The sequence below is a fragment of the Triticum urartu genome, chromosome 7A (genome assembly GCF_056163025.1).
Source record: "Triticum urartu cultivar PI428250 chromosome 7A, HENAU_Tu73, whole genome shotgun sequence".
NCBI lineage: Eukaryota > Viridiplantae > Streptophyta > Magnoliopsida > Poales > Poaceae > Triticum > Triticum urartu.
The window spans coordinates 586,011,679-586,079,668 of NC_141879.1; the positions used below are offsets into that span (position 1 = coordinate 586,011,679).

Here is a 67,990-nt window from a genome sequence, read left to right on the forward strand (position 1 = left end):
GTATTTTTATATTGCACGGATAATCAGATAACAGACAGAAAAATATTTATTTTTATTTTATTTAATATAAATAACAGAAAGTAAAAGTGGGGTACAGAAGGTTGGGCCTTCTAGTTTCATCCATCTCATGATCATCAAAAGGAATCCACTAACAAGGTTGATCAAGTCTTGTTAACGAACTCATTCCGAATAACATGGAACCGGAGAAATTTCGAATAACACTATGTTACCTCAACGGGGAAATGCACATCCCCAATAATAAGAATATCATATTTCTTCTTGACAGTAGGAAGATGAAATTCAAAACCTCCAAATATAATCGATGGAATTTTTCCAATAGAGTTGATACTATGAACTTGAGGTTGTTTCCTCGGAAAGTGTACCGTATGCTCATTACCATTTACATGAAAAGTGACATTGCCTTTAGTGCAATCAATAACAGCCCCTGCAGTATTCAAAAAGGGTCTTCCAAGAATAATAGACATACTATCGTCCTTGGGAATATCAAGAATAACAAAGTCCGTTAAAATAGTAACGTTTGCAACTACAACAGGCACATCCTCACAAATACCGACAGGTATAGCAGTTGATTTATCAGAAATTTTCAAAGATATTTCAGTAGGTGTCAACTTATTCAAATCAAGTCTACAATATAAAGAGAGAGGCATAACACTAACACCGGCTCCAAGATCACATAAAGCAGTTTTAACATAGTTTATTTTAATGGAGCATGGTATAGTGGGTACTCCTGGATCTCCAAGTTTCTTTGGTATTCCACCCTTAAAAGTATAATTAGCAAGCATGGTGGAAATTTCAGCTTCCGGTATCTTTCTTTTATTTGTAATAATATCTTTGATATACTTAGCATAAGGATTGGTTTTGAGCATATCAGTTAATCGCATACGCAAAAAGATAGGTCTAATCATTTCAGCAAAGCGCTCAAAATCCTCAGCATCCTTTTTCTTGGATGGTTTGGGAGGAAAAGGCATGGGTTTCTGAACCCAAGGCTCTCTTTCTTTACCATGTTTCCTAGCAACAAAGTCTTTTTTATCATAACGTTGATTCTTTGATTGTGGGTTATCAAGATCAACAGCAGGTTCAGTTTCTATATCATTATCATTACTAGGTTGAGCATCATTGTGAACATTATCATTAACATTACCACTAGTTTCAGGTTCATTACCAGATTGAGTTTCAGCATCAGAAATAGAAATACCATTTGGATTCTCAGGTGTTTCAGCAATAGGATCACTAGAAGCATGCAAAGTCCTATCATTTTTCTTTTTCTTCTTTTTAGAAGAACTAGGTACTTCTATATTATTTCTCTGAGAATCTTGCTCAATTCTCTTAGGGTGGCCTTCAGGATATAAAGGTTCCTGAGTCATTTTACCAGTTCTAGTAGCCACTCTAACGGCATAATCATTATCTTTACTATTCAATTCATTGAGCAAATCATTTTGAGCTTTAAGTACTTGTTCTACTTGAGTGGTAACCATAGAAGCATGTTTACTATAAGTTTAAGTTCACCTTTAACATCATATAATCACCCAAGTGTCCAAGCATATTTGACTTGTATTTCAATTGTCTACCAAAATAAGCATTAAAATCTTCTTGCTTAGCCATAAATTTATCAAACTCATCTAAGCATGGGCTAGCAATCTTAGTAAACGGGATTACAACTTTATCATATCTATAGAGAGAATTTACCTTTACTACATGTGTCGGGTTATCAAGACCATGAGTTTCTTCAATAGGTAAAGGATTTGGATTATATGTTTCTACAACAGGCGGTAAATTAAGACCATATATTTCTTCAATAGGAGGTAAATTCTTAACATCTTCAGCTTTAATACCCTTTTCTTTCATAGATTTCTTTGCCTCTTGCATATCTTCGGGACTGAGAAATAGAATACCCCTCTTCTTCGGAGTTGGTTTAGGAATAGGCTCAGGAATTGGCTCCGGAGGTGTCCAATTATTTTCATTTGTCAACATATTATTCAGTAGAATTTCAGCTTCATCCGGTGTTCTTTCCCTGAAAACAGAACCAACACAACTATCCAGGTAATCTCTGGAGGCATCGGTTAGTCCACTATAAAAGATATCAAGTATTTCATTTTTCTTAAGAGGATGATTAGGCAAAGCATTAAGTAATTGGAGAAGCCTCCCCCAACCTTGTGGGAGACTCTCTTCTTCAATTTGCACAAAATTATATATATATCCCTTAAAGCAGCTTGTTTCTTATGAGCAGGGAAATATTTAGCAGAGAAGTAATAAATCATATCCTGGGGACTACGCACACAACCAGGATCAAGAGAATTAAACCATATCTTAGCATCACCCTTTAATGAGAACGGAAATATTTTAAGGATATAAAAGTAGCGAGTTCTCTCATCTTTAGTGAACAGGGTAGCTATATCATTCAATTTAGTAAGATGTGCCACAACAGTTTCAGATTCATAACCATGAAAAAGATCAGATTCAACCAAAGTAATTATATCAGGATCAACAGAGAATTCATAATCCTTATCAGTAACAAAGATAGGTGAAGTAGCAAAAGCAGGGTCAGGTTTCATTCTATCATTTAGAGATTGCTTACTCCATTTAGCTAATAATTTTTTAAGTTCAGTTCTATTTCTGCAAGCTAAAATGGCTAAAGAAGCATCTTGATCAAATACATAACCCTTAGGAATAGCAAGTGGTTCTTCATCATCACTTTCATCAGTATCATCAGATTCAATATTTTCAATTTCTCTAGCCCTAGCAAGTTGTTCATCAAGAAAATCACTAAGTAGCATAGTAGTATCAGGCATAGAGGTAGTTTCATCATAAGTATCCATAGCAGAAGTGGCATCATCAATAACATGCGACATATCAGAACGAATAGCAGAAGCAGGTGTAGGTGTCGCAAACTTACTCATAACAGAAGGTGAATCAAGTGCAGAGCTAGATGGCAGTTCCTTACCTCCCCTCGTATTTGAGGGATAAATCTTGGTTTTTGGATCTCTCAGGTTCTTCATGTTAAGTAGATATATATCCCAGGTGACTCAAAGAATAGAGCTATGCTCCCCGGCAACGGCGCCAGAAAATGGTCTTGATAACCCACAAGTATAGGGGATCGCAACAGTTTTCGAGGGTAGAGTATTCAACCCAAATTTATTGATTCAACACAAGGGGAGCCAAAGAATATTCTCAAGTATTAGCAGCTGAGTTGTCAATTCAACCACACCTGGAAACTTAATATCTGCAACAAAGTGTTTAGTAGCAAAGTAATATGATAGTGGTGATAACAGTAGCAAAAGGTAACAGTAGTAAAAGCAATGTTTTTGGTATTTTGTACTGATGATAGCAATATCAACGGAAAAGTAAATAAGCGAAGAACAATATATGGAAAGCTCGTAGGCAATGGATCAGTGATGGAGAATTATGCCGGATGTGGTTCATCATGTAACAGTCATAACCTAGGGTGACACAGAACTAGCTCCAGTTCATTGATATAATGTAGGCATGTATTCCGAATATATTCATACGTGCTTATGGAAAAGAACTTGCATGACATCTTTTGTCCTACCCTCCCGTGGCAGCGGGGTCCTTACGGAAACTAAGGGGTATTAAGGCCTCCTTTTAATAGAGAACCGGAACAAAGCATTAACACATACTGAATACATGAACTCCTCAAACTACGGTCATCACCGATAAGTATCCTGATTATTGTCACTTCAGGGTTAACGGATCATAACACATAATAGGTGACTATAGACTTGCAAGATAGGATCAAGAACACTCATATATTGATGAAAGCATAATAGGTTCAGATCTGAAATCATGGCACTCAGGCCCTAGTGACAAGCATTAAGCATAGCAAAGTCGTAGCAACATCAATCAAAACATAGTGGACACTAGGGATCAAACCCTAATAAAACTAACTCGATTACATGATAGATCCCATCCAACCCATCACCGTCCAGCAAGCCTATGATGGAATTACTCATGCACGGCGGTGAGCATCAGGAAATTGGTGATGGAGGATGGTTGATGATGACGATGGCGACGGATTCCCCTCTCCGGAGCCCCGAACGGACTCCAGATCAGCCCTCCCGAGAGGTTTTAGGGCTTGGCGGCGGCTCCATATCGTAAAACGCGATGATTTCTTCTCTCTGATTTTTTTTCTCCCCGAAACTCAATATATGGAGGTGGAGTTGGAGTCAGAGAGGCAACAGGGGGCCCACGAGGTAGGGGGCGCGCCCCCCACCCTCGTGGCAAGACGGTGGGCCCCCTGGCCTTCATCTTTGGCAGGTATTTTTCTTATTTTCTGAAAAGTGTCTCCGTGAAGTTTCAGGTCATTCCGAGAACGTTTGCTCCTGCACATAAATAACACCATGGTAGTTCTGCTGAAAACAGCGTCAGTCCGGGTTAGTTTCATTCAAATCATGCAAGTTAGAGTCCAAAACAAGGGAAAAAGTGTTTGGAAAAGTAGATACGTTGGAGACGTATCAATCCTCATTATCATTATTAACCTCATCCTCTGGTTGATCATTCATAGCAACATCTGCAAGAACATCCAGGCCAAGTTGCAGATTCAGGTGGTTACCTGGGGGCTGTAAATTCCCATGAACATCATCATTTTCATGCTGCTGGAGAGGGCCAAGGAAATGGTTATGTTGGTTTGGGTGAAAATTAGCCAAAGGAGGGGCTGGGTGTGGATTTCCATTAGGATCAATGGGGTCTTCATCTGGTGCCTCCACACCCAGAATCTGCTGTTGTAAAATAACCACTAGTACTGGTAAGGAATCTATCTGAAAATCATAGCCCTCACCAAAGACAATGCTAGATGGGATATCTCTCAGATCTTCCACACGCACTTTGACCATGAGGTTAGCCCTAGTACTCCTCACTCTGTCCCAGCTTAAGAATTTGCCAAACTTACTTGCAGCATTGTTAACCTCCTGAATATTCCTCCTACCAAAAGGATAGCCACACAACAAGATCCAGACATCTCTGTTCATCACCAACTTTCTCCAGTTCAAACCCTTATTGTGCGGTTGGAAGATAACATGAACATCAGTAAATTGGTGCGACCCATTAGAAACCAGAGCATCTCGATCAAATACACTATTGAGTTTGATATAAGCTTGGCCAAAAGGACAGGGCTCAATCTCTGTGAAACCAATATGCCTATCAGTGAGAAAATCAGAAAGTACCTCTCTGACGGTGTCAAAAGCAACAGGGAGATTGGCATCGGAACGATAGAAGCAATCGCCCATTCTTCATGTGTGGCTGGCGCCGCACCATTGATGATCTTGATCCTTGCAGGTCTGCCCTCGACTTCAATACTGTGGTGATTGGGGGGGAGGAACGGCGTAGGATCGAAGGGAAAGGTGGCCATTGCTGCAGCACTATGATTCTGAGTCGATGGAGGAGTGGATGAGGTGGGCAGGCATGAGGAGAGGCAGGCGGATGCCGCTTGGAGACGATGAGAGACTAGGGAAGAAATGAGATGAATGCTACCAACCCGGAGTGAAAGCAGAGGTGAAATAACTTGATTGGACTGATTGGTCGGTGGAGGGACGGCGTGATTAGTCTCAATCGCGGGAACAGTGGCGGGTTGCCTCGGAATTGCGATCGCCAGGCGATTTGGTGGATTGGGCTCCTTGACTGGGCTTTGACTCGCCGGTGCAAAGCAATCCTTCTCAATGTGACCCCACTTTTTGCACCGTCGACATTTGATGCGGTTTGTGCAAGCAGGCCTGTTGTGGCCCGTTAAGAGGCAGCGAACACAGAAGGCAGATGGACCTGTTTGAATTTGCAGGGAACCCACCCTGCGATCAAAAACTACTGCATTGATTGGGTTAGAATTCGGGTGATAATGAGGCACTATTGCTGGATCCCTAGGATCACGCTCCTGACGAACCGGCGAAGATCTGAGATTAGAATTGTGCGGATCATACAAAGTAGAAGGAGAGCTAAGAGCTTGGAGGTAATATTTTCTAGGATGTCTACGAAAAATATGGGTCCATTCATCCTCCTTTTCTTGTAGATATTGATCCAGCTCCCAACATGAGTTTGGTCCACCACTACCCCGTAGCAGAAAGTTAACATTGAGTAGGGGAATAGAGATGTTTCCACCTTTGATGATGGAGAAACCCACCTCTTTAGAGGAACCCGAAAACTTAAAAGACCAATTTTGAAGACATTAACACGGAAGAGAGATCCATGACCCCAAAAGCAAGACAGGAGAATAGTGCTTACAGATTCCTTAGTGAGCCGGATCTTTGATCGTGTGAATTCAACAACTAGGAGGAATTCCTCCATCTCCTTACCATCTTCATGGTTAATGGGGACACCCCATTTTCTCCAAACCTCGGCGGCAAAGTCTTGGCCAATGTCGAAATTCAGATTAGCAAGCGCCATGGTGGAGTTTGTGCCTGGGATGTCGATGTGGGGGTGGACGCCGGGGCCCGAGTGGCCACCAGTGGCGTGGAGGTCCTAGGAGCGCCTAGGGAGGGTGGGAGGGTGGGAGAGGGAGTACGCCGTTATGTCTCGCTTATGTGATCCTTTCCTGTTCCTACATTTTCTCTTTTTCCTATGTTTTGGTATCCTACGAACTGAACAGGGCCTTAGTTCATTTTCAAAGGTAAAGAAACACGAGGTTGGATTTCATGGGAACATTCCTCTGTTTTGCTTACCCGACGTAAAATTTCAATGGATAATGCATCCTATTCCTGTGCGTTTCCTATTCCTACACTTCGATGCTATGCAAGAGGGAACCAGAAATGGCGGCCCACCCAATTTTCAAATGTCGATTCACTATAAGGGTTTGAAACTCCATCTACAACTGGTTGCGTTGGCAATCAGCGACACCTTCTTGGAACGACATCCACACGGTGAAACAATGGTGGAATGCGGGTGAGGGACAACCGGGCTACTCAAGAAAGGTTGCCATCTCGCTGCAAATGCTCGTGTGCTGAGAGATCTGGAACGGAAGAAATGCTCGTGTTTTCCATAACAAGGCATCTTTATTCACTCGTGTAGTGGGGAAGACTAGGGAAGAAGTAAAAACTAGTGTAGTGGCGGGTGATGAAGCTATGAACCTAGGGTAGGGTCATGGACCTGCCCTAACTGCCCTACCCAAGGACATCTCTAGAAGAAATCACCTTTCAATCGACTTGAAGGTGTCCCACTCGACAGACTCGAAGACACTCGACCAAGAAGCAATCACTCGACCAAGACCCAACCACTCGACGGCCAGGAGGCCTAAGGCGCCCCGCACGCTAACAGTCGGTCATTAAGTAGCTTTTATGGTCATCATAGCACTTTATTACTAGCATTACCAGAAACGCCCTGCCTTAATGTACATTGAACCCTTCGTAACGTGGGCTGGCCGGGGTCCTGGCGCACTCTATATAAGCCACCCCCTCCTCCGAGACAAGGGTTCGCACCTCTGTAACTCATACACACATAATCCAGTCGACCTGTAGGATCGAAAGTATGTCTAGAAGGGGGGTGATTAGACTACTTGACCAAATAAAAACTTAACCTTTTCCCAATTTTAGTTCTTGGCAGATTTTAGCTATTGTAGGACAAGTCAAGCAATCATCTCACACTTCAAGCAAGCATGCAAAGAGTATATTGGCAGCGGAAAGTAAAGCATGCAACTTGCAAGAATGTAAAGGGAAGGGTTTGGAGAATTCAAACGCAATTGGAGACACGGATGTTTTTCCCATGGTTCGGATAGGTGGTGCTATCCTACATCCACGTTGATGGAGACTTCAACCCACGAAGGGTAATGGTCGCGCGAGTCCATGGAGGGCTCCACCCACGAAGGGTCCACGAAGTAGCAACCTTGTCTATCCCACCATGGCCATCGCCCACGAAGGACTTGCCTCACTAGCGGTAGATCTTCATGAAGTAGGCGGTCTCCTTGCCCTTACAAACTCCTTGGTTCAACTCCACAATCTTGTCGGAGGCTCCCAAGTGACACCTAGCCAATCTAGGAGACACCACTCTCCAAGAAGTAACAAATGGTGTGTTGATGATGAACTCCTTGCTCTTGTGCTTCAAATGATAGTCTCCCCAACACTCAACTCTCTCTCATGGGATTTGGATTTTGTGGAAAGAAGATTTGAGTGGAAAGCAACTTGGGGAAGGCTAGAGATCAAGATTCATATGGTAGGAATGGAATATCTTGGTCTCAACACATGAGTAGGTGGTTCTCTCTCAGAACATATGAGTTGGAATTGTGTATGTGTTCTGATGGCTCTCTTTTCAAATGAAGAGGAGGTGGAGGGGTATATATAGCCTCCACACAAAATCCAACCGTTACACACAGTTTTCCAATCTCGATGGGACCGAATCAACAAACTCGGTCGGACCGAAAAGGTAAACCTAGTGACCGTTAGAGATTTTCGGTGGGACTGACATGCAACTCGGTAGGACCGATATGGTTAGGGTTTGGGCATAACGTAATCTCGGTGAGACCGATTACACAAACTCGGCGAGACCGAGTTTGGTAATAAGCTAACCAGAGAGTTGGTCAGGCAAACTCGGTGGGACCGATTTGCTCTTTCAGTGAGACCGAAAAGTTACAAAAGGGAAACAGAGAGTTTACATTGCAATATCGGTGGGACCGATTTGCTCTTTCGGTGAGACCGAAAAGTTATGAAAGGGAAACAAAGAGTTTGCAATCCCATCTCGGTGAGACCGAGATCCCTATCGGTAGAACCGAATTGTTAGGGTTTGGCAGTGGCTTATGACAAGTGAAACTCGGTGGCGCCGGATAGAAAGAATCGGTAGGACCGAGTTTGGCTTAGGGTTTAGGTCATATGTGGATATGGAAAAGTAGTTGAGGGTTTTGGAGCATATCACTAAGCACATGAAGCAAGAGGCTCATTAAGCAACACCTCATCCCTCCTTGATAGTATTGGCTTTTCCTAAAGACTCAATGTGATCTTGGATCACTAAAATATAAAATGAAGAGTCTTGAGCTTTTGAGCTTGAGCCAATCCTTTGTCCTTAGCATTTTGAGGGTTCCACTTTCACATCCATGCCATGCCAATCATTGAGCTTTCTTGAAATAGTCATCTTGAAATAGCATTAGCTCAATGAGCTAAATGTTGTTATGAATTACCAAAACCACCTAGGGATAGTTGCACTTTCAATCTCCCCCTTTTTGGTAATTGATGACAACATATAGATCAAAGCTTCGACAAATGATAATAAGCATGAAATATATCGTCGCTTTGAGAAGTATGTGACAAGTAAGAGCTCCCCCTAAATTTGTGCATATTTAAAATTTGCTTTGGACTACAAATGCACAAAGAGTTAGAGTCATGGGTTACTCTTCCATGTCACATACATCTTGGTGGAGCGCTTAAAATGATAAGAATGAAATACATGCACTCATCACCAAGAATAGTGAATGATCACATGAGATAGATAAGATGATAATATTAAGCAAACATTAAGCGTAGCTTATGATCAAACACATGATCATCAATGTCTCACGAGCAATGACATAGTATCTCACACAAAAGCAAACAAAGTTCGAAAAACCACCAAATAAAACAAGAGAGAATAAAAGCAACACTCTCTCTCGAAGCCTATGATCTATACATTTTCTCCCCCTTTGGCAACAAGTTACCAAAAAGTTCCTAGAAAATGCATAGTGCTAAGTCGACACTCAGGCTTGATCTTCAGGTGGTGGTGGAGTCCAGAGCACTCCAAGGATGAAGCCTTTTGTAGACATGGTCGGAGTCGAGGCTGAAGTGGACGCTGGAGCTGGTGGAACTGAGGCTATAGCTGGTGCAGACGTGGTGGCTCTGGGGTCAGCAACTGGCACTGCAGATGACCTCGGACCTCGTGGCACTCCGGCAAAGGCATCAGTTGTAGTCTTGCCTCTCCTCTCCTGCATGTCATCCTGGAGCTGCTCCACTGCAGTCTGAATCTCTGTCACTTTGACATCCAAGTCATAGAACTTTTGTTCCATGATCCTTTCTAAGCTTGCCTGGTTCTGAGTTAGGGTGGCTAGTCCTTGCTCAATCCGCAGGGTGGATGCAATCAAGTAACCAAGCTGCTCTTGTTTGGTTTTCAGGAAATATTCAGATGCCTCCTCTTGAGTAGGCATCTTGGCAGCTTTCTCCTTCCTCGCCTTCTCCTTCTTGGCTTGTGCTTGGGCAGATGATGGCTCATTCTCAGTCATGACCACTTGATTATCTTCAAAGTCTAGATGGATGGGCAGGTGTTCCTTGTCCAATAAGTATATGCTCGTGCCCATCTTAGAGTTGATGAGCTCCTGAATCTGTGGGGCATATCCACAGCTCCTCTTCTGGTCTGCTGCTGTCCTCTTGATTGTTTCAATCATAAGGCTCATGACTTTGAATTTCTGTGGCACGTCAAAGATATGAAGCAAGTTGATCGCGTGGCCCCTGATCATCTTGTGATCTCCAGACTTGGGCAATAGGGTGTGCCTAAGAATCCAGTTGATGGTTGGCAGCCCTGACAGAAGATAGTGTACTGAGCCAAACTTGAACGTATCAAGTGCTTCATTTGGAATCTCCTTGTACATGTTTGACATTGAGTTGTGGTCCATCTTCTTCTTGGCATAAATGTCCAAGTCATCATCAAGCTCTTCTGGGGCATTAATCAGCTTTGGTACCTCGTACCCTCTGACATCCATACAATCCTGCCATCTAGATAGAAATGGGTTGTGGACTAGAACTGCATGATGAGTTCCTCGTTCCACTTTGTGAGCTTCTGCCCAACAAAGTCCTCTACTCCACATGCCTTGAAGCTGTCCTGCACTCCAGGGTAGTACTCTTCGTTGTCCTTGATGTATTGCCAATCAACCCATCTCATATCACAGACAATTGGCTTCTTGTCTAGCAGCACTGTCTCATAAAAGTCTTGCTGCTCCTTGGTGTGAAACCTGTAGTCAACTGCAGTCCTTCTCCTTGAAGCATACGGGTCTGCTTCTCTCCACTTCCGGAGCCCTGAATCTCTCCTGAGTTTCATATCCTCAGCCACAGGATGAGCATCGTTATGGTCTGGGATCTTGGGCTTGAGCTTTCTAAGAACATTCTCTTCTTCTTATGCAGCTTCAGGCACTGGGGCCTTGTTCTTCTCAGTAGCTGGGATGCTTCTTGTGTTCCTCTTTGGCTTTGGCTTTGGCTTTGGAGCTGGCTTGGCCTTGGAAGCAGCTGCCCCTGTTCTTATGGCATCACCCATCAGCTTGGGTGCCTTAGGTGATGGTGCAGCTACCTCTTCTTCTTCCTCCTCATCTTCCATGATGGAAGCCTTGCCAAGCACTCTGGCTACAGTTTTCTTCACCCTTTCTTTCCTCTTCTTGCCTTCAGCAGCAACTGGCTCAATGGGAGTGGGCTTCTCAGTTGAAGCTCTGGCCTTTGACATAGGCTGCCTGCCTGCTGGCCTTTTGATCTTCATCCCTGGTTTTATGCCCTGTGCTGGCTCAACTCTCTTGGAAGTTGCTTCCTCTTCTGCCACATAATCCTCATCTTCTGAGTCTGAGGTTCTCTTCTTTCTCTGTCTTGTGGCAGCTTTAGGCAAATTGCTAGGGGTGCTCCTGCTACCATCATCTAAGGAACTTGAGGGACTAGTGCCCTCACTCATCTGCACTTGCTGCTCTGACAAGTTCTGGCTATCACTTTGGTCTGACATGATGCAAACTCTGACTGCTGACCCTGTGAATAGGTTATAGATGAGATAGAGTGGATAAGCATCACAAAATGCAGAGATTTTTGCAAAAGAATAATTCAAAAACTTAGTTTTAGTTTCCCACTGAAAGCATCTCGGATCTACCGATTTCTAAACTCGGTGATACCGAAGCAGTTTTGGCACCTAAACTAGTGAACTCGGTCAGACCGAGTCACAGTTTGGTGGCACAGAGACTACTAGGGTTTCACGGAGTTCCAAAATCGGTCACACCGATAAGTAATTCTCGGTCAGACCGAGTCTCACTTGTGCAATGGCATAAGCCAAATCGGTGGGACCGAGTTTTTCAACTCGGTGGGTCCGAGATGGTTTCGGCGGAAACCTAACCCTAAAATTTTCGAATTAAACCTAATCTACGAGTTCATTGACTGGATAGAAGTTTAACAAACGTGGCAAGAATCATGATGATCACAATGTGCTAAGAATCAGATTCGGGAATAGCACAAAGATCGAGTCCATACCCTAGTTCGGCGGAGACTCGCTACGGCGGCAACGGCGGGGTTGAATTTCCGTTGACGGCGACGGAGACCAGCGACTGGAGGCGGCTGGCGGCGAGGAGACGATCCGGAGACCAAGTTGGCAGAGCAGGCTATCACGCGGGCGAAGGGGTTCGGAGAAATTTCCAAATTTTTTCCCGTGACTATATATAGCCCGACCCTGTCGGTGTGACCGAGTGGAACAACTCGGTGGCACCGAGATGCAAAACTGTATATAGTTGTTGCAACTCGGTGTGACCGAATGGTTCAAATCAGTTGCACCGAGATCGAAAACCTAGATCAACTTAATGATCTCGGTAGGACCGAAAGTAGGGTATCGGTCAGACCGAGAATCATAAAGAGGTTTTAGAAGTTTAAGTCTATGACGAATCGGGGACTCCGAGCGCTCCTCACACAGAGTGGTTCGAATCTGACTTGATCAAATTTTGTGATGTAGCATGAATAGAGTTTGAGACGAGAAAAGCATAGATAGCTAGAGGCGGTTCTTAGGCATTCTTGTCCATCCACTTGGCAAAAGGAAATAAAACCAAACAATCAAAACAACAAGTGGATGTCCTCGAATGAGTAAAATATGCAACCAGCATGCTCACACAATAAGATGGCAAATGAAATATGTGACAAGGCATGCACAACCAATTCTAGCATCTATCAAGCAATTTGCGATGACAAGGTCATCTATCTATGAGTATATTGACTTAGGAGTCAAGTGAGAACACTTGATCATAGGTCATACTCATCGTTTGAGCTCAAGTGGGGTTACCACTTTTACATAAAGCATTGTTGTGTTCACATCTTTAGAGTTGCTTTAGCTCAAGTCTTAGAGTAAAGCTCCCCCTAGATGTGATATCCCTCCTTAGAGGGATGAACTAACCTCGGGTTTTGTCGATGATGACTTCATGTAGATGTTGAAGATGTGGATGCTCAATGTTGATGTAGATCACTTGGAACTATCCATTTGAGTGAATTGCACTTTCAATACCTACATGGGTTAGTCCCACAAGGAACAAACAAGGATATCCATAGACATAGAGTGATGCACACACAAGATGATGTCCATGAAAACTTTTAGGTTACCTTGTCCCTTGTCTTACCAACAAGAGGGTTTGTGACTCCTTGAACTAGTGCAAGATGTGGAAGTTGATTGCACTTGTTCTTGCCAAAATGATAAGAGTGAAGTATGTTGGCGGAGTCACCCTCAAGAACTCTCTAGTTCTTCTTCTTTTGGATCCACACCATCTTAATGGGAATCCTTGGAGTTGTAGTCGTACTTGATGAAGTGGAACTTGAAGTAGTCTTGGGAATCCACTTGACTAAGGTCTTAGGAGCTTCTTCAAATGCATCAATTTCCTCTTAAAGCTTGTCCTTGCCTTTTTGCTTGTAGTCTTGTGATGGAAGATCATCTTGAGCTTGTGTCCCCTTGAAAGAAGTATCATACTTCTCTTGTTGAGGAACAAACTTTGTCTTGGGGTATTGATCTTCTTCCCACTCAACTCCATTGGCATTGAATTTTCGTTCAAAACCAACACCTTGATTCTTTCGGTGCATTCCTTGCTTGCGCACAATTTCCTCGAATTGCTTACTCCCGGCAAGGCTTTTGTACACTCCTTTCTCTATAATTCCCTTCAATAAGGTATTTTCTTGCTCAAGTGTAACTTGGCTAAGAGAATCATTAGTGGAATCAAGATAACTACTAGAAGCAACAATATTGGATTTAGCATGATCATTGTTACTGCTAGAGGAAGAATCTTTCTTGTTCTTGTTACTAGACTTGACTTGAGGCATGTAAGTGGATAAGAGTAAACGCTTGGCAATGTAAGAAGAACTTTTCTTGCGGAGATCATCATTGATTGCTTTTAAGAACTCATGCTCTTGCTCAAGATTGAGCTTTTCAAAGCGTAATTTCTCATGAGCTCTTAAAAGTTCTTGATGATCTTCGAAGATAGTTTCATGAGCTAACTTAAGAGTGTTTAGTTCTTTAGTTAGAGCCTCAATCTTCTCCTTATCATTGCCATTTGTTTTATCTTGATTAGCATGATTAATTGACGTTTCATCATAGTATTCATCACTAGAGTTGTCAACAAGCAAATCATCACCTAACAAGTCATCTTCATCACTATTGAAATCAACATACTCGGGGTGTGTTACCTTAGGACCTTTGGCCATGAAGCATCTTCCAATTCCTTCATTTGGTGAGTCAAATATGTCGTAGGAGTTGGTTGACACAAGTGCTAGACCGGCAACACCTTCATCTTGAGTATCTTTGGAGTCGGAGTGATAACTCCTCTCGGAGTGGCTGTCGGAGTCAGAGCCGGATACCCATTCACCAACATGAGCTTGATGTCTTCGTTTTGTGTAGCTCCTTGATGATTTTTCCTTCCTTTCCGAATCCTTGCTTCTCCGTGAGTATCTTCGTTCATAACGATCATCTCTACTCCTTCTCTCTCTTGGTGGTGATTCTTTGCTTCTTCTTTTTGGAGAATCTTCTCTTCTCTTGTAGGGAGCCGTACACTCATTGGAATAGTGTTCGGGTCTTCCACAACTGTAGCAGTTTTGCTCTCGACTAGAAGATCTTTTGTCATTGTAGGACCTTGACTTGAAGCTTCTATCTTTGCTTCTACTCTTGTAGAACTTGTTGAAATTCTTCACCATTAAGCTCAATTCTTCATTGAAGTTTTGTTTCTCACTTGATGATGTAGGGGCTTCACATGAGGCTTTGTAGGCACCACTTGATTTGTTGTGAAGTTCCTCTTTATCCTTAAGTGACATCTCATGAGCAACAATTCTTCCAATCACCTCCGTTGGCTTCAGATCTTTGTAATTGGGCATCATTTGGATCAATGTGCACACAGTATCATATTTTCCATCCAAGTCTCTTAGAATCTTCTTGATGATGAATCTATCGGTCATCTCTTCACTTCCTAAGCCGGCAATATCATTTGTGATGAGAGCAAGCCTAGAGTACATTTCAGCGACACCTTCACCATCCTTCATTTTGAACTTGTCAAGTTGACTTTGAAGCACATCCAACTTGGATTCCTTGACGGAGTCGGTACCTTCGTGCATATCAATCAAAGTGTCCCAAATTTCCTTTGCATTCTCAAGACGGCTGATTTTGTTGAACTCTTCGGGGCACAATCCGTTGAAGAGAATATCACAAGCTTGAGCATTGTATTGCAACATCTTCAACTCATCCGCGGTAGCTTCACGATTTGGTTCTTTCCCATCAAAGAAGTCACCTTGCAAACCAACACACACAACAGCCCAAACGGCGGGGTTATGTCCAAGAATATGCATTTTCATTTTATGCTTCCAACTAGCAAAATTAGTACCATCAAAGTAAGGACCTCTACGGTGATAATTTCCCTTGCTAGACGCCATACTCTCCTAGGTTGTGAAACCCAGGCTATGACCACCAAAAGCTATGGAGATCAAAGCAAATGGAGACCAAAGCTCTGATACCACTTGTAGGATCGAAAGTATGTCTAGAAGGGGGGTGATTAGACTACTTGACCAAATAAAAACTTAACCTTTTCCCAATTTTAGTTCTTGGTAGATTTTAGCTATTGTAGGACAAGTCAAGCAATCATCACACAATTCAAGCAAGCATGCAAAGAGTATATTGGCAGCGGAAAGTAAAGCATGCAACTTGCAAGAATGTAAAGGGAAGGGTTTGGAGAATTCAAACGCAATTGGAGACACGGATGTTTTTCCCGTGGTTCGGATAGTTGGTGCTATCCTACATCCACGTTGATGGAGACTTCAACCCACGAAGGGTAACGGTCACGCGAGTCCACGGAGGGCTCCACCCATGAAGGGTCCACGAAGTAGCAACCTTGTCTATCCCACCATGGCCATCGCCCACGAAGGACTTGCCTCACTAGCGGTAGATCTTCACGAAGTAGGAGGTCTCCTTGCCCTTACAAACTCCTTGGTTCAACTCCACAATCTTGTCGGAGGCTCCCAAGTGACACCTAGCCAATCTAGGAGACACCACTCTCCAAGAAGTAACAAATGGTGTGTTGATGATGAACTCCTTGCTCTTGTGCTTCAAATGATAGTCTCCCCAACACTCAACTCTCTCTCATAGGATTTGGATTTTGTGGAAAGAAGATTTGAGTGGAAAGCAACTTGGGTAAGGCTAGAGATCAAGATTCATATGGTAGGAATGGAATATCTTGGTCTCAACACATGAGTAGGTGGTTCTCTCTCAGAACATATGATTTGGAATTGTGTATGTGTTCTGATGGCTCTCTTTTCAAATGAAGAGGAGGTGGAGGGGTATATATAGCCTCCACACAAAATCCAACCGTTACACATAGTTTTCCAATCTCGGTGGGACCGAATCAACAAACTCGGTCGGACCGAAAAGGTAAACCTAGTGACCGTTAGAGATTTTCGGTGGGACTGACATGCAACTCGGTAGGACCGATATGGTTAGGGTTTGGGCATAACGTAATCTCGGTGAGACCGATTACACAAACTCAGCGAGACCGAGTTTGGTAATAAGCTAACCAGAGAGTTGGTCAGGCAAACTCGGTGGGACCGATTTGCTCTTTCGGTGAGACCGAAAAGTTACAAAAGGGAAACAGAGAGTTTGCATTGCAATCTCGGTGGGACCGATTCGCTCTTTCGGTGAGACCGAAAAGTTATGAAAGGGAAACAGAGAGTTTGCAATCCCATCTCGGTGAGACCGAGATCCCTATCGGTAGAACCGAATTGCTAGGGTTTGGCAGTGGCTTATGACAAGTGAAACTCGGTGGCACCGGATAGAAAGAATCGGTAGGACCGAGTTTGGCTTAGGGTTTAGGTCATATGTGGATATGGAAAAGTAGTTGAGGGTTTTGGAGCATATCACTAAGCACATGAAGCAAGAGGCTCATTAAGCAACACCTCATCCCTCCTTGATAGTATTGGCTTTTCCTAAAGACTCAATGTGATCTTGGATCACTAAAATATAAAATGAAGAGTCTTGAGCTTTTGAGCTTGAGCCAATCCTTTGTCCTTAGCATTTTGAGGGTTCCACTTTCACATCCATGCCATGCCAATCATTGAGCTTTCCTGAAATAGTCATCTTGAAATAGCATTAGCTCAATGAGCTATATGTTGTTATGAATTACCAAAACCACCTAGGGATAGTTGCACTTTCACAACCGCCTCCGGGCTCCGAGACGTAGGGCTTTTACTTCCTCCGAGAAGGGCTTGAACTCGTAAACCTTGCGTCCTTACAACCTCTCCATAGCTAAGACCTCGCCTCTCCATACTTACCCCCTACATTACTGCCAGACTTAGAACCACGACAGTTGGCGCCCACCGTGGGGCTTGTGTTTTAGCATTTTGTTGGAGGAGTTGCGATCTTTTCCGACCCGAATCATCATGGTTTTCGATGGAGTTTTGGTGGAGGGCCGCGAGATCCGTCTCGGTGTGCTCACGTTCATCGCCGACGACTCCGCTTGGCTTCAGGAGGCTCCGCTCGACGTGGACGCACTCCCTGTCCGCGGGGCAACGCACTTTAGCGCGTGCGTCTGCGGCGTTCTCCTGCGGTAGTCGTCGACCCCCTACCGGTCGGCTCCCGTGTTGTCCTCCCTCCCCGTTTCCCGCCGGCGCAAGCGCTCCGGTCGGTCAAGACTTCAGCGGTGGGTGAGACACGCGGTGGCCCGTCAGTCGGCCACCCCTCAAGTCGCGGCGATCGAGCTCGACGAATCCCTCTACGGCCTGTTCGACCTGTCGACTAGCTCCGAAGAGACTGCATCCGAGTGCGACAGTAGCGATCCGGCGGCGGAGGTTCTGATGGTCGACAGACCGCCCAGTCCCCCCGGTTTTACCCGCACCGACGGAGGCGCAGGAGGAGGCGACCCGTCGCGTCCCCATGAGGAGTATCTTCCCGAGCCTCTCACGTCGCTGCAGAGAGAAGAACTTCGCCGCCGGAACATGGATGCGCTGCAACCTCCTATCGTTGGAGAAACCCCCGAGGCTCGCGCCTTGGAGGACGTGCGCCTGGGAAACTTGGCTGAGCGCACTCGACTAGAGAACCTCCAGCGAGCACTCGACGAGCGTGCGTGACAACGGGTTCCCGAATCCAGTCGACGTCAGCTCTTCCCGCCCCTGCAGGTATATCGGACTCTGATTCAGAATTTAGCAGCTGCGACCCGTATAGCAGAGTCGATTCAGCCTTCCCAGTCGGAGGCTGGCAGAGGCTTGCTGCAGATCAGAGCGTTACTCCGGGCAGTAGGAGATCAGAATTCCATTGTTTCCCAGTCGCGGAACAGAAACCACAGCAGATCCGTTGCCGCGGACACAGTCCAGTCGACTCACAGCCCGAGATCGCCCCCGAGGCGTGAGGGATGCGGAGACCGGCGCGACCAGTATGGAAACCATGAGCAGCATGATCACCGAGTCGATCGTGACGGTCGACGTCGAGTGCCCACGCCTCCCCCGAGGAGCGGGTCGTATGTGCCTCGCCAGCAGGATGACAGGCGCCCCCATAGTGGTGGGCGAAGGATTCCAGTCGACCCCAGAGGGCCAGGCTTTGATGCGAGATCCATCCTCGTCCAGGGTTTGGTCGACAGGAACAGAGCTCATCGAGAAGGCCATGACAGAGATGCGCCTGCCAGCAGCAGAGTACATGTTTTGGGACCAGAGTGCTTTAGTAGAGCCATCAGGGCTGCTGTGATCCCTCCCAATTTCAGGTTGGCGACTGGAGTCAGTAAGTTCATTGGCGAGTCCAAGCCTGATACTTGGCTTGAGGACTACCGAGTGGCCGTCCAGATTGGCGGCGGCAATGATGAAGTGGCCATGAAGCACCTGCCTCTCATGTTGGAGGGCTCGGCGAGAGCGTGGCTAAACCAATTAGCGCCTAGCAGCATTTACACTTGGGAAGATCTCTCCTGAGTGTTCATCACCACATTTGAGGGCACATGCAAGCGACCAGCAGGACTGATGGAACTGCGGTCTTGTGTGCAGAAGCCGAATGAAACTTTGAGGGATTACATCCAGAGATGGATCACGTTACATCACTCGGTGGAAAATGTGCCTGACCACCAAGCAGTTTGTGCCTTCAAGGAAGGCGTCAAGTACAGAGAGCTAAATTTGAAATTCGGTCGAACCGGAGACATGTCCCTGAATTAGATGATGGAGATTGCCACCAAGTACGCTAATGGTGAAGACGAGGATCGACTCAGAAGTGGCAAGCTCAAGTCAGTCGCCCAAGATACCGGAGGCAATTCCAATCGGAAGCAGAAGCGGAAGGCCGAGCCAGCGGCTCCCGGGGAAGCTTTAGCTTTGGCCCAAGGAATGTCTAAAGGGAAACCTAAAGGGCCTTGGAACCCCAAAAAGGTTAAAGACCAGGAGGGAAATGATGTGTTGGACTTACCGTGTCTCGTCCACACGAAGAAAGATGAAGAGGGTAATTTTATTTACCCGAAACATACCACTCGGCAATGTCAACTTTTGATCCAGTAGTTCCAGGGCAAGCAGCCCAAGGGTAAGGAAAAGGAGTCAGACAAGGTCGAGGACAAAGAAGACAGTGATGACGGATACCCTCAAGTCAATTCCACCCTGATGACTTTTGCTGATGTTGAGAGCAAAAGTCGACAGAAAGTTATTAACCGAGAGGTGAATATGGTCGCTCCGGCGACACCTAGTTACCTGAAATGGTCTCAGACTGCCATAACATTCGACCAGTCCGACCACCCAACGCACATCGCCACCCCTGGGAGGCAAGCTTTGGTGGTCGATCCAGTTGTTGAAGGCACTCGACTGACCAAAGTCCTGATGGATGGTGGCAGTGGTTTGAACATATTATACGCTGAGACGTTGAAGGGGATGGGCATTCCGATGTCCAGACTCAGTGCCAGCAACATGAGTTTCCATGGAGTCATTCCTGGGAAGAAGGCTGAATCACTCGGCCAGATTGCTCTTGATGTGGTTTTCGGTGATTCCAAAAATTACCGTAAAGAAAAGTTGACATTTGAAGTTGTAGACTTCCAGAGTGCCTATCATGCTATTTTGGGCAGGCCGGCTTATGCACGCTTCATGGCCCGACCATGTTACGTGTATCTCAAATTGAAGATGCCTGGCCCCAAAGGTGTGATCACCATTACGGGCAATCGGAAGAAAGCAGAAGAATGTTTCCAGAAGGGTTCGAAGATTGCCGACGCATAGATGGCAATGGTGGAGTTGCAGGAATACCAGAAGACTGCAGACCCGAGTGATCTGTTGCGAGCCAAGAAGCCCGCTACAGAGTCAGCTTTCCAGTCCACTGGCGACACGAAGACAGCTCACATCCACCCGACCGACCCCGGCGCCGCCCCGACTCATATCTCGACAACACTCGACTCCAAATAGGAAGAAGCGCTCGTCCAGTTCCTCCGTGAGAACTGGGACATCTTCGCATGGAAGCCTTCTGACATGCCTGGTGTTCCTAGGGAGTTGGCTGAGCATCGCCTGAGAGTCGACTCAAAAGTAAAACCTGTCAAGGAACATCTTCGACGGTCCGCCGTCCAAAAGAGAAAAGCTATTGGCGAAGAGGTGGCTCGGCTCTTAGCAGCGGAGTTCATCCGAGAGATCTACCACTCTGAGTGGCTCGCCAACGTTGTCATGGTCCCCAAGAAGGACAAGTCACTTCGCATGTGCATTGACTTTAAACATATCAATCGGGCCTGCCCGAAAGATCATTTTCCTCTCCCCTGCATCGACCAGATAGTCGACTCGACTGCGGGATGTGAGCGACTGTCTTTCTTAGACGCCTATTCCGGGTACCATCAGATCCGTCTGTATGGACCTGATGAGATCAAGACAGCTTTCATCACTCCATTTGGGTGCTTCTGTTATGTTACCATGCCGTTCAGCCTCAAGAATTCCGGAGCCACATTCATGAGGATGATTCAGAAGTGTTTACTCACTCAAATCAGTCAGAACATGGAAGCATACATGGACGATATTGTGGTCAAGTCACAGAAGGGTTCCGACCTGCTGACTGACCTTGCTGAAACCTTTGCCAACCTCAGGAGGTATGATATCAAGCTTAATCCATCAAAGTGTACATTCGGAGTCCCTGGTGGAAAGTTACTCGGTTTTCTTGTTTCCGAACGGGGAATCGACGCCAATCCAGAAAAAGTTGGCACTATACTCCAAATGAAAAGCCATGCGCGAGTGCATGACGTCCAGAAGCTTACTGGTTGTTTGGCCGCCCTAAGTCGATTCATATCTCGTCCCGGTGAAAAGGCATTACCTCTTTACCGATTGATGAAGAAGTCCGACAAGTTCGAGTGGACTCCTGAAGCTGATGCAGCGTTTGCAGAGCTCAAAGCTCTGCTCTCCACCCAGCCGGTGCTTGTTGCCCCAATCAGCAAAGAGCCTTTGTTGCTTTACATTGCAGCCACAGGACAAGTCGTCAGTACGGTACTTATAGTCGAGCGGGAAGAAGAAGGGAAAACCTTCAAAGTTCAGCACCCAGTATATTATATTTCGAAAGTCTTGACCCCATCGAAGCAAAGATATCCTCACTATCAGAAGCTTGTATATGGGATCTATATGACCACCAAGAAAGTTGCTCACTACTTCTTTGATCATTCCATTATAGTCGTCAGCGACGCTCCATTATCAGAGATCCTGCATAACAGGGATGCAACTGGTCGAGTGGCAAAATGAGCGATTGAACTCCTTCCCCTTGATATCAAGTTTGAGGCAAAGACAGCTATCAAGTCCCAAGCAATCGCAGATTTCGTCGCCGAGTGGATTGAACAGCAGCTGCCGACTCAGATTCACTCGGAGCATTGGACTATGTTTTTCGATGGCTCCAAGATGCTGAGTGGTTCCGGTGCCGGAGTGGTGTTGGTCTCCCCCAGAGGAGATAAACTCAGATATGTTCTTCAAATCCATTTTGATTCCTCCAATAATGAGGCAGAATATGAAGCACTGTTATATGGGTTGTGCATGGCCATCTCACTCGGCGTCCGTCGCCTCATGGTCTATGGCGACTCAGATTTGGTGGTTAATCAGGTGATGAAGGAGTGGGATGTCAGAAGTCCAGCCATGACTGGTTATTGCAATGCAGTGAGAAAGCTGGAGAAGAAATTCGAGGGGTTAGAGCTTCATCACATACCCTGACTGAAAAATCAAGCAGCTGATGATTTGGCAAAAATAGGTTCCAAAAGAGAAGCCATTCCCAGCAATGTGTTTTTGGAACACATCCACACACCATCAGTCCAGGAGGATCCCTTCACGGAAGAGGCCCCGCAGCCAAAAAGCGCCATGGATCCGACTGAAGTTGAAGTTCCAGCTATGGTCGATCCGATAATGGAAGTGCTGGTTATCACTCCCGTCTGGACAGAACCGTACATCACGTACATCCTAAGGAAAGAACTTCCAGAAGACGAGGAAGAGGCTCGACAGATCGTCCGTAGATCCAAGGCCTTTACAGTCATAAAGGGACAGTTATATAGGGAAAGCGCGACTGGGGTCGGCCAGAAGTGTATCACACCAGAAGAAGGACAGGTGATCCTTAACGATATCCACTCGGGGACCTGTGGTCATCATGCGTCCTCTTGGACCATTGTGGCTAAAGCATACCGAGCGGGGTTCTACTGGCCAAGGGCCAATGAGATGGCTAAAGAGATAGTCAACAAATGTGAAGGGTGTCAGTATTACTCCAATATGCCGCACAAGCCCGCGTCAGCCTTGAAAACCATTCCACTCGTTTGGCCCTTTGCTGTTTGGGGGCTGGACATGGTTGGGCCACTGAGAACGGGCAGGAGCGGCTTTACTCATGTGCTGGTAGCAGTCGACAAGTTCACCAAATGGATTGAAGCCAAGCCTATCAAGAATCTCGATGCTTGCACCACTATCAGTTTCATCAGAGAGTTGATATTCGGATATGGAGTTCCGCACAGTATCATAACGGACAATGGGTCAAACTTAGATTCCGACGAGTTCAGGGCCTTTTGCGCCTCTCAGGGCACTCGGGTCGACTATGCTTCGGTTGCTCACCCCCAGTCGAATGGACAAGCAGAAAGGGCAAATGGCCTAATTCTCAAAGGACTGAAACCCCGATTGATGCGCGACCTCAAGCACGCAGCAGGTGCGTGGGTCGACGAGCTCCCATCGGTCCTTTGGGGATTGAGGACAACCCCGAATAGATCGACCAGAAGAACCCCATTCTTTCTGGTCTACGAAGCCGAGGCAGTTTTACCGAGTGACCTGCTTCACAACGCTCCCAGAGTCGATCTCTACTCAGAAGATGAAGCAGAACAAGCCCGGCAGGACGCAGTCGACCTCCTAGAAGAAGAAAGAGAAATGGCCCTGATCCGATCGACCATCTATCAGCAAGACTTGCGTTGATTCCATGCCAGAAACGTGAAGAGCCGAGCCTTCCAAGAAGGAGACTTAGTCCTTCGAGTGGATCAGCAGAAACCACACAAGCTTGCTCCTACTTGGGAAGGCCCCTTCATAGTCACCAGAGTCCTCCACAATGGGGAATACCACCTCTACAATGTCGATCGCCAGATTGATGAGCCACGAGCCTGGAATGGGGAGCTACTCCGCCCCTTTTATACTTGAATTCTCACTCGGATGAGATGTAATAAGAAAAACTCCTGTAGTTTATTTATCAAAGATAAGAGTGTTATAATTTTCCCAGTGATTATCATTGTTTTTGTTTGCGTAAGAAATCCCCCAGTGGGTGGCTTAGCTGCGAATCCGCTTCGCCTAAGTTTGCAAAAATAGTTTCCTACCGAGTGGCGAGCCAGCCTCCCACTCGGGGGCTTAGCTGCGAATCCGTTTCGCCTAAGTTTGAAAAAATCCTACCGAGTGGAGAGCAATCCTCCCACTCGGGGGCTTAGCTGCAGTCCAGTACTCGCCTAAGTTCTCTCACTAGAAGACTTAGCTGCAGTCAGGCACTCGCCTAAGTTTGAAAAAATCCTACCGAGTGGAGAGCAATCCTCCCACTCGGGGGCTTAGCTGCAGTCCAGTACTCGCCTAAGATTCCCCCACTCAGAGACTTAGCTGCAGTCAGGCACTCGCCTAAGTTTGAAAAATCCTACCGAGTGGAGAGCAACCCTCCCACTCGGGGGCTTAGCTGCAGTCCAGTACTCGCCTAAGTTCTCTCACTAGAAGACTTAGCTGCAGTCAGGCACTCGCCTAAGTTTGAAAAAATCCTACCGAGTGGAGAGCAATCCTCCCACTCGGGGGGCTTAGCTGCAGTCCAGTACTCGCCTAAGTTCTCTCACTAGAAGACTTAGCTGCAGTCAGGCACTCGCCTAAGTTTGAAAAAATCCTACCGAGTGGAGAGCAATCCTCCCACTCAGGGGCTGAGCTGCAGTCCAATACTCGCCTAAGTTCTCCCACTCAGAGACTTAGCTGCAGTTAGGCACTCGCCTAAGTTTGAAAAATCCTACCGAGTGGAGAGCAACCCTCCCGCTCGGGGGCTTAGCTGCAGTCCAGTACTCGCGTAAGTTCTCCCACTCAAAGACTTAGCTGCAGTCAGGCACTCGCCTAAGTTTGAAAAATCCTACCGAGTGGAGAGCAACCCTCCCGCTCGGGGGCTTAGCTGCAGTCCAGTACTCGCCTAAGTTCTCCCGCTCAGAGACTTAGCTGCAGTCAGGCACTCGCCTAAGTTTGAAAAATCCTACCGAGTGGAGAGCAACCCTCCCACTCGGGGGCTTAGCTGCAGTCCAGTGCTCGCCTAAGTTCTCCCACCTAGAGACTTAGCTGCGGTCAGGCACTCGCCTAAGTTTGAAAAATCCTACCGAGTGGAGAGCAACCCTCCCACTCGGGGGCTTAGCTGCAGTCCAGTGCTCGCCTAAGTTCTCCCACCTAGAGACTTAGCTGCAGTCAGGCACTCGCCTAAGTTTGAAAAAACCCTACCGAGTGGAGAGCAATCCTCCCACTCGGGGGCTTAACTGCAGTCCAGTACTCACCTAAGTTCTCCCACCTAGAGACTTAGCTGCAGTCAGGCACTCGCCTAAGTTTGAAAAAACCCTACCGAGTGGAGAGCAATCCTCCCACTCGGGGGCTTAGCTGCAGTCCAGTACTCGCCTAAGTTCTCCCAAACACATCTCAATCCTCAAGGACGACGAGGGGCAGGTCGACTGCCACCTTCTCCTGGAGAGCTTCGCCACAAATACAATGCGCGATTCATCCCGATCTACAGTAACGAAGTACAGGTCGACTGCCCCCCCCCTCTCCTGAGGAGCTTCGCCACAAATACAAGGCATGGGTCGACTACTTCCCCCTCCTTCGGAGCTGTGCTGCGAATACAGAAAGTTGTCTCGAATAAAGATTGGGCTCACTCAGCAGGAGATTCATAAAGATATTCAATGGTAAACCAAGTTCAAATAAAATCCTAAAGGTTCTGGATCACGGATCGAGGTACTCGGGCATGCAGCCCGAAAAAGTTTAACGGTTACAAAAACCACTCGGCATTCCGAGGCAAATTTAAGGTGGGACGTAAGAGTTTGTTCACTCCGCGGGAGGAGGGCTGGCAGGCTCGATGAACTCATCCAGGTCGACGCCGTCGGCTATCCGAGTGGCTGCAGCGATGAAAGTCTCCATAAAGGTTCGAAAGTCATGCTTCTGGGTGTTGGCGACCTTGATTGCTGCCAGCTTGTCTTGTCGCACCTCCTTACAGTGGACATGAACCAAGGACAGAGCCACATCAGCGCCACACCGAGCGGAAGACTTCTTCCACTCCTGCACTCGGTCAGGGATTCCGTTAAGTCGAGTCATCAGGGACTCGAGATCGTTTTGGAGTGTAGCCTCTGGCCAAAGTGCCGGGTCGATCCGTGACATGGCGACCTTCAGTCGAGCCAAGTAGTCCACGGCACCGTCAATGTGAGATTCCAGTCGGAGCAAATTCATGGCAGCTTCATCTTTCACAGGAGAGTTGATTGGATCCAAACCTGGTTCGATCCGCCCAGTCTCCTCTTCAAAGTTCTGGCAAAACTCTGCATTCACGATCCAAGGATAAGTCAATTTTCATACACAGATTCGACACAAAAAAATCAGTCGGAACTAAATGTGCACCTTCAAGCTTGATATACAACTTCTTGGCAAGGCTCCTCAGGTAGCTCTCCAGATCGTCTCTCCTACGAGCGACGCCTTCCATCTTTTCGGTCAGGTTGAGGTTCTCCTTCTTCCAACGTGTGCACTCCCTGTTGGCTTCATTCAGAGTAGTCTTCAGTCTGGTATTCTCTTCTTCCAACTGGCCGAGTGAAGCCAACTTCTGTTCGGCTAGAGCGGTCCTATCGTCAGCCTCCTTATGGGCAGCAGACAAATCATGATCCTTTTTTGCCAAAGCCTCTCTTAGTTTTTCTGCAAAGAAATGATGATTGATTCAGAAATAGCAGAAGGGTGCTCGGGCCTAAAATCGACCAGTCGACAGACTTGTCTTACCGGCGGCGCCGTCTCTGACCGTCTGCAGTTCTGTCCTGGCCAGCTCCAAGTCAAGTGTCAGTTGAATCTGCTGACTTTCCAAATCAGCGAAGCGAGCTCCAAGATCACAAGATTTCTGAAATCAAAGGGGAGAAATTATTCCACAGCAAAAAACGACAAAATACTAAGACTATAGTCGACTGCCCGCAGTCCACCATAGTCTCGGGGACTACACCTAGTGGGTGCACTTTGCGTGCCCCCACCGGTTCTGACTCCACTCGACCGGCCCGTCGGAGTCGAGTTCAAAAAAAAGAGAGACAAAGTAGAACTCAGACCACAGTCGACTACCAGCAGTCGACCGCGGTCTCGGGGACTACACCCAGTGGGTGCACTTTGTGTGCCCCCACCGGTTCTGATTCCACTCGACCGGATCGAGCGTAAGAAACAAACTACCAGTTCGGTTTTACTCGACAAAATACAAAGGCTACGGTCGACTGCCAGCAGTCCGTCCACAAAATTCAATTGACACACCCAGTGGGTGTACAGATGAAAAGATTTCTGGAAAGAATCTTCAGATAGCATATCCTAACAGAACAAGCGGCGACCAACTAACCTGAACATTGCTCTGGAGAGCCGAGCTGGCATCATAGGCGGCTTGGCTAGCGTCCCGCACCGTCTTCATCTTCTCCATCATAATGCCCGCCTGGCGTATGGCTTCCCTAGCAGCATTCACCTCGTCCTCCGGGACATGGTGAGTTGCAAAAAGTGAAGGCGGGTCGACAGGGGCCTGAGCAGTCGAAGAAGAAGGCAAGGCACTCGACAGGGGCTCCGCGAAGGTAACAGAACCCCGATTGACGTCACCAGTGTCCTGAACGACTGGTTCCTCCCTCGGCGTCGACTGCAGCACCTCACTTACAGGAGCTCGCCTACTCTTCCTCGTCAAAGACCTCTCAGGCTCTTCATCATCATCAGGGAGGTCAATAATGTTGGGAGCTGTACCAAGTTCAAATTGCCAAAATCACGTCACCCAAGGATGCACGATGCAGTTGAATCGACCAAAGAAAGATAGTATGGCAGAAATCATACCTAGATTAGAAGTGACCGCATCCTCCATCACCTCATCATCATCCCTGTAAGCTGAGGTCCCGGAAGTGGCAGCGCTAACAATTCCAAAGCTCGTTCAGTTAAAACAAGAAAAATAAACAGCACGGAGCATCGAGTGAATACAAGGAGAAACACTCACGCGGAGGCGACAGGGATATCGATCTTGATCTTCGGCAGCGCCTTCCGAGTCTTCGGTTCTGCAACTTTGGGGTGCTTTGGCGCCTTCTCGGTCATGGTTGGTGAAGAGATCCGAGGACGCTTCGAAGACTGACCAGCCTGAGCAGTCGCCTTGTCGCGGGCGCTCGGCCGATCCTGGTCAAGCTTGGATCGCCTCTCTATGCGAGGAGGCGGCTCGACTTCTTCCTCATCACTCGAGTCGTCGCTTCCTCCATCCCCTTCACCATCAGAAGTCCACTCGCCACTTTCGCCACCACTCGCCTCGCCTTCCAGAGCTTGCTCTTGCTCCCCGTTGGGCATCGAATACATTTCAATAATGGCCTGAAAGAAAGCACGGAGAACAAAGTCAGTCGACGCAATACAGACAGCTGCGCGAGTGAATTCAGATTACAAGCAAAAACTCAGAATCAAACCTGCTCTGGTACACGCGACTGGTCGAATGGGGGAACTCTCCTGGCTCCTCTGGGGTTGTCCTTGTTCCCGGTAATGCTCGACAGACACTTCTCCAGCGTGTCGTCATCGACCTCCTCCGGGTGGATCCGAGTGGAGTCTTCTAGACCTGAATACATCCACATCGGGTGGTCTCGGGCTTGGAGAGGCTGGATGCGCCGCTGAAGGAAGACCTCCAAGAGATCCATACTAGTGACCCCGTCACGAATGAGCTGGACCACTCGGTTGACCAACACCTTCACGTGTGCCTTCTCCTCCGGGAGCACCTTCAAAGGGGAGGGTTTTTCCACTCGGTCCATGGTAAAGGGAGGGAGGCCAGTCGATTGCCTTGGCGTTGACTGGTCTTTGCAGTAGAACCAGGTCGACTGCCATCCGCGAACTGAATCGGGAAGAATCATGGCCGGAAAGGAGCTTTTTCCCCTCGTCTGGATGCCAAGACCCCCACACATCTGGATCACTTGGGTCCTCTCGTCACTCGGATTAGCCTTTTTCACTGCCTGGGAGCGGCAAGTGAAAATATGCTTGAAAAGACCACAGTGAGGTCGACAACCCAAGAAGTTCTCACACAAGGAAATGAACGCGGCAAGATAAACGATTGAGTTGGGGGTAAAATGGTGGAGTTGAGCCCCAAAGAAGTTCAGAAACCCTCGGAAGAAAGGATGAGGAGGCAAGGAAAACCCACGGTCGACGTGGGTGGCAAGGAGAACGCGCTCACCCTCCCGGGGTTACGGCTCGGATTCCTCCCCCGGAAGCCGCGCCGAGTCGTAGGGGATCAGCCCTCCCTCGGCCAGGTCGTCGAGGTCTTCTTGGGAGATCTTCGAGCAGATCCAGTCGCCCTAGATCCAACCCTTCGGCAAGCCAGTCCGCAAGGAAGATCCGCCCCGGCTCGTCGCGCCCCGGCTCGTCGCCTTCCCCTTCGACTTCACCTTCGTCTTCTTTGCCCGCTCCAGTGCCGCTGTCTTCTCCTTCGCCATTGTCGCCGACAAGGCGCGGGCGGCGCGGTGGCGCTGGGGCGAGAGCGAGCGCAGCAGAGAGGCGTGAGGAGGAGAAGAGGTAATGGGGCGCACTGTTCGGGGGACTCCGGTCCAACGCCTTATATGAGGCCGCTTCCGAGTGGCTGACTGGTAGGCCCGGACGGCTCCGTCAAATCCCGTAATGACCGCGCGAGCTATACGTGGCGAAAAAGGTGGCATGGGGATCGAGGCAATTCCGCTCTATCCCATCCGATTACTGCGGCCTCCCCCGTCCCGCGCGCTTCCCAAAATTCAGATCCCACTAAATCCGCGGGCAGCAAACAAACTTGTCAGACTAAAAGATCTCCTCCGCACCATCACTCGGAGCCTTACAGGTAAAGAAACTCACTCGACGAAGAACTAAGAATGGATCAAGGCGACTGAAAAGGAAGTTGCTGTCATCACTGGGGTCCGTTGATCCGAAGCAAGATATGCTCACGACATGAAAAACGAGTCGGAGAGGTCCTCAACTCCTTTCCCACTCAAACCTCGATCCATTCGGGGGCTAATGATGAAGCTATGAACCTAGGGTAGGGTCATGGACCTGCCCTAACTGCCCTACCCAAGGACATCTCTAGAAGAAATCACCTTTCAATCGACTTGAAGGTGTCCCACTCGACAGACTCGAAGACACTCGACCAAGAAGCAATCACTCGACCAAGACCCAACCACTCGACGCCCAGGAGGCCTAAGGCGCCCCGCACGCTAATGGTCGGTCATTAAGTAGCTTTTATGGTCATCATAGCACTTTATTACTAGCGTTACCAGAAACGCCCTGCCTTAATGTACATTGAACCCTTCATAACGTGGGCTGGCCGGGGTCCTGGCGCACTCTATATAAGCCACCCCCCTCCTCCGAGACAAGGGTTCGCACCTCTGTAACTCATACACACATAATCCAGTCGACCGCCTCCGGGCTCCGAGACGTAGGGCTTTTACTTCCTCCGAGAAGGGCCTGAACTCATAAACCTTGCGTCCTTACAACCTCTCCATAGCTAAGACCTCGCCTCTCCATACTTACCCCCTACATTACTGCCAGACTTAGAACCACGACAGCGGGGGCTAAGTTCCTGAGTAACATTTTACCGGGAGAGTGATCCCCGATTCGGATCTGTGTGGTCTTGTAACCATTCAAGAAACTTTGTTTTCCTCCTTCTTAGAAACTTAGTTAATGAGATGAGGCAAAGCTTTTGCCCCTATTTCAAAAAAAAATCCTACACTTCCCCAACCCTTTGAATCAAAGAAACCCTTATTTAAATGTTAGTCATTGACAATCATTGAGATCTCGTGTAAACAACTGTATACAACACATATACCTGTGGCCCTAGTATTAAGCCTTTGGGTTTGTTTGTTGTAAAAAATGCCTTTTGGTTTGTTCATTTAAGTGTTGGTCATCGTTGCTACTTCGTATAAGTCGTTAGCCATCCAGAACCTTGCCAGCTACAACAACTTTCACTGATATGGTATCGTGAAGCTCTTGCATGGCGTATGCAGCGTCGTCATTTTTTCTTTGAAGAAGAGGCATAAGTTTTGCCCTATCGATTAATTAAGAAACAAATAAAGTTTGTGTTACAAGCGATATCTTTACATAAAAAAGATTACTCTCCTGGTATTATCGTCCCTAACTTTCTGACACCTGTGGTGACCTAAAGTTGGCCTCGTTTTCGATTACGCTAAGCAAAATAGGTGGAGGGGCGCTCTTATGACAGAAGACACATGTGTTTCTTTCATTCCAAATTATCCCTCACACAAGCATTGTGAGAGACGCCATAGCCTTCCAATTTGGATGTTCATGTTAGAGAGGTTGATCCACCACTCCACGGAGTGATCTAAGTGCCACAAGGAGGTATCGATAGTCCCAAGGAGAAGCCACTCCTTGACTAAGTTCCTGATATGTCTCTGACGTATCTATAATTTTTGATTGTTCCATGCTATTATATTATCTATCTTGAATGTTTTATATGCTATTTTATATTATTTTTTGGGACTAACCTATTAACCTAGTGCCCAGTGTCAGTTGCTATTTTTTTCTTGTTTTTGACTTCTACAGAAAATCAATACCAAACGGAGTCCAAACGGAACAAAACTTTACCATGAATTTTCTTGGACAACAAGACACCTAGGAAGCTTCGGGAGGAGGCCAGAAGACCCACGAGGAGGCCACAAGCCCTAGGGGCGCTCCCCGGGGACGCCCTAGGCTTGTGGGCTCCTCGTTGCTCTCCTAACCCGAACTCCAGCACTATAAATTCCCAAATATCCTCCCTACATCAGAGAGCACATCAAAAATACTTTTCCGCCGACGGAAGCTTCTGTTCTCATGAGATCCCATCTTGGGCCTTTTCCGGCACTCCGTCGGAGGGGGATTCAATTACGGAGGGCCTCTACACCAACCTTGTTGCCCTTCCGATGATACGTGAGTAGTTTACCACAGACCTACGGGTCCATAACTAGTAGCTGGATGGCTTCTTCTCTCTCTTTGATCTTCTTGATGTTCTTGGAGATCTATTCGATGTAATCTTTTTTTGCGACCCGTTTGTTGAGATCCGATGAATTGTGGATTTATGATCAGATTATCTATGAATATTATTTGAGTCTTCTCTGAACTCTTTTATGCATGATTAAGATAGTTTTGTATTTCTCTCCGATCTATCAATTTGGTTTGGCCTACTAGATTGGTTTTTCTTGCAATGGGAGAGGTGCTTTTGATGGGTTCAATCCTGTGTTGTCCTCACCCAGTGACAGTAGGGGTAGCGAGGCACGTATTGTATTGTTGCCATTAAGGATAAAAATATGTTTTTTACCATATTGATTGGATCTATCTCTCTACATCATGTCATCTTGCTTAAGGCGTTACTCTGTTCTTATGAACTTAATACTCTAGATGCAGGCAGGAGCCAGTCGATGTGTGGAGTAATAGTAGTAGATGCAGAATCATTTCGGTCTACTTGTCATGGACGTGATGCATATATTCATGATCATTGCCTTAAATATCGTCATAACTTTGCGCTTTTCTATCAATTGCTCAATAGTAATTTGTTACCCACCGTATGATTTCTTCAAGAGAGAAGCCTCTAGTGAAACCTATGGCCCCCGAGTCTATTTTCCATCATATATTTTCAGATCTATAAAACCAAAAACCCAAAAATACCTTGCTGCAATTTATTTATATTTTCTTTATTTTGCATTTTAATTATTTTTTATATCTATCTCTATCAGATCTCACTCTTGCAAGTGATTGTGAAGGGATTGACAACCCCTTTTTCGCGTTGTGTGCAAGTGATTGTTAGTTTGTACATGTGCATATATTGGGGACTTGCTTGTACCTCCTACTGAATTGATACCTTGGTTCTTAACTAAGGGAAATACTTATCTCTACTTTGTTGCATCACCCTTTCCTCTTCAAGGAAAAAATCAACGCAAGCTCAACAAGTAGCAGTTCCCAAGCCGAAGTGTGAAGCGGCATTTGTAGATGAGATGCGCCCCAGATTGATGCTCCCTTTTGCAAAGTGGGCAAATAATGCAATTTGGCAATCCACGCTTAGCCAAACTATTGATGGTCCACACCCTATCTTAAATAGCCAACAATGTGAAGGACTTGATCTTGGCAGGATCGCAAGCCTTCCAAACGGCATACTCCATAGGGGATAGGATGGTTCCCAAGAATTACTCCTTGTAGGTGGAAGCCGCTGAGTAGTGGCCACTATTCGTATGCTTACAATTCCATACTCCGCGAGGTCGTCAAGATGGAAATGATGTGGAACGCTCCAGAGGTCAATGAATTTGTGGATATGTTCCCATGAGGAATTGGTGGTGAATTTGATTTTGGAGATCCAAGCATTCTACTTGAGAGCCTCGCGCACCTTCCAATTTTTTCGCGTGGACGCGTGTGTGGATGAGCGGTGCAATCTCTTTTGGCTTACACCCATTAACCCAAGGCGAGTCTCAAAAATGGGTCTTTGCACAGTCTGTGTATTGATGTACCAGATCGACTAATGCTCTGAGGTTGATGTGATGTATTCTCAAACTCTATATCATGTCTCCATAAGCTGATGACCATCACACGAGCAAGCAAACCAATCCCACCTAGTAGGAGTTTTGGCACTAGAGGAAGGCGATGAGTCCGCAAGAAATGATGTCTCGAGGAGGAGTACGCCCGGTCTGTCTTGATTTGCTTCATCCATGATTCCCACAGTGTCAGGGGTTCAAATCCCCCCTCGCACACAGCTTCCAAAGGATAACAAAAATATATATCAAAGTTCAGTAATCATCAAACATTGTTGAATTCAAATTCCACTCCTTTCTCATACTACTAGTGAAATAGAAAAATGTAAAGACTACCATTAAAGCAGCCCAAGCAAGACTTATTATATTTGAGTAACAAAGCTGATAATATCCTTGAATTCAGGGGTGAGCTATGGGAGGTATATCTCCATGTGTGTCGAAGAAGCGTCTATCATTATACGATGTTTAGCAACGCAATTTCGGTAGCTGTACTTCTAGCACTACTAACACCAAATAGCACCCCCAACCACCGACGGGTACACAACTTTCTCGGCTCATTCAAAAGGAAGGATACATGATTTTTTTACTAGAATTTGCGCTCGCCCTAAAATAAATTTTCAATCTGGTTTTCCTGCAACTAAAGGAAAAGAGAATGGGAAATTCTTCCTTTTAAGGGTAGGTTCATGTGAGTATGGTACTATAGACCTCAATGCAAAAGTGCAGATGTCAATCCACATAAGAATATGGTCATATAATTAGGCCTGGTGACATCCCATTCGCCCCCATTTCCTCCGCTCACCCCTCGTGATTTGTGCCTTCATCTTCTCGACGATTGATTTGGTATGTCTGTTTTTCAAGAGTGCCAACACCATTGAGCCAATGCAGAAGATGCTTCAGATGCTCCTCGACTACAAGGTTCGCCTCCTTATCTCATGTTGTTTCCATTTGCCATCCAGTGTGCACATTGCAATTTTGTAGCAATCCTTATTGTGTACAATCAAAGTCGTACCTAGTAATGCATGTATGTGCTCCAGTGTCTCCTCCCCCTGGCGATCCTAGCAAACTTGGTGCTTCCATTATACATGCCGGATTTGGAGCTTAACCGATGCATGTCAAGTTTACAGGACAAATTTGTTTATGTTTACCATGCATATCGCAGATTTCCTATACAGTTTTGCCATGCTATCTAAAAAACATGACAAAATTCTGAAATTGTTAGTACTAGTCCATGGAGAAATTAAGAGAAAATTTTCTAAAAAATGACATTTCTTGTAACGTGACAAGGCATTTTTTTTGAAATATAATATGGTAAAATTCAAATTATTTTTGTTTACTCAAACATTACATTTTTAGAGAAAATTTTATTGGCCACATGGCATTTTGAAAAGTTACATGGCAAAATTCAGAAAATTTTGTTTACTCAAACATGGCATATTTAGAGTTTTTTAATAAATTATTGTGTACTGCTCACATTGCAAATTCAGATTCTTTTTTTCTTCTTCTTTTGTCGCTGCAAATGGCAGCAATTTTTAATTTTTTTGCAATGTCATATGGTAAATTTATGATTTTTTTTTCTAAATCATCACTATCGTTTGTGGAAATATACAATGCTCACATGGAATACTTTATATAAATTATTGTAATATCACATCGAAAAATTTAAGATTTTTTTTCTAAGCCATGTCAATTTTTACAAACGTTTCAACTTTTTGTCACATGAAAAATTTAGAGAATTTTTGTTTTCTAAATTATGGCAACTGTACAACTTTTAAAAATGTCCACATAGTAAGTTTAGTACTTTTGCTCCACAAACCATGACAACCTTTTGTGGAGATATGTAATGGTCGCATGAAATATTTTTTGAGAACAACATTGTAATGTCACATGGCAAATTTAGGAATGTCTTATTTTCTAAATCATGGAAAATTTAAGATTTTTTTTAACTTCGTCACATTGAAAATGTATTGTATTTACCATGGCAATTGTATTTTATATATCTTGGCATTTGGATTTTTCACATATGATGGAAAATGTGTTTTAAGTACCACACCTTTTGTATTGACACCTATGTTTTTGCCATGGACACTCTTTGCCATGGCAAATTTGGTTTGTGATCTGTGTTCACTTTTTTATAAAGTTTTTGCCATGGACCATGGCAATTTTGTTGAACAGAACATGTGTACGTCAGATTTTTTTTGTTTTGCATCGAAGGAAAATGCAGGTAAATTTGTGTTTGCCACGTGGCAAATTTTAGAAAAAATGATCTAGTGACATAGCATTTTCCGAAAAAATTGCGATGTCACTAGTACATTTTTTTGCCATCTCTAATTATAGAAAGTTCTACATTTTGCCTAGATATAGACATCTAAAACTTCTGAATTTTCCATGTCACTCATTCATACCTTTTATTTTCTTTTCTTTGCCATGAATTAGAGAACATCTTTTTTATTTTTTGCCATCATTTTGTATAGGTTTTTATTTAGTTTCTTGCCATGGATCATGAATTTTTTTATGTGCTTGTATTTTCCATGGAGCATGGTAAACTCCCTGATGTGTTTTCATATGACTTATTGGTACTACTAGATGCGAACATTTTGTGTACCAAAATGGCAAACTATATACATTTTCTGATGACAACTCAACATGCCTATTTACCATGCCAATTTTTACACATATTCTATGGCAATTTTTGTAGTAAAATCTCTTCGTTATACTCGTAGGTCCATTTTGTGATTTTTATTACTATCATGACAATTAAAGAATTTCAGTATGTGTTCCTATAGACAATTGGCCAATTCATGCTATATAACCCAGCAAAACTATTTTTTTTTTGTTTGATGGCAAGTGTTTCTGTTTTATTTTTCATTTTTTGTGATTCTGGTTTTTGGACTGCTCGTGTTTCTTGCTTGCCATTTTATTATAAAATGTGGAAATTTTTATTTGACACATATTTTAAGGTTTGAATTATTGTGGTGTCAGAATACGTGTCAAATAAAATATGGAGTAGAAGAGAAAGGAGAAACAAGTGCTCTGAAAATGGGTGAACTGCTGAAGGAGAAGGTAAAAAAAAATCGATGCTCAAGAAAATAGGTGGGTATTCAAATGGCAAGTTGGTGAGACGAGTGCCTTTGAAAATACGACGGTTGCGCTCCTTCTAGATAGTGTAGAGGAAGCGGACCTGACTTTTGGCCGGGCCCAAGTGGCGGTCGGTATTGGTTGATTTGTACTATTTTAGTTGGTCACTTGGCGGTTTTTTTTTTGACTTAGCAAAACATGCACTTTCTTTAGGCCTTGGACGCCATGTGTGGCTAGGTAATCCCCATAATCCAAGATGTATTCCACGAACTGTGGTCTTTGATCGTTAATAAAGCTTGGATTATCCCTCAAAAAAAAACTTGGCGGTTTTTGCCACGTTTTCCAAAAAAAACATGAAACCTTTGTACATAAACCCTCTTGTTGGTTACTGTCGGTTGCTTGAGAAAAGAAAATAGGAGCTCAAAAAATGTTAGACTGCTGGACATGTTCTAACCAAATACGCAGGCCCAGATCACGTGAGACATGTGGAAAACGCAGGCCCAATTCACTGGGGGGAAAACATTTTATTTCGTACTACAAGGCAGAGGACGCCGCGGAAAAATATTTCCCCGTTTCCCTCGCCGAGAAATCCCTTCCTCGAGCACGCGCGAGCAAATCCGTTGCAAGCATCACCGCAGGTGACTAAAAGAAAACTATTCGAGTTCTTGGTCTCAGATCTTTGCCGCATTCGAATCTGTTCCACCAGTAGGGGCGGCGATCTGTTTCGAATCTGTTCTTGATGTAAGTACGAATTAATTGCTGTTTATAGATTTCCGTGGTTAGTATCATGTGCGGACGTTTCGTCGGGATCTGATCTGACACTAGAGACTGGGGATTGAACTGCGGCTCCTAGGTTGCTTTCTGAGTTCGTACGCCGGACTAGCATAAGAGGCGATGTCATGTCGGGCCGTTAGACCTACACATGCTTCAAGCCGACTAGCCGAGTTACAAGATTGATGTAATTCAGGATTTGTTTTCACATTATTGGCTTCCTGACGAGGCTCTGCATTTGATATCTGGGGTATTTATTTCGTTTGAGTAAACAGCAGTTGCAAACTTTAGAGAGGGACGCATGTGAGGTTCAGGTTGATCCTTCTAATGCCTAGGCTTCCTACTCGGTGCTTATCGTGTGCTCGGCATTTCTTGTGAACATTTGGTTAGTGGTATTTATCTGTAAAGCTGTGCTGAAAAAATTTAAATTAAGCTATCTGTAGATCTATGCTTATGGATGCCATAATTTGTTCAAATATTTAGGTATTCAAGGGAAACTTTTTTTTTTTTTGAGAAAAAGGCCCTGTGTCTCAATGCATTTATAGAAGAAGTTTGTGTGAAACTAGACTAGCTACTTGCGATTGGTCATTGCATCATCACTAGACACTGCGACTGGGCTAACCTACGGGCTGATGAACGATGATAAGATATCATGATATTTCTCCCTCTCTTTCGAATTAGCTTTACAGTACATGTTCTGTTCAACATCGTCACATTCTGTTGTAAGTTGGCATATGGCTGCTAGTCATATCTGGGTCGTGGTGATCCATCTACTGTACTTTTTCTACAATGTTTGTGTCATATATAAAATCATGGATGGACATTATGAAATCAGTTTCATAGGGTTTTTCTTTGTATATAAGAGCAATGGTGGGCTATAATGTCAGGATTCTAAGGGATGCAGTTAAAGTGGTATGTAGTTTGTAGATGACATGACCATTCACAATTCATATCTTGTTGTCTGACTATTGGTTTGAACAATCTTTGTTTATTCAGCCGTGATGGCAGCAATGAACATTGATCTGGGAGGATTGGCAGGCAGGCCTACTACTTCACAGGTGGATCCTTTTCAAAGTGCTTTGTATGGAGCTGGACCTGGACTCATCCGAAGTGGACTAGGAGTGTACAGTGAGAAGTTTTCAGGTTCAAGCTCCGACTTTATGCAAAGCAATGTAAGCATGGATGCATTTCATTCATAGATATACCTGTTGTTTGATTTTCGAAAAACTATTCAATGTAAGTTTTGCTTGATTGCGTATACAGATCACCCAATATTTGTCCAATCCACAATATTACTTTCAAGTGAACAACCAGTATGTGAGGAACAAGCTGAAGGTTGTCTTGTTTCCTTTTCTGCATCGGGTAAGGACTGACCGCCTCCTTTTTCTCAAGAACCTCTTTCGTGTCGGACCTGCAGATTGTGAGGTCTCACTCAATCCTTATATCGTTTCTCTTCCTTCAGGGACACTGGACTAGGATAACTGAGCCAGTGGGAGGAAGGCTGTCATACAAACCTCCAGTTCAAGACATCAATGCTCCAGATCTGTACATCCCTCTGATGGCTTTTGCCACCTACATTGTTGTTGCTGGATATGCCTTGGGTGTTCTTGGAAGGTAACTGCACACCCAGGACAACTTTTGATTGTTGTACTTGTAGGACTCTAGAAGAAATGTGCAGTATGACTCTATGAGCAGTGTAATATATGTATCACTTGGTTGTATATATGTGTCACTTCATTATAGTGCTGTAGGGCAAGTGGTTCTGTTTGTTTCTTAAGTTTAGTTCCCCCAGCTACAAGTATTGTGGTACAGAGGGAGTAAAATGCAGATACTAGCGAAAGGTTGAAGGGTAGAGATTAACTTTTGTGATGCACTATTTTATTTCTCTAGAGGAAAACAGTGTTCCTTAATGTTCAGGATATCCTTAATGCTTCAGTGGTGCTTGTCTGATTATTAACATTGTTCCTGAATGCAGGTTTACCCCGGAGGCACTGACTATACAGTTCACAAAAGGGTTACTCGATTGGTTTATGCAAGTCATCCTCATTAAAGCACTACTTTACTCACTGGGAAGTGGTGAATCGCCGTTGCTTGACATTGTGGCATATGCCGGCTATGGGTTTGCCGGTACCTCACTTGCGATGCTTGTCCGCATCTTCTGGAGCTACTCATACTATTTTGTGCTGCCATGGTTCTGTATCTGCACTGGAGTGTTCCTGGTTAAGACGATGAAGAGGGTTCTGCAGGGTGCATCGAGGACTTATGAGAGACATCCTAGCAGGAACCACTACCTTCTTCTATTCCTCGCGGCCGCGCAATTCCCCATGCTTTTTTGGCTAGGCAACATCAAGGGCTGATGTTTCAGTCTTGTCTCGGAACAGGGATACCTTTTTTCCTTTTCTTTTCTTCAAGGCGGAGGCTAAAACTCGATCAGAATAAAGTTTGAGGTTTTGTCTTACTGATGAACTTTTGTAGTAGCCTTGTCTATAGTTCAGGCTCTTATTGGAGTGGTAAATTTCTTGATAGAGGACCTAAAAAATATGCAGTCAATGTTATCTTATTGGTCTGCAAAGGATGTTACTTTCTCATGATTTATGACTAGCTGAAGACAAATGCATACATTGAATTTTGAATATTGGATAGTAACTTATCCTAAAAGTACATCTTCAATTGTCCATATTTGTGCCGTCTGCTAATATATTTGCAGCTGTTATCTTGTAGGCTAACTTGCTAAGGCCTGCGTAACCTGAATCTATCTTGGGTAACTAAATTTACTAATTGAATCAAATTGATCATTGTTCCCTAACATGTGGTTTGGCATCAATCTTGATCAAGTTATTTGCCACGTCACGGTGCTTTCAAGTGACTTGGTACTGCCAATGTGACAAAGGCATACTAAGGAAGCACACCGACAGTGAAATTTGCATACAAACGCCTTTATTTATTCACCCTTCACATTTTTCTTTCTTGTTATTATTCACCTCCAAGGTTATTATTCATTCACCTTACCGTTGTTCTGTAGTATCTGTTCGACAAATGAGAGATAAGCATTTCTTTGCCTCTGATTTATGAACTTGTGTTAGTTGATCTTTGGCCGAATATCTATGAAACATCCAGATGGGTTTCCCTGAATTATGACTCATTGCTCTTATGAGAAATGCCCAACAAAGTTCAGTTTTAGTTCACTAATACTTTCCCCTCTGGCAGGTAGAACTGAATGAATTGCTGACATAATTTTCAGCCAAATCTTGCTGCTGCTGCTCTTGCCATGTGGTATGTTCTCCTAAACCATTATACACACTTAATTTGAACCCAGGAAGGATATCCTGTGACTTCAAAAAGGTAAAAATAAATAAATCATGATGAATTAGTGCTCAAACCAAAGGATTATTGCATAAGTGGAGCACAATGGATGAATACTTACTCGAAGACATGTAATAGCTACAAGGCATGATTGAAGTCTAGCTACACCATCTAGAGGTACACAATGGCTCAACAATTAGCATTGGTGAAAAGTAAAAAAAAATCATTTCGAAGCTGCAGCCTATCAGAATATCACTCTATCTCAAGATTAGCACCACCTGGCAACAGAGTGCTCCCGTCGACCGAAGAGGTCAACGGTGATGAACAGTTGGAGCTTTTAGGAGCAGGTAGAGTGTCGACCTCAACCACGCCCTCCAGCATCTGCACCACCTGGTGCATTGTCGGACGGAGCGAAGGATTCTGCTCAATGCACCAGAGTGCAACACGCATGAACCTCTCCACTCTGACCAAATCCTCAATGGTGTCGTCATCATTATGCAACAAAACCTTAATCTTGCCATGACAGACCAACTGACCAGCACACCAAAACAGTGTGACTGAATCGTCACCATCCAGCCCGGTCACCGGCTCCTGGCACTTCCGGCAGCATATCATCTCTAGTAGCACAACGCCGAAGCTGTAAACATCAACCTTGGTGTCAATGCGCCTATCACTTTGGAACCACTCGGGGGCAATATAGCCCCTTGTGCCCCTGATGTTAGTCACCGTGGTGTGCATCTGCTGGTCACTAAGAAGCTTTGCAATCCCAAAATCAGTAATCTTCGGATTTTTCTTGTCATCTAACAATATATTGTCAGGCTTGATGTCACAATGAATGATTGGATAATTGCATTCTTCGTGTAAGTACTCTAGGCCCTTGGCAATACCGAGTGCTGCCTTGGCACGCCAACTCCACATTGGTCGCTTAGGCTGGAAAAGGAAGCTCCGAAGGGAACCACCTGGCATGAACTCGAACACCAACATCCGTTGCTCCTGCTCTTTGCAGTAACCAACCATGCGGACCAGGTTCCTGTGGTGGATCTGGCCGATGGACTGTACCTCATTCGCGAACTCCCTCTCGCTGTAACCATTGGAGCTGATGAGCTTCTTCACCGCTATGTCAGGAGAGTGTAGCGACTTTAACACCCCATGGTAGACCTCGCCAAAGCCACCTCTGCCTAACAACTTACAAAAGCCATTGGTGGCTCTGTAAAGCTCTTTTGCAGTGTAAGCCCTCACAAAGTCATGGTTGGCGTTCTTCTTCCTAAGGTACCAATGTAACATGAGACTACTTATTGCGGATAGCAACACGAACCCCGAGCAACCGAGTAATACATAAGGCAATATCCTTCTCGGTGGCACCAGCTCGAAGGGATTACTCGTCCGTACCTTTATCAATGCCTTCATGGCGACGTCTCCTCCTTGCCGTCCAAATCCTGCCAATGACACCATCTTGGCACAATAACTGTCATCATACATAGCAGCGGCGCAGAGGCAGTCCTTTAGGCAAGAGTCTGCACACTGGTCCTCTGTGGTGTGCGAATATCCTTCATATGGCGAGTTTCCCCAAGTGGTGTTCGGGAGCGTGACAACCCCAAACTCGGCGGAGCGGTTCTTCCCGTCACAACTCTGCGACATGAACCCCTGTGTGCAGCCCATGTACCTGAGCTGAGAATCGACATAGGAGTAGCCGCTTGGGCACTCACAATCGAGCCGGTCGTTAGGACCATACACACAGTATGAGTTGGGGCCACACAAACCTTGCATAGAGGTTTTTATCTTGCAACCTTCGGTTGGGAACTGTCCCGTGACTGCCCACGACAAGTTTCTCCTTCCCATGGCGTTCTTCGGCCGGGTGTACATGCGGAAGATGCCATCTGGATCGAGTGATGCGTGCTGGTGGTAACCAAACCTAGACTTTGGATGCGGGGGTATCAGGTCAACCACAGTGCTGTCATTGCTCTGATAGTACAGATGGCCCGATGAGTCAAAAAAAATAGTCATGTTGCCGACCTGGTTGTCCGGCTGGTAGGTGTTAGTGCTCCAATATGCGTTGTGCGAATCCAGGTTGCCGGTGGCAAGGTTTGTGAGGTACAAGACGATGTTACCATCGCCTTGCACCTGCAGGCTGTAGCGGCCGGGGAAGAAGACCGTGTCGGAGTGCCTGGACAGAAGAGCCTTTCCAGAGCCCAACGATTGACCTGGGAGGAGTGTGTCAGTTGGGTGCTGGAAGCTCTCCCAGGTGATGGGCATTCCCCCGGTGGCGAGTAACTGGAGGTTGCCTGAGTCTTGCAGCGCGAGAATTGAGCCGGCTTGTAGGCTAGGGTATGGGTTCGTCCATATTATGCTACCGGTGTTGTCAGTGAGGGAGAGCTGGGGACCGATGCTGAACACGGACAACTCCGTGGCCATTACGGCCGAGCCTGAACCCAGGTTCTTGGCATACCACACCACCTTCTCCTGTGCAGGGTCGGGTGCCTGGGTGAAGTTGAGGTTGAACCAGACAGCAAGGAGGAACTGGCTGGGGTCAGAGTCGAGGGCCCGGAAGCCGAAGGCAAATTCCCCTGACGGGGAGGTGATGTAGCCAGGGGGGCTGAGTGTCAATCCGGTTGTGAGCCTCTGCGCTGCAAGCAGATGAGGCTGGTGGAGCAAGAGCGCAAGGAACGAAGCAAGGTGGAGAACAAAAGATAGTGGCTTCATTTGTGATTAGCTTCTTGCTGATCCTGGCTTTATTTCTGATTAGCTTCTTGCTGATCCTGGCTTTATTTCTGATTAGCTTCTTGCATGATCAGCGTGCCATTGTGGTGTATATAAACATGATACGATCCAGGCATCCAGCAAGTCTTTGGGTGCCTCGTCACCTAATGTGGCTTTTAGACTTAGTGCTGGTCTACGCTGAACGGAAACAAATTCTCATGCCCTAGACTTAGTGGCACGGCATGCTTTCCTTGGGTGGTTGGCGAATGTCAAATTGTCAAAAGGCCAGGAGGAATTCCGCTGGACCTTCCGTCAAAATGGTAAGTTCTCAGTCATCTCAGTGTATCTGACAGCTGCCGTAAAGTTTAAGGTACCGATTAGCTTAATATAAGCCATTGTTCGACCGCACAATTTGCTGACCGAAAGGAAGCTGAACATTTCAAATTTGCTCACTGACAGGAAGCTGAACATTTCCTCTCACGTTTTAGTTTGCTCAGTACGCACGCTTGCAGATGGATGACTTTATTGACTGTAGAAGGTAATATCAGGTATCAACAACTCATTTCCTATGTTAAATTTACCTCACTCTCGTTACAGATTTGGATGTGTTCTCTGTGTGTACGGAGTAGTGTTTTCTAGCGTCTGATGTAAAGAAAGTGTATCAACTGATCGTGGACGGACTAAGCAAGTTTTGTCAGGTTTGGCAGAAGTGCTTTGGTCTTCTCGCCATTCCAAACATGGCACCACTGATCATGGACACACTTGAGAATTGGTGGTGGACAAGGAGCGGACCGGTCTCAGTTAAGGAAAAATAGTTACTCTTTCAATACGGTTCCTCCGACAGGGCGTTTTGGCTCCCGGGCTCATCTGAGCCCGGGAGTGAACAGTAAGTTCGCCAAAAATAGTAAAGTAATTCAAAAAAATCAATTTATTTTGTGGTGAAAGATGCTTGATTTCGTGATGTCCGTTCGAAAATTCAGCGCGTTTGAACATTTGACGAGCTTTGAGCAAAAAAGACAAATTTTGGGCCTGTGAAAAAGTTTATTGTTTTGCACTGTTCGGACCTGATTTTGTCTCTTTTGCTGAGAGCTCGTCAGATATCCGAATGAGCTGAAACTTGGCATGGACATCACGCACTTGAGAGGTACGAATGAAAGAGTCACTCAGATCCACTACTTAATAAAATCGATTTTATTAAGTAGTGGATCTGAGTGACTCTTTCATTCGTACCTCGCATCTTTCACCACAATTTTTTTTTGAATTTTTTAGATTTTTTCTATTTTTTTTGAATTTACTGTTCACAGGGTGTAGATGAGTTCGGGAGCCGAATTGGATATTCGGGTTCCTCCTACCTTCTCTTCTCACATGCGAGGTACGAATGAAAGAGTCACTCAGATCCACTACTTAATAAAATCAACGGTTGAGATCTATTAGATACTCTTATTTTTCATGTGAAAAGGGAAGGTAAGAGGGACCATGTTAAAAATGCTCGGTGAGGTTTTGACTGGAGTTTATGGAAGCATCACCGATCACGATTATGCTTGTATGCTGCAGTTTATGTAAGCAGAGGAATGCGCGCGTGTTTGGCAATGTTTCCCAACAGCGTTCTGTCAATGGTCTTTGTGTGCAGATTGTTGAGGAACTCGAGCAAGTACTTAGTGGGTAGCTAGCCCTCTTCTGCTGTTGTTCCCTGGTGTTTTGGTGTCCTTGCTCTGGTCGCTGGCGCCCTGAGAAGGATGGTGTATCTTTACGCTGCTTTCTTGTATAAAGAAAAGAAATGGTATGCATTTTACGTACTCTTGAAGAAGAAAGAATAAAGGTGTATGAACCCTTGTATCTGGATCTTTCGCGCATCACAGCACACCACCTTTGTAAAATGGACCCGAGCCCACGTCATCGCACAAAAATCGTACAATTTTGTCATCTAAGTCTAGATCATTACAGTTCAGGTGGGTGACTGCAATTGGCGACAACCGAAGTCCAGGAAAAAGGATCGTCGTCTAAGTATAGATAGATCGCTACAATTTTGCATCGCCATGTTGAAAATTATATGGATCACCTGATGTGGCATCTATCTGTCACGCGGGTGATGATGTTAGCAATGTGGGTGCTAGCTAGCCCACTTTGACGGACATCGCTCACATGCATAAACCAGCAAGAAGACCGAGTTTACCCCCATAGGTTGTACTCGCAGACTCATCATCATAGATTAGATAGCTTTAGGGTTGTACAGGTAGATTCATTGGCATCAAGGTTTGTGGGCGTCACATGTGAGCTTGGTGTAATATATCAGTTGTCTTCTAATATCCTAATTAAGTTATAGATCACATAAATAAAATATGGCATGTTTTTACATGACTACATTGACAAAACATATATCTGGATTGGTCCTAGATAGTAGCTCAATTTATAGAACCAACAAATGTGTTATTGATTCACACTTTCAGTATGGAAATGACCATGCATTAAAATTAGATGCCTAAAGTTAGTTCAACATGCAGCGCGTATAGGTAGAGGCGTCATACATATAGGATGGACCTGTACCAAAGAGTTCACACTATATGAATGATCGATCTCAATTTAATTTGTTGAGAAGCATCGATTACGACTAGAGCGTTTGGTTGCCCACGAACTCTGACGGGACAAATCTAGGCTGCTTGGTTACTTGGGCTGCATTGAGAAAGTGGCCCACACTAAACTCAAAGCAGTCGAGAGCCTAATCCAGGAGGAACACTCACGGCCCATGGCCAGACCCTGGAGGGACTCTCAAATTGACGGTTTCAAGGGAGCCATGCTCCAGCTAGCGCAAAAAATGACTTACGTTCCTAGGTGGTGATTTTGACGGTGTGAATGCCTTCCTTGATCTTCTTAAGGTAATCCATTTTAATCTATACAATGGTGTTTCGATTTGAGATAAGCTCTACACGAAAAAGATGCGCATTGACGTTGTGATTTCATTCCTGTGATTGCTACTAGTTTATTGATTGCTGATCATCAATTTTATGTTTATGTTTGGAAATTCTTTAGACGAATTTTATCAAATTCGCCGCACACGACCGACCATTTAAAATTTGGTTTGACGAGTGGCTTCATCTTGCCGTTTTGCACAATTATTGCGGCTTAACTTTTTTGTTTCAACGGACATATGCGAATAGATATATATCTCCCTGTTGTATTTGTACTATAACGTGTCCATGTGTGCTTGTCATGTGAATGTGTTCATGCGTGCCTGTTGTGTGGCCACCATTTCAGAAAGTTGTTCCAAGTGTGATGGTGTGATGTAAATTCATCATGTATACAAAGGTAAGAGTAACTATCTGCACATGTGTAACCAAACAACCAAACATTACATTTTGGGAGCATAGAGATGCAACCAAACGTCATGGTTAGCATTTTTGCTCCCATGCAAGGAGAGACAATGTGGGCAACCAAACAATGTGTAAGATAGTCTAAGATCTTGTGAGTCTTGTTAGTCTTGTTCAGACTCATTCCCCTAGTATCGTTTTCCTTTGTGAGACTAGACAATCTAAGAATAAAATGAAGAGGTATCGCTCTCGGTTAGGTTTAAGTGGTTTCGACGCTTCTGATAGTGTTGGTCTTAGTGGTGGCCTGGCTTTGTATTGGCATGAGTCCTTGAGTCTTGATGTAAAAACAATAAATGAAAGATATATTGATGTGTACGTGACTGTGACGACAGGGGAGCCACCCTGGCGTCTTACCTGCGTCTATGGAGAACCGCGGACGGAGGACCAACAACGCATGTGGTCCATCCTCCGGGATCTTCATCACCAAACCGACATGCCGTGGGTGGTGGTGGGAGACTTCAACGAGGCTATGTGGAGCTTCGAGCACTTCTTCGAATCGTCGCGACCGGCAGGTCAAATGATTGATTTTCGTGATACTTTGAAAGTTTGTGGTCTGGGTGATCTTGGTTTTGTAGGGCTGCCTTTCACTTATGACAATCGCCGTGGTGGACGGGCGAATGTCAAAGTCGGACTGGACCGGGCTGTTGCTAATAATTCTTGGCGTAACATCTTCACAAATGCCAAGGTGGAGCACATTGTGATGCCCAGCTCGGACCACCTGGCTATCTTGCTTCGGTGTGTCATGGAGGAACGACTACCGGAGTCAGGCAGGAGGTGTTGTCAGTACGAGGTAATGTGGGAGAGAGACTCGACTCTCCTAGAGGTAATAATGAATACCTGGGTTGATTTGGGGTCTATGTTGAACTTGGGAGACATAGCTTCTAGTTTGGGAACTATGATGAAAACGTTGCAATGTTGGAGCCGTAAAAAAATTGGAAACATTATTAAAGAAATTAATAAGTCTCGCTCACGTCTGGAAGAGCTTATGTCTATGAATGTAGATAGAAAAGAGATTCGAGAGGCCACCGATAAGATGAATGAACTTCTTTACCGGGAGGAGATGCTATGGATGCAACGGTCTTGTGTTGTATGGCCGTGTGAGGGGGACTGGAACACAAAAAATTTCCACCGCAAAGCGGTCTGGCGCACTCACAAAAACCGCATAAATCACTTGTGTCCAATGCTGGCACAACGCATCAAAGCCATGCAGCCATGGCCGAGCTGGCCACCTTCTATTTTTCTAATTTGTTCAAGGCGGACAGTACTCTATGTGTGGATCCCGTGATCAACTTAATTAACACACGTGTTACTGATCAAATGAATGATGGCCTGTGTGCAGAATTCTCGGATAAGGAGATTGCTGATGCGCTCTTCCAGATTGGTCCGCTGAAGGCGCCGGGTCCCAATGGTTTTCCCGCCAGGTTCTTTCAAAGAAACTGGTCATGCATGCACGAACAGGTGATCGCTGGGGTCAAGGAATTTTTTCGTACGGGAATAATGCCGGAAGGGGTGAACAACACCTCCATTGTTCTTATCCCCAAGGTTGAAAACCCTGAGAGGCTCACGGAGTTCAGACCGATTATCCTCTGCAACGTCATTTACAAGGTGGTGTCCAAGTGCCTGGTAAATCGCCTGCGCCCTATTCTGGATGAGATAATTTCACCGAAACAAAGTGCTTTCGTCCAGGGGCGGATGATTACTGATAATGCCTTGATAGCTTTTGAGTGCTTTCATTCTATTCAACATGAAAAAGACCCTGGCAAAAAAATTTGTGCTTACAAATTGGACATGTCTAAAGCGTATGACAGTGTTTTGATTGGACCTTCTTGAAGCGAATGATGCAAAAGATGGGTTTCGCTCGCCGCTGGTTGGACTGGATTATGACTTGCACCATCTCGGTGAGATACTTTGTTAAATTTAATGGAACCCTCTTGGATTCGTTTGTACCGTCGCGAGGGCTACAGCAAGGTGATCCACTCTCTCCTTTTTTGTTCCTTCTGGTGGCTGATGTTTTGTCTTCTTTGTTGAAAGACAAAGAGGAAAATGGGGAATATACACCTCTGAAAGTGTGTCGGCGAGCCCCAGGCATGTCACACTTGCTCTTTGCACATGATACACTGTTATTTTTTAAGGCAGAGGAGGAGCAGGCTAAGAAAGTACAGGACGTGCTTAATGTGTATGCACGGGCTATAGGGCAATGCATTAATCCGGCTAAGTGCAGTATTCTTTTTGATAAGTTTTGTGCCATGGATGTTCAGGAAAGAATTCGGTCAGTTTTGCATATAAACGTAATGTCATTTGAGGACAAGTACTTAGGTTTGCCCACACCTGATAGCCGTATGTCCCGTGGTAAATTTCAAAATCTGCGGTCCAGGCTTCTGAAAAGAATTATAGCTTGGGGAGATACCTTGTCTCTTGCTGGGAAGGAAACAATGAAGAAGCCATTGCACAAGCCATCCCAACTTATATCATGGGTGTCTTTAAGCTCCCTATGTCCGTATGTGGTGATCTGAACATGATGGTGCGTAATTTCTGGTGGGGCTCTACGGAAGGGAAAAGGAAAACACATTGACTGGCTTGGCCCAAGATCTTGGCACATAAAATGTAGGGTGGCCTCGGGTTCAGGGATTTCCACATGTTTAATCAGGCCCTACTCGCCAGGCAGGCGTGGCGCTTACTTACTAATCCTAATAGCTTATGTGCGCAGGTGCTAAAGGCTCGCTACTACCTGAGGGTCGCCTCGAGGACACTGTCTTCCCGAGGAACGCCTCCCCTACATGGCAAGGCATCCATCATGGTCTTGAGCTCTTGAAAAAGGGCATCGTGTGGTGTGTCGGGGATGGACAGAACATCCGCATTTAGCGTGACCCCTGGCTGCCCACTGAGCCTTCGCGCCATTACTCGGCAAGGGACCTGCCGGCCCAGGAGAGTCGCGGAGCTCCTCGATAAGTCTGGTAATTGGCGTCTGGACCTTCTTCGTTGCCACTTCCTTCCTCAGGACGTCGACTCCATCAGCAGCATATGTACATCGCCACGCGTCACCGACGATATCATCGCCTGGGCACTCGAGAGGAACTGTATCTTCACCATTCGCTCAGCCTACCGCTTTGCCATGGACGAGCGCGAGCGTCCATTGGCAACCGCCACGAGCAGGGCACCGGATGGTCGTCGCGCCATCTGGAATCATATGGGGGTGCCCTGCTCCCCCGAAGGTACGCTTGTTCGCATGGAGAATTATCACCAACTCTTTGTCCACCTGGGCTAATAAGTTTTCCCACCGGCTCGAGCTTACTAATGTATGCCCCCTTTGTGGCGTGGAACGAGATGACGGCTTTCACGCAATGCGTAGGTGCCGACTTGCCATGGACCTTTGGCGAGCCATGGAGAAGGACTGGCCGATTCCAAAGGTGGAGACCATCAAGAATGATGGCCCAGAGTGGCTATTCACGCTACCAAACTCTCTGTTGGATACGGCGTGCATGGTCGTCCTCATGATCATGTGGCAGGCATGGTACATCCGCAACAAAATCACACACGACAAAGTCCCTCCGCCCACAGATGAAGCGGAGTACATGGCAGCCTCGGAGGCAGCTCATGAAGCAATTTGGGTGAAGGAGTTCATCACCGACCTAGGAGTCATACCCAATGCGTCGGGGCCGATCAAACTCTTCTGTGACAACACTGGAGCTATTGCACTTGCCAAGGAGCCCAGGTTTCACAAGAAGACCAGGCACATCAAGCGTCGCTTCAACTCCATTCGTGAAAATGTTCAAGATGGAGACATAGATATTTGTAAAGTACATACGGATCTGAATGTCGCAGATCCGTTGACTAAACCTCTCCCTGGGGCAAAACATGATCAACACCAGAACTCTATGGGTGTTCGATTCATCACAATGTAACTAGATTATTGACTCTAGTGCAAGTGGGAGACTGTTGGAAATATGCCCTAGAGGCAATAATAAAAGGATTATTATTATATTTCCTTGTTCATGATGATTGTCTTTTATTCATGCTATAATTGTGTTATCCGAAAATCGTAATACATGTGTGAATACATAGACACCAACATGTCCCTAGTAAGCCTCTAGTTGACTAGCTCGTTGATCAACAGATAGTCATGGTTTCCTGACTATGGACATTGGATGTCATTGATAACGAGATCACATCATTAGGAGAATGATGTGATGGACAAGACCCAATCCTAAACATAGCACAAGATCGTATAGTTCGTTTGCTAGAGTTTTTCCAATGTCAAGTATCTTTTCCTTAGACCATGAGATCGTGTAACTCCCGGATACCGTAGGAGTGCTTTGGGTGTACCAAACGTCACAACGTAACTGGGTGACTATAAAGGTATACTACGGGTATCTCCGAAAGTGTCTGTTGGGTTGACACGGATCAAGACTGGGATTTGTCACTCCATATGACGGAGAGGTATCCCTGGGCCCACTCGGTAATGCATCATCATAATGAGCTCAAAGTGACCAAGTGTCTGGTCACTGGATCATGCATTACGGTACGAGTAAAGTGACTTGCCGGTAACGAGATTGAACGAGGTATTGGGATACCGACGATCGAATCTCGGGCAAGTAACGTACCGATTGACAAAGGGAATTGTATACGGGGTTGCTTGAATCCTCGACATCGTGGTTCATCCGATGAGATCATCGAGGAGCATGTGGGAGCCAACATGGGTATCCAGATCCCGCCGTTGGTTATTGACCGGAGAGTCGTCTCGGTCATGTCTACATGTCTCCCGAACCCGTAGGGTCTACACACTGAAGGTTCGGTGACGCTAGGGTTGTAGAGATATGAGAATGCAGTAACCCGAAAGTTGTTCGGAGTCCCGGATGAGATCCCGGACGTCACGAGGAGTTCCGGAATGGTCCGAAGGTGAAGAATTATATATAGGAAGTGTAGTTTCGGCCATCGGGAGAGTTTCGGGGGTCAACGGTATTGTACCGGGACCACCAGAAGGGTCCCGGGGGTCCACCGGGTGGGGCCACCCATCCCGGAGGGCCCCATGGGCTGAAGTGGGGAGGGAACCAGCCCATAGTGGGCTGGTGCGCCCCCCCTGGGCCTCCCATGCGCCTAGGGTTGGGAACCCTAGGGGAGGGGGCGCCTCCACTTGCCTTGGGGGGCACTCCACCCCCTTGGCCGCCGCCCCCCCTAGGATATCCCATCTCCTAGGGCCGGCGTGCCCCCCTAGGGGGCCTATATAAAGGGGGGGAGGGAGGGCAGACGCACCCTGAAGCCTTGGCGCCTCCCTCTCCCCTGCTACACCTCTCCCTCTCGCAGAAGCTCGGCGAAGCCCTGCTGCGGTGACTGCTGCATCCACCACCACGCCGTCGTGCTGCTGGATCTTCATCAACCTCTCCTTCCCCCTTGCTGGATCAAGAAGGAGGAGACGTCACGCTGACTGTACGTGTGTTGAACGCGGAGGTGCCGTCCGTTCGGCGCTAGGATCTCCGGTGATTTGGATCACGATGAGTACGACTCCCGCATCCCCGTTCTTTGAATGCTTCCGCTCGCGATCTACAAAGGTATGTAGATGCATCCGATCACTCATTGCTAGATGAACTCATAGATGGATCTTGGTGAAAACGTAGGAAATTTTTTATTTTCTGCAACGTTTCCCAACAGTGGCATCATGAGCTAGGTCTATGCGTAGTTCTCTTTGCACGAGTAGAACACAATTTGTTGTGGGTGTAGATGTTGTCAACTTTCTTGCCGCTACTAGTCTTATTTTGCTTCAGTGGTATTGTGGGATGAAGCGGCCCGGACCAACCTTACACGTACGCTTACGTGAGACCGGTTCCACCGACTGACATGCACTAGTTGCATAAGGTGGCTGGCGGGTGTCTGTCTCTCCCACTTTAGTTGGAGTGGATTCGACGAAAAGGGTCCTTATGAAGGGTAAATAGAAGTTGACAAATCACGTTGTGGCTTTAACGTAGGTAAGAAAACGTTCTTGCTAGAACCCTCTTGCAGCCACGTAAAACTTGCAACAACAATTAGAGGACGTCTATCTTGTTTTTGCAGCAAGTGTTTTGTGATGTGATATGGCCAAAGTTGTGATGAATGATGAATGATATATGTGATGTATGAGATCATGTTCTTGTAATAGGAATCACGACTTGCATGTCGATGAGTATGACAACCGGCAGGAGCCATAGGAGTTGTCTTTATTTTTTGTATGACCTGCGTGTCATTGAGAAATGCCATGTAAATTACTTTACTTTATTGCTAAACGTGTTAGCCATAGTAGTAGAAGTAATAGTTGGCGAGCAACTTCATGGAGACACGATGATGGAGATCATGATGATGGAGATCATGGTGTCATGCCGGTGACAAGATGATCATGGAGCCCCAAGATGGAGATCACAGGAGCTATATGATATTGGCCATATCATGTCACTATTATTCGATTGCATGAGATGTTTATCATGTTTTTGCATCTTGTTTACTTAGAACGACGGTAGTAAATAAGATGATCCCTCATAATAATTTCAAGAAAGTGTTTCCCCTAACTGTGCACCGTTGCGACAGTTCGTTGTTTCGAAGCACCACGTGATGATCGGGTGTGATAGATTCCAACGTTCACATACAACAGGTGTAAGACAGATTTACACATGCAAACACTTAGGTTGACTTGACGAGCCTAGCATGTACAGACATGGCCTCGGAACACAGAAGACCGAAAGGTCGAGCATGAGTCGTATAGAAGATACGATCAACATGAAGATGTTCACCGATGTTGACTAGTCCGTCTCACGTGATGATCGGACACGGCCTAGTTAACTCGGATCATGTTATACTTAGATGACTGGAGGGATGTCTATCTGAGTGGGAGTTCATTAAATAATTTGATTAGATGAACTTAATTATCATGAACTTAGTCTAAAATTTTTACAACATGTCTTGTAGATCAAATGGCCAACGTTGTCCTCAACTTCAACGCGTTCCTAGAGAAAACCAAGCTGAAAGACGATGGCAGCAACTATATGGACTGGGTCCGGAACCTAAGGATCATCCTCATAGCTGCCAAAAAAGATTATGTCCTACAAGCACTGCTAGGTGAAGCACCTGCTCTCCCTGCAGAACAAGATGTTATGAACGCTTGGCAGACACGTGCTGATGATTACTCCCTCGTTCAGTGCAGCATGCTTTACAGCTTAGAACCGGGGCTCCAAAAGCGTTTTGAGAGACACGGAGCATATGAGATGTTCGAAGAGCTGAAAATGGTTTTTCAAGCTCATGCCCGGGTCAAGAGATATGAAGTCTCCGACAAGTTCTTCAGCTGTAAGATGGAGGAAAATAGTTCTGTCAGTGAGCACATACTCAAAATGTTTGGGTTACATAAACGCTTGACTCAGCTGGGAGTTAATCTCCCGGATGACGTGGTCATTGACAGAATCCTCCAGTCGCTTCCACCAAGCTACAAGAGCTTTGTGATGAACTTCAATATGCAGGGGATGGAAAAGACCATTCCTGAAGTATTTGCAATGCTAAAATCAGTAGAGGTAGAAGTCAAAAAGGAACATCAAGTGTTGATGGTGAATAAAACCACTAAGTTCAAGAAAGGCAAGGGTAAGAAGAACTTCAAGAAGGACGACAAGGGAGTTGCCGCGCCCGGTAAGCAAGCTGCCGGGAAGAAGCCAAAGAATGGACCCAAGCCCGAGACTGAGTGTTTTTATTGCAAGGGAAGTGGTCACTGGAAGCGGAACTGCCCCAAATACTTAGCGGACAAGAAGGCCGGCATCACGAAAGGTATATGTGATATACATATAATTGATGTGTACCTTACTAGTACTCGTAGTAGCTCCTGGGTATTTGATACCGGTGCGGTTGCTCACATTTGTAACTCAAAGCAGGAGCTGTGGAATAAGCGGAGACTGGCGAAGGACGAGGTGACGATGCGTGTCGGGAATGGTTCCAAGGTCGATGTGATCGCCGTCGGCACGCTACCTCTACATTTACCTACGGGATTAGTTTTAAACCTTAATAATTGTTATTTAGTGCCAGCTTTGAGCAAGAACATTGTATCAGGATCTCGTTTAATATGATATGGCTACTCATTTAAATCCGAGAATAATGGTTGTTCTATTTATATGAGAGATATGTTTTATGGTCATGCTCCGATGGTGAATGGTTTATTCTTAATGAATCTCGAGCGTAATGCTACACATGTTCATAGTGTGAATACCAAAAGATGTAAGGTTGATAATGATAGTCCCACATACTTGTGGCACTGCCGCCTTGGTCACATAGGTGTCAAACGCATGAAGAAGCTCCATGCAGATGGACTTTTAGAGTCTCTTGATTATGAATCATTTGACACGTGCGAACCATGCCTCATGGGTAAAATGACCAAGACTCCGTTCTCAGGAACAATGGAGCGAGCAACCAACTTATTGGAAATCATACATACTGATGTGTGCGGTCCAATGAGCGTTGAGGCTCGCGGTGGCTATCGTTATGTTCTCACCCTCACTGATGACTTGAGTAGATATGGGTATGTCTACTTAATGAAACATAAGTCTGAGACCTTTGAAAAGTTCAAGGAATTTCAGAGTGAGGTTGAGAATCAACGTGACAGGAAAATCAAGTTCTTGCGATCAGATCGTGGGGGAGAATACTTGAGTCACGAATTTGGCACACACTTAAGAAAATGTGGAATAGTTTCACAACTCACGCCGCCTGGAACACCTCAGCGTAATGGTGTGTCCGAACGTCGTAATCGCACTCTATTAGATATGGTGCGATCTATGCTGTCTCTTACCGATTAACCGCTATCATTTTGGGGCTATGCTTTAGAGACTGCCGCATTCACTTTAAATAGGGCTCCGTCGAAATCCGTTGAGACGACACCGTATGAATTATGGTTTGGGAAGAAACCTAAGCTGTCGTTTCTAAAAGTTTGGGGATGCGATGCCTATGTCAAGAAACTTCAACCTGAAAACCTCAAACCCAAGTCGGAAAAATGCGTCTTCATAGGATACCCTAAAGAAACTATTGAGTATACCTTCTACCTCAGATCCGAAGGCAAGATCTTTGTTGCCAAGAATGGATCCTTTCTAGAGAAAGAGTTTCTCTCGAAAGAAGTAAGTGGGAGAAAAGTAGAACTTGATGAAGTATTACCTCTTGAACCGGAAAGTGGCGTAACTCAAGAAAATGTTCCTGAGGTGCCTGCACTGACTAGAGAGGAAGTTAATGATGATGATCATGAAACTTCAGATCAAGTTGCTACTGAACTTCGTAGGTCCACAAGGACACGCTCCGCACCAGAGTGGTACGGCAACCCTGTCTTGGAAATCATGTTGTTAGACAACGGTGAACCTTCGAACTATGAAGAAGCGATGGCGGGCCCGGATTCCGACAAATGGCTGGAGGCCATGAAATCCGAGATAGGATCCATGTATGAAAACGAAGTATGGACTTTGACTGACTTGCCCGATGATCAGCGAGCCATAGAAAATAAATGGATCTTTAAGAAGAAGACAGACACGGATGGTAATGTGACCATCTATAAAGCTAGGCTTGTCGCTAAGGGTCATCGACAAGTTCAAGGGGTTGACTACGATGAGACTTTCTCACCCGTAGCGAAGCTGAAGTCCGTCCGAATCATGTTAGCAATTGCCGCGTTCTATGATTATGAGATATGGCAAATGGACGTCAAAACGGCATTCCTTAATGGTTTCCTTAAGGAAGAATTGTATATGATGCAGCCGGAAGGTTTTGTCGATCCTAAGAATGCTGACAAGGTGTGCAAGCTCCAACGCTCGATTTATGGGCTGGTGCAAGCATCTCGGAGTTGGAACATTCGCTTTGATGAGATGATCAAAGCGTTTGGGTTTATGCAGACTTATGGAGAAGCCTGCGTTTACAAGAAAGTGAGTGGGAGCTCTGTAGCATTTCTCATATTATATGTAGATGACATACTTTTGATGGGAAATGATATAGAACTTTTGGACAGCATTAAGGCCTACTTGAATAAGAGTTTTTCAATGAAGGACCTTGGAGAAGCTGCTTATATATTAGGCATCAAGATCTATAGAGATAGATCAAGAAGCCTCATAGGTCTTTCACAAAGCACATACCTTGATAAGATATTGAAGAAGTTCAATATGGATCAGTCTAAGAAGGGGTTCTTGCATGTATTGCAAGGTGTGAAATTGAGCTCAGCTCAATGTCCGACCACGGCAGAAGATATAGAAGAGATGAGTGTCATCCCCTATGCCTCAGCCATAGGGTCTATTATTTATGCCATGCTGTGTACCAGACCTGATGTAAACCTTGCCGTAAGTTTGGTAGGAAGGTACCAAAGTAATCCCGGCAAGGAACACTGGACAACGGTCAAGAATATCCTGAAGTACCTGAAAAGGACTAAGGACATGTTTCTCGTTTATGGAGGTGACGAAGAGCTCGTCGTAAAGGGTTACGTCGACGCTAGCTTCGACACGGATCTGGATGACTCTAAGTCACAAACCGGATACGTGTATATGTTGAATGGTGGAGCAGTATGCTGGTGCAGCTGCAAGCAGAGCATCGTGGCGGGATCTACATGTGAAACGGAGTACATGGCAGCCTTGGAGGCAGCGCATGAAGCAATTTGGGTGAAGGAGTTCATCACCGACCTAGGAGTCATACCCAATGCGTCGGGGCCGATCAAACTCTTCTGTGACAACACTGGAGCTATTGCACTTGCCAAGGAGCCCAGATTTCACAAGAAGACCAGGCACATCAAGCGTCGCTTCAACTCCATTCGTGAAAATGTTCAAGATGGAGACATAGATATTTGTAAAGTACATACGGATCTGAATGTCGCAGATCCGTTGACTAAACCTCTCCCTAGGGCAAAGCATGATCAACACCAGAACTCTATGGGTGTTCGATTCATCACAATGTAACTAGATTATTGACTCTAGTGCAAGTGGGAGACTGTTGGAAATATGCCCTAGAGGCAATAATAAAAGGATTATTATTATATTTCCTTGTTCATGATGATTGTCTTTTATTCATGCTATAATTGTGTTATCCGGAAATCGTAATACATGTGTGAATACATAGACACCAACATGTCCCTAGTAAGCCTCTAGTTGACTAGCTCGTTGATCAACAGATAGTCATGGTTTCCTGACTATGGACATTGGATGTCATTGATAACGAGATCACATCATTAGGAGAATGATGTGATGGACAAGACCCAATCCTAAACATAGCACAAGATTGTATAGTTCGTTTGCTAGAGTTTTTCCTGTTGGGGAACGTAGCAGAAAACAAAAATTTTCCTACGGTTTCACCAAAATCCATCTATGAGTTCATCTAGCAACGAGTAATCGGATACATCTACATACCTTTGTAGATCGCGAGCGGAAGCGTTCAAAGAACGGGGATGAGGTAGTCGTACACGACGTGATCCAAATCACCGAAGATCCTAGCACCGAACGGACGGCACCTCCGCGTTCAACACACGTACAGTCAGTGTAACGTCTCCTCCTTCTTGATCCAGCAAGGGGAGAGGAGAGGTTGAGGAAGATTGCTCCAGCAGCAGCACGACGGCGTGGTGGTGGTGGAGCTGCAGTACTCCGGCAGGGCTTCGCTAAGCTCTATGGAGGAGGAGGAGGTGTTGGAGAGGGAGAAGGAGGCAACCAAAGGCGTGGATGAAAAAGCCCTCCTTCCCCCACTATATATAGGAGGGCCAAGGGGGGGGCGCCGGCCTAGGAGATCCAATCTCCTAGGGGGCGGCGGCCAAGGGAGGTTTCCCTCCCCCCCAAGGCACCTAGGGGGTGCCTTCCACTTGTGGGACTCTTCCCCTTTTGGAACCCTAGGCGCATGGGCCTCTTGGGGCTGGTGCCCTTGGCCCATGTAGGCCAAGGCGCACCCCCTACAGCCCATGTGACCCCCGGGGCAGGTGGCCCCACCCGGTGGGCCCCCGGGACCCTTCCGGTGGTCCCGGTACAATACCGGTGACCCCGACACTTGTCCCGATGGCCGAAACAACACTTCATATATATAATTCTTTACCTCCGGACCATTCCGGAACTCCTCGTGACGTTCGGGATCTCATCCGGGACTCCGAACAACATTCGGGTTACTGCATATACATATCCCTACAACCCTAGCGTCACCGAACCTTAAGTGTGTAGACCCTACGGGTTCGGGAGACAGGCAGACATGACCGAGACGGCTCTCCGGTCAATAACCAACAGCGGGATCTGGATACCCATGTTGGCTCCCACATGCTCCACGATGATCTCATCGGATGAACCACGATGTCGAGGATTCAAGCAACCCCGTATGCAATTCCCTTTGTCAATCGATATGTTACTTGCCCGAGATTCGATCGTCGGTATCCCAATACCTCGTTCAATCTCGTTACCGGCAAGTCACTTTACTCGTACCGTAATGCATGATCCCGTGACCAGACACTTGGTCACTTTGAGCTCATTATGATGATGCATTACCGAGTGGGCCCAGTGATACCTCTCCGTCATACGGAGTGACAAATCCCAGTCTCGATCCGTGTCAACCCAACAGACACTTTCGGAGATACCCGTAGTATACCTTTATAGTCACCCAGTTACGTTGTGACGTTTGGTACACCCAAAGCACTCCTACGGTATCCGGGAGTTACACGATCTCATGGTCTAAGGAAAGGATACTTGACATTGGAAAACTCTAGCAAACGAACTATACGATCTTTATGCTATGTTTAGGATTGGGTCTTGTCCATCACATCATTCTCCTAATGATGTGATCTCGTTATCAATGACATCCAATGTCCATAGTCAGGAAACCATGACTATCTGTTGATTAACGAGCTAGTCAACTAGAGGCTTACTAGGGACATGTTGGTGTCTATTATTCACACATGTATTACGATTTCCGGATAATACAATTATAGCATGAATAAAGACAATTATCATGAACAAGGAAATATAATAATAATGCTTTTATTATTGCCTCTAGGGCATATTTCCAACAGTCTCCCACTTGCACTAGAGTCAATAATCTAGTTACATTGTGATGAATCGAACACCCATGGAATTCTGGTGTTGATCATGTTTTGCTCTAGGGAGAGGTTTAGTCAACGGATCTGCTACATTCAGGTCCGTATGTACTTTACAAATATCTATGTCTCCATCTTGAACATTTTCACGAATGGAGTTGAAGCGACGCTTGATGTGCCTTGTCTTCTTGTGAAACCTGGGCTCCTTGGCAAGTGCAATAGCTCCAGTGTTGTCACAGAAGAGTTTGATTGGCCTCGACGCATTGGGTATGACTCCTAGGTCGGTGATGAACTCCTTCACCCAAATTGCTTCATGTGCAGCCTCCGAGGCTGCCATGTACTCCGCTTCACATGTAGATCCCGCCACGACGCTCTGCTTGCAACTGCACCAGCTTACTGCCCCACCATTCAAAATATACACGTATCCGGTCTGTGACTTTGAGTCATCCAGATCTGTGTCGAAGCTAGCGTCGACATAACCCTTTACGACGAGCTCTTCGTCACCTCAATAAACAAGAAACATTTCCTTAGTCCTTTTCAGGTACTTCAGGATATTCTTGACCGCTGTCCAGTGTTCCTTGCCGGGATTACTTTGGTACCTTCCTACCAAACTTACGGCAAGGTTTACATCAGGTCTGGTACACAGCATGGCATACATAATAGAACCTATGGCTGAGGCATAGGGGATGACACTCATCTCTTCTATATCTTCTGCCGTGGTCGGACATTGAGCTGAGCTCAATTTCATACCTTGTAACACAGGCAAGAACCCCTTCTTAGATTGATCCATATTGAACTTCTTCAATATCTTATCAAGGTATGTGCTTTGTGAAAGACCTATGAGGCGTCTTGATCTATCTCTATAGATCTTGATGCCTAATATATAAGCAGCTTCTCCAAGGTCCTTCATTGAAAAACTCTTATTCAAATAGGCCTTGATGCTGTCCAAGAGTTATATATCATTTCCCATCAAAAGTATGTCATCTACATATAATATGAGAAATGCTACAGAGCTCCCACTCACTTTCTTGTAAACGCGGGCTTCTCCATAAGTCTGCGTAAACCCAAACGCTTTGATCATCTCATCAAAGCGAATGTTCCAACTCCGAGATGCTTGCACCAGCCCATAAATCGAGCGTTGGAGCTTGCACACCTTGTCAGCATTCTTAGGATTGACAAAACCTTCCGGCTGCATCATATACAATTCTTCCTTAAGGAAACCATTAAGGAATGCCGTTTTGACGTCCATTTGCCATATCTCATAATCGTAGAATGCGGCAATTGCTAACATGATTCGGACGGACTTTAGCTTCGCTACCGGTGAGAAAGTCTCATCGTAGTCAACCCCTTGAACTTGTCGATAACCCTTAGCGACAAGCCGAGCTTTATAGATGGTCACATTACCATCCGCATCTGTCTTTTTCTTAAAGATCCATTTATTTTCTATGGGTCGCCGTTCAACGGGCAAGTCAGTCAAAGTCCATACTTCGTTTTCATACATGGATCCTATCTCGGATTTCATGGCTTCTAGCCATTTGTCGGAATCTGGGCCCGCCATCGCTTCTTCATAATTTGAAGGTTCACCGTTGTCTAACAACATGATTTCCAAGACAGGGTTGCCGTACCACTCTGGTGCGGAACGTGTCCTTGTGGACCTTCGTATTTCAGTAGGAGCTTGATCAGAAGTATCTTGATCATTATCATTAACATCCTCTCTAGTCGGTGCAGGCACCTCAGGAACATTTTCTTGAGTTGCGCCATTTTCCGGTTCAAGAGGTAATACTTCATCAAGTTCTACTTTCCTCCCACTTACTTCTTTCGAGAGAAACTCTTTCTCTAGAAAGGATCCATTCTTGGCAACAAAGATCTTGCCTTCGGATCTGAGGTAGAAGGTATACCCAATAGTTTCTTTAGGGTATCCTATGAAGACGCATTTTTCCGACTTGGGTTCGAGCTTTTCAGGTTGAAGTTTCTTGACATAAGCATCGCATCCCCAAACTTTTAGAAATGACAGCTTAGGTTTCTTCCCAAACCATAATTCATACGGTGTCGTCTCAACAGATTTCGACGGAGCCCTATTTAAAGTGAATGCGGCAGTCTCTAAAGCATACCCCCAAAAGGATAGCGGTAAATCGGCAAGAGACATCATAGATCGCACCATATCTAATAGAGTGCGATTACGACGTTCGGACACACCATTACGCTGAGGTGTTCCAGGCGGCGTGAGTTGTGAAACTATTCCACATTTTCTTAAGTGTGTGCCAAATTCGTGACTCAAGTATTCTCCTCCACGATCTGATCGTAGAAACTTGATTTTCCTGTCACGTTGATTCTCAACCTCACTCTGAAATTCCTTGAACTTTTCAAAGGTTTCAGACTTGTGTTTCATTAAGTAGATATACCCATATCTACTCAAGTCATCAGTGAGGGTGAGAACATAACGATAGCCACCGCGAGCCTCAACACTCATTGGACCGCACACATCAGTATGTATGATTTCCAATAAGTTGGTTGCTCGCTCCATTGTTCCTGAGATCGGAGTCTTGGTCATTTTACCCATGAGGCATGGTTCGCACGTGTCAAATGATTCATAATCAAGAGACTCTAAAAGTCCATCTGCATGGAGCTTCTTCATGCGTTTGACACCTATGTGACCAAGGCGGCAGTGCCACAAGTATGTGGGACTATCATTATCAACCTTACATCTTTTGGTACTCACACTATGAACATGTGTAGCATTGCGCTCGAGATTCATTAAGAATAAACCATTCACCATAGGAGCATGACCATAAAACATATCTCTCATATAAATAGAACAACCATTATTCTCGGATTTAAATGAGTAGCCATCTCGAATTAAACGAGATCCCGATACAATGTTCATGCTCAAAGCTGGCACTAAATAACAATTATTGAGGTTCAAAACTAATCCCGTAGGTAAATGAAGAGGTAGCGTGCCGACGGCGATCACATCGACCTTGGAACCATTCCCGACGCGCATCGTCACCTCGTCCTTCGACAGTCTCCGCTTATTCCGCAGCTCCTGCTTTGAGTTACAAATGTGAGCAACTGCACCAGTATCAAATACCCAAGAGCTACTACGAGTACTGGTAAGGTACACATCAATTACATGTATATCACATATACCTTTTGTTTTGCCGGCCTTCTTGTCCGCTAAGTATTTGGGGCAATTCCGCTTCCAGTGACCACTTCCCTTGCAATAAAAGCACTCAGTCTCGGGCTTGGGTCCATTCTTTGGCTTCTTCCCGGCAGCTTGCTTGCTGGGCGCGGCAACTACCTTGTCGTCCTTCTTGAAGTTCTTTTTACCCTTGCCCTTCTTGAACTTAGTGGTTTTATTGACCATCAACACTTGATGTTCCTTCTTGACTTCTACCTCTGCTGATTTTAGCATAGCAAATACTTTAGGAATGGTCTTTTCCATCCCCTGCATATTGAAGTTCATCACAAAGCTCTTGTAGCTTGGTGGAAGCGACTGGAGGATTCTGTCAATGACCGCATCATCCGGGAGATTAACTCCCAGCTGAGTCAAGCGGTTATGTAACCCAGACATAGTGAGTATGTGCTCACTGACAGAACTATTTTCCTCCATCTTACAGCTGAAGAATTTGTCGGAGACTTCATATCTCTCGACCCGGGCATGAGCTTGGAAAACCATTTTCAGCTCTTCGAACATCTCATATGCTCCGTGTCTCTCAAAACGCTTTTGGAGCCCCGGCTCCAAACTGTAAAGCATGCCGCACTGAACGAGGGAGTAGTCATCGGTACGTGCCTGCCAAGCGTTCATAACGTCTTGTTCTGCAGGGAGAACAGGTGCGTCACCCAGCGGTGCTTGTAGGACATAATCTTTCTTGGCAGCTATGAGGATGATCCCCAGGTTCCGGACCCAGTCCGTATAGTTGCTGCCATCATCTTTCAGCTTGGTTTTCTCTAGGAACGCGTTGAAGTTGAGGACTAGTTGGCCATTTGATCTACAAGACATATTGTAAATATTTTAGACTAAGTTCATGATAATTAAGTTCATCTAATCAAATTATTCAATGAACTCCCACTTAGATAGACATCCCTCTTCTAGTCATCTAAGTATAACATGATCCGAGTCAACTAGGCCATGTCCGATCATCACGTGAGACGGACTAGTCAACGTCGGTGAACATCTTCATGTTGATCGTATCTTCTATACGACTCATGCTCGACCTTTCGGTCTTCTGTGTTCCGAGGCCATGTCTGTACATGCTAGGCTCGTCAAGTCAACCTAAGTGTTTGCATGTGTAAATCTGTCTTACACCCGTTGTATGTGAATGTTAGAATCTATCACACCCGATCATCACGTGGTGCTTCGAAACAACGAACTGTCGCAACGGTGCACAGTTAGGGGGAACACTTTCTTGAAATTATTATGAGGGATCATCTTATTTACTACCGTAGTTCTAAGTAAACAAGATGCAAAAACATGATAAACATCACATGCAATCAAATAATAAACGTGACATGATATGGCCAATATCACATAGCTCCTTTGATCTCCATCTTGGGGCTCCATGATCATCTTGTCACCGGCTTGACACCATGATCTCCATCATCATGATCTCCATCATCGTGTCTCCATGAAGTTGCTCGCCAACTATTACTTCTACTACTATGGCTAACGCGTTTAGCAATAAAGTAAAGTAATTTACATGGCGTTTCTCAATGACACGCAGGTCATATAAAAAATAAAGACAACTCCTATGGCTCCTGACGGTTGTCATACTCATCGACATGCAAGTCGTGATTCCTATTACAATAGCATGAACATCTCATACATCACATATAGATCATTCATCATTCATCACAACTTTGGCCATATCATATCACAAAGCACTTGCTGCAAAAACAAGTTAGACGTCCTCTAATTGTTGTTGCAAGTTTTACATGGCTGAATCAGGGTTCTAGCAAGAACGTTTTCTTACCTACGTGAAAGCCACAACGTGATTTGTCAACTTCTATTTACCCTTCATAAGGACCCTTTTCATCGAATCCGCTCCAACTAAAGTGGGAGAGGCAGACACCCGCCAGCCACCTTATGCAACTAGTGCATGTTAGTCGGTGGAACCGGTCTCACGTAAGCGTACGTGTAAGGTTGGTCCGGGCCGCTTCATCCCACAATACCGCTGAAGCAAGATAAGACTAGTAGCGGCAAGAAAGTTGACAAATCTATGCCCACAACAAATTGTGTTCTACTCGCGCAAGAAGAACTACGCATAGACCTAGCTCATGATGCCACTGTTGGGGAACGTAGCAGAAAACAAAAAATTTTCCTACGGTTTCACCAAGATCCATCTATGAGTTCATCTAGCAACGAGTAATCGGATACATCTACATACCTTTGTAGATCGCGAGCGGAAGCGTTCAAAGAACGGGGATGAGGTAGCCGTACACGACGTGATCCAAATCACCGGAGATCCTAGCACCGAACGGACGGCACCTCCGCGTTCAACACACGTACAGTCAGCGTAACGTCTCCTCCTTCTTGATCCAGCAAGGGGAGAGGAGAGGTTGAGGAAGATTGCTCCAGCAGCAGCACGACGGCGTGGTGGTGGTGGAGCTGCAGTACTCCGGCAGGGCTTCGCTAAGCTCTATGGAGGAGGAGGAGGTGTTGGAGAGGGAGAAGGAGGCAACCAAAGGCGTGGATGAAAAAGCCCTCCTTCCCCCACTATATATAGGAGGGCCAAGGGGGGGGGCGCCGGCCTAGGAGATCCAATCTCCTAGGGGGCGGCGGCCAAGGGAGGTTTCCCTCCCCCCCAAGGCACCTAGGGGGTGCCTTCCACTTGTGGGACTCTTCCCCTTTTGGAACCCTAGGCGCATGGGCCTCTTGGGGCTGGTGCCCTTGGCCCATGTAGGCCAAGGCGCACCCCCTACAGCCCATGTGGCCCCCGGGGCAGGTGGCCCCACCCGGTGGGCCCCCGGGACCCTTCCGGTGGTCCCGGTACAATACCGGTGACCCCGACACTTGTCCCGATGACCGAAACAGCACTTCCTATATATAATTCTTTACCTCCGGACCATTCCGGAACTCCTCGTGACGTCCGGGATCTCATCCGGGACTTCGAACAACATTCGGGTTACTGCATATACATATCCCTACAACCCTAGCGTCACCGAACCTTAAGTGTGTAGACCCTACGGGTTCGGGAGACAGGCAGACATGACCGAGACGGCTCTCCGGTCAATAACCAACAGCGGGATCTGGATACCCATGTTGGCTCCCACATACTCCACGATGATCTCATCGGATGAACCACGATGTCGAGGATTCAAGCAACCCCGTATGCAATTCCCTTTGTCAATTGATATGTTACTTGCCCGAGATTCGATCGTCGGTATCCCAATACCTCGTTCAATCTCGTTACCGGCAAGTCACTTTACTCGTACCGTAATGCATGATCCCGTGACCAGACACTTGGTCACTTTGAGCTCATTATGATGATGCATTACCGAGTGGGCCCCGTGATACCTCTCCGTCATACGGAGTGACAAATCCCAGTCTCGATCCGTGTCAACCCAACAGACACTTTCGGAGATACCCGTAGTATACCTTTATAGTCACCCAGTTATGTTGTGACGTTTGGTACACCCAAAGCACTCCTACGGTATCCGGGAGTTACACGATCTCATGGTCTAAGGAAAGGATACTTGACATTGGAAAACTCTAGCAAACGAACTATACGATCTTTATGCTATGTTTAGGATTGGGTCTTGTCCATCACATCATTCTCCTAATGATGTGATCTCGTTATCAATGACATCCAATGTCCATAGTCAGGAAACCATGACTATCTGTTGATCAACGAGCTAGTCAACTAGAGGCTTACTAGGGACATGTTGGTGTCTATTATTCACACATGTATTACGATTTCCGGATAATACAATTATAGCATGAATAAAGACAATTATCATGAACAAGGAAATATAATAATAATGCTTTTATTATTGCCTCTAGGGCATATTTCCAACATTTCCAATGTCAAGTATCTTTTCCTTAGACCATGAGATCGTGTAACTCCCGGATACCGTAGGAGTGCTTTGGGTGTACCAAACGTCACAACGTAACTGGGTGACTATAAAGGTATACTACGGGTATCTCCGAAAGTGTCTGTTGGGTTGACACGGATCAAGACTGGGATTTGTCACTCCATATGACGGAGAGGTATCTCTGGGCCCACTCGATAATGCATCATCATAATGAGCTCAAAGTGACCAAGTGTCCGGTAACGGGATCATGCATTACGGTACGAGTAAAGTGACTTGCCGGTAACGAGATTGAACGAGGTATTGGGATACCGATGATCGAATCTCGGGCAAGTAATGTACCGATTGACAAAGGGAATTGTATACGGGGTTGCTTGAATCCTCGACATCGTGGTTCATCCGATGAGATCATCGAGGAGCATGTGGGAGCCAACATGGGTATCCAGATCCCGCTGTTGGTTATTGACCGGAGAGTCGTCTCGGTCATGTCTACATGTCTCCCGAACCCGTAGGGTCTACACACTTAAGGTTCGGTGACGCTAGGGTTGTAGAGATATGAGAATGCAGTAACCCGAAAGTTGTTCGGAGTCCCGGATGAGATCCCGGACTTCACGAGGAGTTCCGGAATGGTCCGGAGGTGAAGAATTATATATAGGAAGTGCAGTTTCGGCCATCGGGAGAGTTTCGGGGGTCAACGGTATTGTACCGGGACCACCGGAAGGGTCCCGGGGGTCCACCGGGTGGGGCCACCCATCCCGGAGGGCTCCATGGGCTGAAGTGGGGAGGGAACCAGCCCATAGTGGGCTGGTGCGCCCCCCCCTTGGGCCCCCCATGTGCCTAGGGTTGGGAACCCTAGGGGAGGGGGCGCCTCCACTTGCCTTGGGGGGCACTCCACCCCCTTGGCCGCCGCCCCCCCTAGGAGATCCCATCTCCTAGGGCCGGCACACCCCCCTAGGGGGCCTATATAAAGGGGGGAGGGAGGGCAGCCGCACCCTGAAGCCTTGGCGCCTCCCTCTCCCCTGCTACACCTCTCCCTCTCGCAGAAGCTCGGCGAAGCCCTGCTGCGGTAACTGCTGCATTCACCACCATGCCGTCGTGCTGCTGGATCTTCATCAACCTCTCCTTCCCCCTTGCTGGATCAAGAAGGAGGAGACGTCACGCTGACTGTACGTGTGTTGAACGCGGAGGTGCCGTCCGTTCGGCGCTAGGATCTCCGGTGATTTGGATCACGACGAGTACGACTCCCGCATCCCCGTTCTTTGAACGCTTCCGCTCGCGATCTACAAAGGTATGTAGATGCATCCGATCACTCGTTGCTAGATGAACTCATAGATGGATCTTGGTGAAAACGTAGGTAAAATTTTTGTTTTCTGCAACGTTCCCCAACAATGATAGAGGGGA

General features: G+C 46.0%; 2 protein-coding genes across 3 annotated transcripts; one reads left to right on the forward strand and one right to left on the reverse strand.

Annotated features, from left to right (window-relative positions):
• The first annotated feature begins 36,897 nt into the window (after positions 1–36,897).
• Positions 36,898–39,638, forward strand: LOC125525615 (uncharacterized). Of its 2 annotated transcripts, none has more exons than XM_048690626.2 (5): positions 36,898–37,150; positions 38,177–38,352; positions 38,444–38,542; positions 38,643–38,794; positions 39,156–39,638. In XM_048690626.2, the coding sequence occupies exons 2-5, from the start codon at positions 38,182–38,184 to the stop codon at positions 39,535–39,537; spliced, it is 804 nt and encodes a 267-aa protein (XP_048546583.1). In that variant the 5' UTR covers positions 36,898–37,150; positions 38,177–38,181; the 3' UTR covers positions 39,538–39,638. The 2 variants fall into 2 exon arrangements, with proteins under 2 accessions (XP_048546583.1, XP_048546584.1); XM_048690627.2 differs by having other exon boundaries at positions 36,899–37,047.
• Positions 39,639–39,780: 142 nt separating this feature from the next.
• LOC125525614 (G-type lectin S-receptor-like serine/threonine-protein kinase LECRK3) lies at positions 39,781–44,311 on the reverse strand. Its single transcript, XM_048690625.2, has one exon. The coding sequence runs from the start codon at positions 43,181–43,183 to the stop codon at positions 40,736–40,738; it is 2,448 nt and encodes an 815-aa protein (XP_048546582.1). The 5' UTR covers positions 43,184–44,311; the 3' UTR covers positions 39,781–40,735.
• Positions 44,312–67,990: the final 23,679 nt, after the last annotated feature.

Bases quoted from the DNA above. Each gene is read 5' to 3' on its own strand.
- LOC125525615 (XM_048690626.2), top strand. From the start codon at position 38,182: ATGGCAGCAATGAACATTGATCTGGGAGGATTGGCAGGCAGGCCTACT. The intron at 38,353-38,443 runs GTAAGCATGGAT...TTGCGTATACAG, and splicing joins CCGACTTTATGCAAAGCAAT to ATCACCCAATATTTGTCCAA. The intron at 38,543-38,642 runs GTAAGGACTGAC...CTCTTCCTTCAG, and splicing joins TGTTTCCTTTTCTGCATCGG to GGACACTGGACTAGGATAAC.
- LOC125525614 (XM_048690625.2), bottom strand. From the start codon at position 43,183: ATGAAGCCACTATCTTTTGTTCTCCACCTTGCTTCGTTCCTTGCGCTC.